Here is a 55,449-nt window from a genome sequence, read left to right as displayed (position 1 = left end):
CCAATCATCAAAAGGTTTTTCACATCTTTCATTTCGAATCATGTAGTCTTAATAAGCTTGTTTCATCAAAATATGAAGAGCAGCAGCATGTACCTATTACGGAACTATTTATTTTACTTTGAACGTTTATAACTCAAAATTTTCTGAACAATGATGTATTTGTTTATATATAACAAAATCAAACTCATCCTTCCTAAAAATGAAAAAATAGACTTTAAAATTTGCCTGATGCACACTTCTTGTTTTTGATGCATTGATGTATTAAGGTATGATCCAGCTTTCCCTGCTGATGAAATTTCTGCTTCAACTAAAGCAGAACGCCACCCGAAATCTTTCAACCAATCTTCAATTGTTTTAGGCGCCGCCATTTCAATATGAAGTGGCCCCATCATAATGACGAAAGTATTTTCTCCGTAGTATTTTTTCCAATTCTACTGCATCAGTTTAGCCAAGGAATACAATGGCAGATCAAAAGTAATGACAAGTGCTTGACCTTTATTTAAAAAATCAACAGTTGTCTTGATCACATCCAATCCATGTTCGAATCTCAGTGTATGAATCAGAAATGTTTGAAAACTGTTTTTTTTTTCTCCAGAAAACTCTATAGTAGAAATTTCAAGATCTGATACAATTTTCTTTAATTTTCGATGCTGGAATAATGATATTCCTGTTCCGAGAAAAGAGTCTTCAGCTGTTGTAGAACTTGGATTGTGGTCTATATTATCCAAAGCAGCAGTTGTAAAAACTTCAGGATTCAAACGCGATGGGCACACCAACTTATTTTCTGCAAAGTAGTTCAAAACCCTATTACCCATTTGTGTTGATAATTCCATAACCCGGTTTTAAGATATTGATATTCCAAGTTTATAAAGTTTATCAACTAGTGTCTTTTTGCGAGTTTTCGTATGAATTATTATACCTACATAAATACCTGGAACTTTCTCGAGATTTTTGTCTTTTTTGAATCTTGGTTTTTTGTTGATTTTGACAAACAACTTTCATGCTATTGTGAATTATCAGTTGACTGAATTCGGAATTTTATATATACACAAAAGAACTTTGTGACAAATTAAAGCGAAAAAAATTATGCAAACCACCTAAAACCAGTCCCATGGAATTGATAAATCAATTAATTAAAAAGGAAAATTACTTTTCGCATTCCAAACGTGAAATTAAGAAATTATTCAATTTTTTAATAATTTCAGGGGGAAAGTACTATGGGCTTGATTGTCTTATCAAAGTGTTTTTTTGTTAAAAAAAATTAAAAAAGAAACTTTTATATTTTAAATAAATAAAAAAATTTCAAAACTTTGTACATTGTCATTTTTTTTAAATAACTTATTTTTGCATGGAGTACTTTTTACCCCCAGGATTGTTATTCTACCCCCTGGATTTATAACGTTTTAAAGCCCTTAAACTTGTTATCAGTTAATTTTTTCTATATAGTGTTGTTATATTTTTTGCTTCATTTTTATTAAGCTTACGATTAATATATAAATTATTAGATTTTTAAAAAATAAAATTTTTATTGCTATGGACAGGTGCTAGTTTCCATGGATACTATATAGATAGTCATTTTGAAAGTGGGTCTGAGTCTTAAAACGAATGTTTTAATCTTATCAACATGTCCACCAAGTTTCATGCTTTTACCCTAAATAGCACAAAGTTTGCACCAATTGACTGCACTACGAGTCAAAATAATTTTTTAACTATAACTTTGTAATGTTAACGTTTGTACTCGAGTAGTACAAAATATTCGTTCAAGAGAGTTCTAAGGGTAATTCGACTTATACGCAAAGTCTAGTTATACGCGAGCATACACGGTAAATATTTTTTTTATTTTATTAACACCAATTTTAATGCGTAAATTTAAACAATTTTTTTGACGAGTCAATGTATCGCCGCAATAAGCGTTGCTATGAACCCATACGAGCAATACAACTCAATTTTGGAAGATCAGAAACTTAAATGATTGTTTTTTATTATTATTTCGCTAATTAATTATATTTACAATTTAGAATATAAAAACATTTGCAGGGCAAGAAGAAGACATTTTTTTGTCCTATCACCGCACTATGCCTCGCTATAATACAAAATGAGGAAACAGGCTTATAAATAAAGAAGCATTCAACATATTAAGATGATTTATTTATAAGACATCGAATTTCAATTTATATTTCTATATTTAAAAGAAAAACATCCGGTTTTAAAAAAAAAAACAGTTTACTGTATTTTTTTCGGGTCATCCGGACTAATCCGAAAAATTACAAAAGTCCGGATGTTTTTATTCAAAAAACAGTAGGCGCCGAATTTTACAAACTATATCATTAACACGATATAACAATAAACAATACAATTAAATATAAACTTATTAAAATTAAAAACAAATCTGCTATCATTTGATTCTTTGTTCTTTAGTATCTTGGAAAGTTTCTCAATGTTCTAATAGATGTTTTTAATAACTTGCGGCTATGAAAAAAGTCGTTTTTTAAAAAGTTGAGCACAGAACAGCTTATCAGTATAACATTTTAATTCATGATATATATCTTTTTAGATTAGTTAATTACTAGTTAAAAAAATTTTTTTATTTTAAGTTTACATTTGTTGTCGTAGTAAATAAATTACTTTCACAAACACAAACAAGGTTTCTGAAAGAAGATCGTACTGATTTTATCATCAGAACCTTTTACAAGCGTGCGTATATAAACTACATTAAAACATAATTAACAAAATAAAACGTAGTTAACAATAAAAGTTCTAAAGAAAATATTAAATTACAGTTAAAAAAACCTGACTACATCATCCATTAAGATAATTAAACTTTTCAGTTTATATTTGAAAATGGGAAAAAAAATGCTTGTCGAAATTGGACAAAACAATTTTATTCCAAAGATAGAATGCACGACATGCAATACAAAACTGATTAAGCTTGGTTCGACAAAAGGGCTCATGTTTGAAGTTATTGTTTCTAAGTGTATATTTATTTATTGGTTTCAAACAAAAGAGATCTTTAAAAACGGGTAAAGATTTATCATTTTTCCACATATACATAAAGCACAAAACACTAAAAACATTAAGCTCATAAATATTGAGAACTTTCATTTCAATAAAAAGTGGTTTGGAATGAGTGTATCGATCAGCAAAATTTATTAAAACGGATTGCATGTTTCTGACGGCGATAAAGGCATTTTAACTTATTTTTTTCAGTGCTTCCCCATGCAACATTAGCTTAATTTAAATAACTAGGAATTAAAGAGTAGTAAAGTTGAGTTTTAGGCAAACTTCGGGGTAAATAAGCTTTTTTAGAGACTGGGTGGAAAAGAACCCATTTTGTTTTTTTAATGTTAAGAGTTAGTTTGTTGCATTTAAACCATTTAGATATACTTTTAAGTTCATCATTCATAGTATAGAAGAGTTTGTAAATGTTATTATCGGAAAAGAATAAGTTAGTGTCATCAGCAAACATGATACTCATTAAATTCGAGGCTTTATTTAGATCGTTTATATAAACCAGTTCTAGTTCTAGTATTTTTAAAAATGTGTTGAGAACAGAGATAGGGCGATAATTACCAATATTTGTTTGATCACCTTCTTTTAAAATTGGAGTAAACTAAGCAATTTTTAGTTGTTCAGGAAAAACTCCTTGGCGTATAGATGCTCCATAGACCTTAAATAGGATATCTTTTAAGTATTCAAAACATTCTATGACTATATATTACCGTTTATGTCATCTGCTCCGGTTGATTTATTTTTTTAAAGAGTTTTGAAAGCTTTTTCAAACTGTTGAAAAAATAGTTCAGAAGATAATTCGTTGGAACTAGTGCAATTATCCACTTGTATTAAAAAATCTCTAAATATAGCATAAGGAATTTTGTTTGCTAGTTTGGGACCGATATCAACAAAGAATTTATGAAATTCATGAGCTATAGCTCTTGATTCGCATGTATGTTTGTTATCAACTTTAATTGTTTATGGGAAGGAACCTGAGCATCTTTTTTGTCTACCACTAATTTCATTCATTATTTGTCTACCACTAATTTTATTCATAATTTATTAAATTATTTCTTAAATTTTTTTAAAAAACAAAAAACAACAAAGCTTTGGATTGTTATTATAAGCTATATTGAGATTCTATACCAACAAAAATAGTCAGAACTATTAACAATAGCATAACATTAAAAAAAAACACCCAATAGAGGTACATATCATATGTCACAAACAAATAATTAGCTGTAACTCAAGTGTTTCCTGCCAAAAAGGTTAAACATACATGGCTAACTTGTGCAGTATTGCTTTCCTTGTTTTTAACTTCAATAGCGCTCTCAGACAAAGAACCTGATTGGAGGATACTTAAAATACCTAATGAAAGAAGCGCTATGCACGGTGCTAATTTTTGGCCAAAAATCTTTCAGCGCAAAATCGTTCGCGCGACTATGTCGCGTAGACTGGAACATTTTTACGTTTGGTTCGGTCTACACTAAAATATGCAGTTAAGTAACCAAGGATCATGGCTTAATTGGTCAAAAGTGGTATGTTTTAATGTGGTAATATGTTGAAATATGAGTAATATTTTTTTGTTCATGGAAGAATATATGTATTTTTACACATTCGTCGTATTATTTTAATCATAATAAATAAGTATACAAAAAAATGCTCGATAAACCACTATGTTACCTCTTCTATACACACAGTTTCACATTTGAAATTAATACTTGCATTAATATCTTTCTTTTTAGCTAGAGATTTTAAAAGTTAATTAATATATCTTGAGATATCTAATTTTTTCTAGTAAAAATTGACTTTTTTGATTTTCAAAAAGTCTTAAAACCTTAAATAATGAATTAACTTTAAAATCTCTAACTAAATATGGACCTAACACAGTAAGGACTATTTGTGAACTTTTTTATAAATGAAGTAAAAGATAAGTATGAGTTTATCTCTGATGTTTCTATGTAACTTTGTGACTAATTTTCAGAAAACTGACAGCCATTTAAAAAAAAAAAATTTATTATTTGGTTTAAAAAAAAAAAAAACTATTTTTAAGACTTTATCTTGAATGTTAAAATGTAAATGTTTAACAATTTTTTATTTATTTGTCGCTTGACATTTAAAAAATGTTTTTAAAATTTTTTTAGTTGATAGAAAATATTTCATAAAAATAATATTTATAAGTAGGTATAAATAGTATATATATAAAACAGTATGAAAAAATGTTTACAATTATCTTAACCTGCAAAGTGTGGCTACGCATCAGTGTTGTCCATGTTTAACCGAGAAATGCACACAGTTTGTAGATTTTTGACCTAACCCCAACGAAAACACCCGGAAAAATCCTTTTGAGGGATGATAGTACATACCAATAGGAGTTCATAGCAATAAATCTTAAAATCAGGCATTACCGTCCGTGGGACTTTTTTGCGTTTAAAGTTCTAAATTAGAGTGAAAGTTAGTTTTCTTTATTTTCCGAAATCAATAATTAGTTTTACAAAAAACTTTAAAAAAACAAAAAATGTTCTACATAAAGTTCTAAACAACTCTTATCTTATTCATATTTTCACAAAAACGCGTTTTTAACCTTCAAAAATCAAGACAAAAACTCGGCATTTTGTCTACCATAATGTCACGCTGAAAAATATCTTTTACAACCATCGTGTCACACTGAAAAACGATTTTTTGACGATCTCATCTAGTCGCACGGAAAAACAACGCTTTGTTTTGGGAAATGGCACTTGAAAAGCTTGACTAAGCTTTATCTTTTGACTCATTACGACCAAAATGCCTAATGCATCAAAAACACATGATGAATGCAGAAAATCTGTATGTGTTGTGTGCATGAAAAAAAGTGATAGAGAACTGACAGTTGCAGCAAAGGAAAAAATTCTTCAATTCATTGAACCTGATTTAGACTTCAATGATGACAGGGTTCCATTAGGAATTTGTGTCAACTGCAGATTTCAACTTGGAAAATTGGATGGCTCCATGAAAAAAGTTCCAACACTTTTAATTGTAATTAATTTTTTAATTGGTCGTGGACTCCCTCACAACTGCACACCGGGGACTCGCCATGAAAATTTGAAAAAAATTGCTGAAGCTGATGGAAAGGGCGCAGAGCTAGTAGCTTCAGCAGTTATTGCTTCAAAAGATTCATTTCCTAATGGAACAATTCGTCTTACTCAACAAGCTGGAGGCAAAGCTATTCCACTGCGAAGAGGGGCATCAGTAGCACATTAGCTGTTCAAAACCCCGCTTTCTACTCAGGATATGGTTCACATTCAGCAAAACACTGGACTCTCCAATAATGGTATGCGAAAGCTTGGCTCCACTTTGAATCAAATCAGTCCCTTACGGTTGGTAGAACCCAACTTTCAACTGAAATTTGCTCAGGCAGGACAAAAAGTAGCAGACCACTTTACAATTAGCAGCATGAACCTGTCAGAAGACAACCAGACCAGGGAGGTTGTGCACTGCCATAGTCTCATTGACCTCAGTGTCAACGTACAATTTTCATGAAACTTGGGAGATTCATTCATCTTGAAGCTGGGAATAGATGGAGGTGGATCATTTTTGAAGGTCAGTTTCACTCACATTGAACTGGAAAAGAATGAGTTGGAGCCACAAAGTCCTGTTCAAAAAATATGAAACTCCACTTTCATTCAAAGCACAAGTGTCAAGCAGCAAATGCTTGTTGCTCTCTCTCAAGACACACCTGAAACTTACCAGAATGTCAAGCAGATTTTTGGTCTCATCAAAATCCATGAGAAGTCTTTGCTAGACTCTTTAGTTATTTCCTGTAATTTGAAGCTTGCTAACATTCTCTGTGGAATTCAATCACATGGTAGCAAACACCCTTGCTGCTGGTGTGAGGCAGAGAACACAAACCTCATCAGATATGGCCATCCAAGAACCTTCGGTTAAATTCGGAAGCAATTCGCAGAGTTCATGAAATCAGGCGGTGACATTCGCAAGTCGAGAGATTTCAAAAATATTGTTCATCTGCCCTTGCTTGATTTTTATGATGACATTCTTGTGCTGGAAGCCACCCCACCTATGGAGCTTCATCTACTTCTTGGTGTGGTCAACCATCTCTTCAAAAACCTCTGCGATCTTTGGCCAGATGCAAAGCAATGGCCAACCACACTGCACCTTTCTATTCAACCATTCCATGGAGGCTATTTTAATGAAAATGATTGCCTTAAGCTGCTGAGAGTATTAGATTGCCTGAAGCAAATTGCAGAGCCAAAGCACTTCAAACAGGACGATGGGTTTATTCAAACTTTGTCTCTGTTCAAAGATGTTATTACATCTTGTTTAAGAACCACTTTGGATCCTGATTTTGAAGCAAAAATTGAAAGCTTTAAACATAGCTACATTAATCTTCTAGTCTCTATTACTCCCAAAGTACATGCTGTCTTTCATCATGTTCCTCAGTTCATCAAGAGAAAAAAATATGGGACTAGGACTTTTCAGCGAATAAGAACCTGAGGCTCTTCACTCAAATTTCAAGTCCTTCTGGGACAGATAAAAAAGAACTCCAGAGAATCCTGATTATTCCAAGCATCTCCTCTCTTGTGTCATTGAATACAATAGCAAAAAAATCTAGTCTCAGCAAGTCAATGGTAAGTTATAGCTACAGATTGCTAAGTTGCAACTTAAAAAAAGCGTAAATTTGGGGGAAAACCCAGATCAAAAATGATTTCAAAGAATAATCCAAAACTTTTTTTTCAGTTTCCTCTAAAACTAAAGGAAAGGTAACAAGAAAGAACAAAAATGTCAAAGAATCAAGTGAGAACGAGCCAAATCCAATGAAGTTGAAGAAGAATATTCGAACTTATAGAAAAATGTTTTTTCAAGGAAAACTAATCAAATTTTGGAAAATAGGAATAAGATAAGAGTTGTTTAGAATTTTATGTTGAACATTTTTTGTTTTTTTTATAAAGTTTTTTGTAAAACTAATTATTGAATTCGGAAAATAAAGAAAACTAACTTTCACTCTAATTTAGAACTTTAAACGCAAAAAAAAACCACGGGCGGTAATCCCTGATTTTAAGATTTATTGCTATGAACTCCTATTGGTATGTACTATCATCCCTCAAAAGGATTTTTCCGGGTGTTTTCGTTGGAGTTAGGTCAAAAATCTACAAACTGTGTGCAATCATATCATTTTCTAATGTAAGTTTGTTTATTCTACATTATTGTGTTATTAGGATATTTAAACACACTAAATATTACTTTTTTATTTTATTTAGCTGGAGTAAACAGACTTTGTGAGAAAAAAAAAAAGGTTTGAAAGTTTTTGAAGTTCCAAGTTTTATCTTTTTATTATTAGATCTTCATAATTGTTTATATTAATTATTATTTTTACATTTTTGTTTTCTGTTTTATTTCGTATTCATGAATTTCAAAGTTATGTTCATTAAATTTGAAAATTGTCTGCATTTTATTCTGCATTTTTTTTTTGTATTGTAACTTCATTAAATATTTTTATAAAGGATAAATTTTTTACTTGGTTACATATTATTAACTTATTATTAAGTTATTATTAAATTGATAAACATTTTAGTTATTGAAGTTTATTATTGATTACAACGGTTTTATTAGTGAAAGACCTCCAGGAATGTAAAGGCTAGTACTAATGTGAACAAAAAGTATAAACAGCTACAAAAAAGTATTTTAGGAATTATAATTAGTATATTTAAACAACTATTTGAATATGTTACATTATAAAAGTAATGAACTAAAGTGTTCACAAATTTTCTATTTTTACAGACCTAAATGTTTTATATTAATAATTTTTCATACAAATGTTGATGTATATCTTAAAAAACTGTGTTTCTTATTTATATTCAATTAATATCCATTTATATGTTGCATGTTCAAAAACAAAAACAGTTTGTAGATGGTTTTTCAAAGTTGATAAACATCTGATACAAGGTATCAGATATACTTTGTATGAGGTTATAGTAATCTAACACAAGGTATCAGATTATTAAAAATCTTGATGTTTGTGTTAAGGTTATCTAAGTAAAGCCATGATCCAAGTAGGGATGTGGTGTCCCAAAAGGATCCCGGATTTGTATGTCACAAAAAGATTACTTCAAGTATTGTGAATTTCAAAATAGGTATCACAGATGTAATGACTTGCAAGGCTGCTCAGTTTTATGTCTTTTTATTAAAAAATTTGTGCAAGCAAATATCAAAAAGAATGTACAAGCAACAAACTTTTTGGTTTCATTTTATTTCTGAAAATCCATTTGTATTTTGATTATATCTCGATTTCAGAAATTACATTTGCTGAAATTAATTAATATATTTTATTTATATCATTTTAAGATATTTTCATATAACCTTCATAAAAAAGATATTTAAAATATAAAAATAATTTATTTCTGTTAGTTTTTATAAATATTACTTGTTATAAAAATATCAATAAGATGACACCTTTCTAAATGTTATGTTTTTTTTTTGTTTTTTTAAATAAATTAAGTTGTCTAAATTAACACATCTAAAACTAGGCTGTTCAACAAGCTATGCAAGTTACAGATTGTGTAGATTTATGAAATAAAATTTACATATTGAATGAAAATAGAACATGTACGATAAATTGATAGGACAGTAGTAATTTTTTATTTTTGTTTTTTAGATATTGGGAGGCTATACTTGACCACTTACTTTCCTGCAACAAAACCATAAGAAACTTCAACTAGAAACCAATTTAAAATAATTTTGATAGCAGCATTTTCTGAGAAGAATTTTCTCTTTATTTTATTTACTAATTAGATTACTTATATTTCATAATTTCATTAAATTAATTTTGGAGATTGTTTAATTTTGGTGTCTATCAAAATTTTAAATATGATATATAAATTTAAAATAAAAATTTTAAGTTTAAAAAATTAATTTACATTTAGATTTTTAGTGAGAATAACTAATTTTTATTCAGAAGTGCAATTATAATTAGAGTGTCTAGTTTTTGTAATATTTTTTCCGCAAATATCAATTTGATGTTACGTTATCAACGTGAAAGTAATAATCTCAAGATTTAATTTTAAAAATGGTAGGATGAGGTACATAAACATACGCTTTGTTTTCTTATAAATAAAATTCAAGTTATGCGCAAAATGTCAGACCGATAGAAACCACTTGCAAAAACTATCTATACATATATATATAAAGGGAGATATGTAAATCTATGCATAACTGCTTATATTGGGTCCATAAATGTGAAGTAGTAAATCACCTTTTTTTGGTTTACGCTCACTCTGCTTGATAAGTTGATTACCCTGTTTAATCAGATTTTCTTATTAATTGCTGTTCCTCCTCATATCTTTTTCTAATCTTTAATTAATGAATGTATATTTCGTTGTTTTGATCCCTATTGGTCAGTCGAAGCATGTATATTTAACTGCATCCATTACTTATGATTGATTGATGTAATTACCCTCTAATTAATTTAATTAATTAATTTTACTTGGTCAGTAAAGTATCATTTTCGATAAAGCGTTTTTGAAACTTAAGAGGGTGCGCTGTTTACACGTCCACATTACTGTTTACATGTACACATTACATTTAATTAAAAAATATTTTATATTTAGTTAGAAACAATTTTTTTTCTTTTTCCACAAATATTTATTTGTAGAAAAACCTAGATTTTCAAAAATGTTAAAACTCATTGTGTAACCAGCGTAAAGTGATAAAAACATATAGCACATGCAAATACATTTTTACCTGTGAAAATATGCCTTGAAAATGCTATGTGAAAGTATGTCTTGAAAATACCATGTGAAAATATGCCTTGGAGGAAAATCATCAATCAAAAGTTTGCTGAGATTAAAAGTAACCATTTTAAAACATTAAAACACACTTAACTTAGAAGTTATATCTTAAAGACTAGGAACAAATGTCCGGATCCGATTTTGTTTTTTATACTTATTAACTAGCCGGTTTTTAATAAAACCCACTACGGTTGAATTGATTTTATATCTTGTTACTACAGAGGTAGCCAGAATATTATTTCACTTCTAAAAAGTCTATTTATTGCAGAAAATTTTTAACAAATAAAAAACTGGCTACCTCTGTAGTAAGATTGTCTTATCAATCAATCTTTACGGACGCAGAAAATTTTTAACAATATCGCAGAAAAACTCTTAACAAATAAAAAACTGGCTACCTCTGTAGTAAGATTGTCTAATCAATCAATCTTTACGGACGCATAAAAACAATGATCTAAACATTTTTTTATTATTTCTTGGTTTTTAATATACAAAAGGTATCATTTATTTGATAATATGCAAAAAAATTGAAGAAAATTTGTAAATTATTGTATGTAATATAAAGAATTAGTGAAAATCCGGGTTTTTTTACCCTTAAATATCCCGCACTTAAAAAGGCAAACTTAAAAAAATTTGGAATTTACAAAACTATATTAAATTTCTTGGAGGTCTTAACTCCCTTTTCTAAGAGAAAATTCTTGGAGAGCACTACAGATTGAACCTAGCATCGAGGTTAACATCAACCTAGCACTATTCATCGAGGTTAGGTTCATTAAAAACTCTATAGATGCAGTTTTTTATAAATCTTTATTAGTGCATTTATCACTTTTGTCCAATGTAAGATCAATCATCTCTTCTTCAAAACAATCCACCAGCGTTTCATAATTTTCCCCTACTGTAAAAACAGATGACATCTACTGTGTGTAAAAAATTTAACCAATTTTTGGTTATAAACATCAGGTTATTCCGCACATACATATGCGAAATTCATATGAGCCAATTCATATGTGAAAATTCATATGAATTTCACGTTTTTCTGTTACAGTTACTTTGAAAAAAAAATTTAATTTAAAAGTGGAACCCAGAAAGTCCTAGAGGTTTGTGAAAGGCGGATAATAACCTATTTCAATTAATTTCAACAAACTCAAGTTGCTTTTGTGACAAATAGCATAAAGATAATTTATATAACAAGCTTTGCAGTATTGAGCTATCTTTTAGTTAATATTGGTCCAACATATTTGTCATTTCAACAGATTTTATACATAGCTCTCATTCTATGTATAAAACCTATGTAGTAATAGTTAATGCAATGTCTGCAAAACACACTCAAATGTAAGAATACAATACAGTCATAGAAACTTTAGAGCTAGTAAGAATCTTTTTTTAATTTCTTACAATAATCGACTGACGTTCTCAAGAAAACTGTTCTTGAGAAAAAGATGAACTACGATTATGAAATAGCAGCTGAACAAAAATTGTAAAAACCATCGGGTGCGGGAAGGTTTGACTTTAAAGCGACAAAAAATGAAGGAAAATTCGCTGGAGGTGCAAACTAGGGTCAGAGACAACACACAAATCGCGACGTTAAAATTATCTTGTTTCATCTCCTCTTTTTAAAAAATTGAGTCATTGATGGTGTTATGTACATAGGTACAATTCCAGGCCATTCGATGTGATGCCAAGCCATTTAGTGTGATGAGCATTAAAGTAATCAATCACAAAAAAAATTGGCTGATGGATAACAAAAAAAGATAAATTTGATCAAAAACAACATCAGAAAGAGTGCAGTCTTAAGAAAAAGGAAAATGATAAAAATAAATAAATAAAGACGACTGAGTGAACGGGTGCTGAATGGTGGCAAATAGAAAAATGGTCAGAGGATTCAAACCTGATCTCATGACAAATAGGCAAACTGATTCATATGTATTTATCCAGCCAAATATGTGACTATTGGAGTCATTTAGTTGCAAATCAAAAAATAATAGCCAATAATTACAATGTTGATTGCATTCGTTTCATAATATTAAATATTATCATTTCACATAAAAACTTCAAATGAGTAAGACACCCGCAAACCCAGTGGGCACAGTACGCTTTTAAAACGTTCTTTGGACGTTTTTATTAGGTTTAAACCTTATAAAAACGTCTAAAAAAACGTTTTAAAAACGTACCGTGCCCACTGGGAAAGCTGTAACCCAAACTACGTATCTCTGATAGTAATTAAGTTACTTATATTATTATTTTTTTTTTATTTTTTTTTTTGCTGTGTAAATATATAAAATCCGTAAGTTACTAACAAGATATAGGTAGCAGAGGCGAGAAGAAGACTGATATGTCTTACCGCCAAGCCCTTTGATAAATTCCGTAAATTTAAAGTTTAATTTAAAGATAAGTAGTTCCGTTAAGTTTATAAAATTAACAAACGTAAAATTGGTTAAGTGATAAATATAACATCTATTATTAAAAAATAACAAGAAGCGCTATTAACTTAAATATATTCTTCTACAAGCACGAAAATGTTTAATTTTATTTATTGAAAAATAATGAATTAAATTTTTTTTTTTTTTTTTAATATCAAACTTCAAAACACAAAACCAAAGTCTAAGGATCAAAAAATAAAAAGAATAACAACACATGTTAAACAACAAAGACATAAATAAATTTAAAAAGTTACCATGAGCATTTAACTCTTTTCTAAAATTAATATACTTTTAATTTAATTAATAAATCTATCATAATTGTATTTTACAATTTCAGAAATAGTTTTGTGGTAAATAATTTTTTAGTAATAACTGTCTATGTTTAGCCTTAAACTCAATAAATATTGTAAGAGTTTGAAGTTCAGTTGTGATCAAGCTTCGGGGTTAGGGTTAGGGTCAAGCTTCGGGGTTAGGGTTAGGGTTAATTACTTCAAATTATTGTTTCAAAACTTTTCCTAGGTATTAATTGCATACTTTGTGTAATTATAGATAAATGAGAAAGGTTGGGTCAAGTATTTTTTACTAGGATAATTTCTAGTCTTATATAAAGTTCAGAAACTTTGGCGCAGATGTAAACATTGCGATAATTCCATGTGAATCCGGTAAAGTTTCTAAAAACATAGCGACGGAATGTATTTTAATCTCAATCGGAGAAAAATTTTCGGTTATATAGTTTTTTTATATATTGCAATGACTATATCTGTGCCAAAGTTTCTGAGTTTTATATAAGACTAGAAATTATCCTAATAAAAGACTTGAGCAGCCGTAGCGCAGAGGTTTTGCCTCAGAAACTTGAGATTTGAGCCCTAGCGCAGAGTTCTTGCCTCAGAAACCAGTGATTTGAGGTTCAACGCCACCTCTGGGCAACTTTTATATCGGTATTTTTTTTCTGGTAGGGAAGGAGGCGTAAGTTTCCTTTCAAATGCTCTTCCGCGGTGCTTTGTGATAAGACCGTAAGGACTTCTTACATGTAACAAATTAGCCTTAATAAAGCAAAATAATATATAGTTTTTTTGCTTTATTAAAGTTAGTTTGTTTCATTCAAACAAAGTAGATGCGTTTTTAAGTTTGACCATTATTAAAAAAGAAATGTTGTAAGTGTATACAAATCAAAAGCCTTTCTTGATTATAAATTACGAAAAATGTTTTACTTCATTCTTATTCATTATGATCTTTCCTACGCTAATATATATGGGCCAACACATACAAACTAAGTAAACTACATAGCTTATACCACGCATGCAAAGCAATTAATTACTTTAAGAGGGTAAAAAATCTTTCCCCTGTAATGAAATACATGAATGTTCTAGATATATCAAAACCTTACTCATTTTAAATACTAATATTTATGCAAAACATAAGAAGAACTTGCTTTTCTCTCGGCTTTCTCTCAAAAATACAATCTTTGATCAAATACCAATCTCAGCTATCATATGAGCAAAATAAAATCACAGGTGTCAAACTTTTCAATTATGAGCCAAAGTCCTTCATTATATATATAGAAAAAAACGTATAAAAGTTTTGAAAAGAATTTTACCATATATTATAACTGCTATAACCTACGTGTGTTTAAATACTCATTATATATATACATTTGGACCCTGCGAATCTGTATTTTTAATTTCGAATCTAATCTCGAATCAAAGCGGGTTTTGATTTACAAATCGAATCGAATCACGAATCGAATCAGCAATTTGAGGAAATCCAAATTTTTTCAAAAAAAAAAATCTATTTAAAATTTTTTTTCCCGGAATAATATTTTAGCGGTTGTTTGAAAGCAGTATTACTTTCGATTACAATTACTTTACTCTGATTAAGATAAATAATTGTTGGATATCTGAAAAAACAACAACACTCAAAAATTAAATGGTGATTCAAAAAACTCGAATCATTTTTTCGAATCAAATCTCGAATCGAAGCGACACTTTTTTTGCGATTTGTATCTCTTTGGTATATATATATATATATATATATATATATATATATATAAAATTATATTTAGATGAATAAAAACAACTGATTAGCGGGACTTGAAGTTTCATGCCCGAAGGCAATCATCAGCCGTTAATAACGGTATTAACGGCTGATGATTGCCTTCGGGCATGAAACTTTAAGTCCCGCTAATCAGTTGTTTTTATTCATCTAAATATAGTTATATATAGCTCTATTATTCAGTAATATTGAGCACTGTAATACGTACAAAAGACTTCGTATTATTACATCAAAATACGTAACCTCGAATATATTCTATATATCAATATCTATACAAATATATATATATATATATATATATATATATATATATATATATATATATATATATATATATATATACATTCTTCAACATCTTGAAAAAGAGCACTTAATGCAGCGCTGAAAAACAAACCACTTATTGATTTAAAGTCATATCTATAATACGTAGATGACAGTCATGCTAGAGTTCCTTACACTGTCCATGCTGAGCAATTTAAGATAATACTTAATCAACAGCATTCAAAAATACAATATACTATCGAATTTGAAAATGACAACAAAACGCTAAATTTTCTAGACATATCCATAATAAATAACAAAAGTGGTAAATGTGAATTTAAAAAACACAGAAAAAATGCAATTACTAACATTTAAGTTAAGGCAACATCAAACCATGACCCACAAATTTTAAATGGAATATTCGAGGGTTTCGTACATAGAGCATTTAATGTATGCAGTCAAAAACATATGGAAAATGAACTGAAATTCCTTATTCAAGTATTTGTCGAAAATGGCTACAAACAATCTAATCTCATAAAAATCATAAAAGAAATAAAACGAAAGAACAAAAAATCACTAGTGACTACTAAAAACAATGAAAACATCACCAGTACGTATCCAACAATTTCATTACCTTGGGTACCAATAATGTCTCCCAAATTACGTAAGGTGTTTAGGAAGGCAGGATATAAACGGTCTTTAAATCAAACCTGAACCTAGAAGCAATATTAACATCAAGAAATAAATCAAAACTACAAATGAACAGCCACCCAGGAGTCTACCTTATTAAATGTCATTGTAACAAAAAGTATATAGGTGAAACAAAAATGCAAATAAAAACACGCATGCAGCAACACAAAAACAGTACAATAGGAAATAAAACAGAACGATCTGCATTAGCTACACACATGAGACATTGTTCACAACAAATTAACTGGGACAGTTGCAGAACTCTAAAAGTTGATGCTAAAATGTTTGATAGGAAAGTTCGTGAGGCACTCGAAATACAGTACCACCAATGTGCCCCTCAACAAAACGGTATCAATTTAGATGAGGGTCAATATGTGTCAACAAAATTTTGGACACCATTTATGGCGCACTTACGTCAGAAAAAGATGAAGCCATCCCATTGACATAAAATAAAACTGCCGTTTTAAAGATAAGATTCAAAAAAACAAAAAACAAAAAAATAAAAACTTTAAAGCTAAAGACGCTGGTCACAACAATCCAGCGAAAATTTCTTTAATAAAAATAAAAATAAATTTAGTATCGAGAGAAACTCGTATTAATTGATGTTTATAAAATAATAATATATATATATATATATATATATATATATATTTATATATATATATATATATATATATATATATTTATATATATATATATATATATATATATATATATATATATATATATATATATATATATATATATATATATACATATTTTAAATGAAAAAATACAACTTTATAATGGAACTTGAAATTTCATGCCATTCGGCAATCATCACCCATATTACTAATCTGACGTCAAGTGTACGTGATTCGATATTTGCTAATTGCCGGAATCAAAGTTAGAAAGTAAAAATTTTTTCCTATGCCTACAAGCAGAAACCAATTCACTTTTTTTATTAAGTAGTAAACTACTATCAAAATTCGTAATAAAATATTTTTCACTGATGCAAAGGTTACACTTTTTTGTAGATGGATTATAAAATTGGCATCTTTTAATTATGTTCCACTTAATTATAGGCATGTTCCCTGCGTCTTTATGTTTCCAGATTTCTTTAGAAAGTTCTGTATCATTTTTATACCTGGTTGCATTAAATGATTTAAGGTGGTTTGCAAATCTGAGCTTGAATCTAAGGTGGTTTGCAAATCTGAGCGTTTTCACTAATACCGATGTAAGATTTTTCCGTAAGACTGAGATTAGGTGATGCAATATATAAAGCCACTTTTCTACACCAATAAATAAACAAGACTAAAAAATTACAATAAATAGTGATATAAATTGAAAATATAAATCAAACCACAAATGTTATATATAATTAAAAAAGTCTGATCTTATCGTATAAATATATATATACAAAATAAATATAGTAAGACATCTCTTTATAATACGAAAGAGAAAATACAACAGTCTTACAATTAAAAAGAAAAATACGTGGTTGTCATAAAAAGTATTTAAATATATCATCAATAGATAAAATAAAATCTTTAAGTTTACTTCTTTGAGCCCCATCAGCAAACATAATATTAGGGAGAGCAAACATAATATTAGTGAGGGCAAACATAATATTAAGGAGGGCAAACGTAATATTAGGGAAAAAAGTTCATTTAATAAAAACTAAAATAAAAACTAAAATACAATGCAGAGATAACTATCAAAGTTATAAATCAACAAATATTTGTGTTAAAAGAACTTGATTTTGTTATAAACAATGAAACATAAATACTTCGAAATTTTTAAATCATTTTCAAAAAAGGTAATTAAAATCTAATATATTGAAGTCCATGTTTAACAAATGCGGTTTTGATTCAGCTTTAAAATTCTTTAAAGTTTACACAGTTTTGTTTTTTATTAAAAAATGAAAAAAAAAAAAACTTTTTTTTTTCGCTCATATGATCAACTTTAAGTAATACTCTCTTATATACATAAATCTTTTAAACTTAACTTTCTAAGCTTTCCTAAGCCCCATAGAAGCCCCAAGTCAATGATATAAATGATATCCAATCACCCATTTTGTCTTGAAAAAAACAAACGGTTTTAGAACTTATTATTTACTTAAATCTTGTTTAAAGCAGGTTTCAATTTTCTTATTTATGCTAAACCAACATTTTTTTTTTGCAACATGCTTTTTTGTTATTAAGTAGCAGTATCTAACGAACAAAATGAAGTATTGACCTGAAATTCGGTACATATACAATCTTTCGCCCAGCGACATAGACAACCTTTCACACGATGACAATGACAATATTTCGGTGGATTTAAGTATTTTATTAATTTACTACCTAATTTCCTAGCTAATGATCATTTATATGATACATTAATGATCATTTATTTGATACATTAATGATTATTTATTTGATACATTAATGATCATTCATTTGATACATTAATGATCATTTATTTGATACATTAAAAGTTTATTAAACATTTTCAAATCTACATATTTGTTTCGGGGCAGATATGTCTGGAATATATATAGGCAAATATGTTCTGCATCTTTTTAAGGCATATTTAACTTTGCAAAATGGAGGAGATGTTTTGAACTGTTTTTTTTCGGCTCCATATATTTTGACTTTTAATATTTTTTATGAAATAGCTGATTTTCAAAATTTTATGATTCATTAAAGTTAATTTTGTCATGGAAAAGTAGATTTGATTAGCTTTTAAACAATATATAATAAACCATTCTTCATTCATCAACCACGTATCAAAAAAACATCTTCGATGAGACCAAGCCAATTTTTTATTAAATTTAATTCTGTAATTTTGAATACCGATATCATTAGAACTAGACATACACTAGACTACTAATATTTTCTTATCTTATATCATTATTATATATTTTCTTATTATATTATTATTATCTTATATTACTATTATATATTTTCTTATCTTATATTGGTCATCCACTCTTCATCTTTTAGGATCAATTCTTACTTTCGATCTTTCTTGGAAACCATATATCAAATCTGTAGTAAAATTAGCATCTGCTAAGGTTGCATCTCTTTATCGAGCTCGACACTTTCTTACTTCGGATTCTATTCTTTATCTCTATAAATCTCAAATCCGGCCTTGTATGGAATACTATTGCCATATCTGGGGCGGATCTTCTAATGATGCCCTTTTTCTTTTAGACAAGGTGCAAAAACACATTGTAAACATAGTTGGACCTGCTTTTGCAGCCAACCATTATCACATCGTCGTAATGTTGCTTTTCTTTCTCTTTTCTACAAATACTATAAAGAGCTAGCGTCTCTTGTGCCATCTACTAAAATTCATTCTCGTGTTATTCGTCATTCAATTAAGTCTCATCTTTTTCTGTGACTGTTCCTAAGTGCTCCAAAAACTCTTATTCGCCTAGTTTTTTTCCTCGAACATCAGTTCTTTGGAACTCGCTTCCTTCATCTTGCTTTCCTGATTCATATAATTTGCAATCCATTAAGTCGCTGTCAATCGTTATCTTGCTCTACAATCTCCATCTTTTCTTCTCCAGTAACTTCCAACTTTAATTAGTGGTTGCTTGTAGCCTTGTTGAAAGCGAAGATATTAAAAAAAAAAAAATTATGGTTAAAGCTTTTAATATGCCAAGTTTCATCTGTGTTACACGGTGCACAGTGGCTCAAAATCCTTAAAAAGTGGCAAAAAAGGAAAAAAAATAAAGTTTTTAGTTTCTAAATACAAATAACTTTTAATGGTGGTAAGGCCAGATGCATAACAATTTAAAACTTTTTTGGAAGCCATTGCAAGGTTATGCATTGGCCTCGGAACCGGGGGGCCGGGTTGGCCAGAGCCCCCCGAGAAAAAAATGATGGCGCCCTTTTTAGTTGTGCCTTTAAAAAATCATTGCCCCTGAAAAAAAAAAAATTTTTTTAAATTGTTAACAAAAAATTATTCAAAATATATCTATTTAAAAAAAATATATATTTTTGTATTAACTTTTTATTTGGTCTTCTTGTCTTGGTTAAATATTTTAACAATTGATTAACAAGATATTTACCGATAAGTGACATTGTTTTGATAGCGCCAAAAAGCCGATTATCTGAAAAAACCACACATGCACACAATAGTAAAAATTATTCGATTCGAAATACGTTTATTTTCGAATACGGAAATAATCTATTTAAAAATTGCGCGGTTTCAAATTTGAACAAAAACGAGAAGTTTTTAAACGTAAGTTTTTGAAACGCTTTACATTATTATTTTAGAGATTTTAATTGATATATTGGACGAGGTTAATTTCCATTCCATTCGGTCTCTTGTTTTGGCAACATAGCTAGAACGATATATTCCAAAATTGGTACATATGTAAATATGCCCGGAAGTAATTTATATTTCAAAAGATTATGTTGTTCTATTTTTTTATCTGAGTCCTTCCAAAATTGGCTAAAAATAAGAAATTTCTTAATGATGGAAATTATTATTTATAAATCACGATTGTTTTGTTGAATTGAATAATCAAATTTTAATTGTTCTTAGGTAATATAAAATTCCTATATATATAAAAATTAAAGCAAAAAGTTTCTAATAATGATTTTATTCTTTATATATATTATAATTATATAATAGAAGTATTTATTATATTATATATTGACTAAGTTTTATTTTTTAAATGTCACTATTAAAAAAAAGGTAACTACTATATGCTATCATGCCTAGCATTTAGACTATATGATGGTAGCCAAAAACTAAGCTATCTATATTAAAAATATATATACTTTGATAGATTATGTATATATCTATTTATATAATCAAAATAATAAATATTATATACATCATAAGTATTTTAATAAAAATAAATTTGTTTTTTAATTATAAATAAAAAAAAAATTTAATCTGTTGTTGTATTTGAGCTTGTGACCCCATTTCATTTAATAACAAATTAATTATTTAAAATTTTTATTTATATTCTAGAGATGCCACCAAAACGCAAACTTTTGGGTGCAGAAGTGAAAAAAGCAAATAATAGGCGGTTGTTAGCTAAAGAAGCATCTAAATCGAGAGACATTCTTCATTATTTCTCGCTACAACCCTCGACCTCTTCCGTAGCATTCCCCGAGTCGCAGTGTGTTCAAGATGAGAATGTGCTACAACCCTCGACCTCTTCCGTAACCTTCCTCGAGTCGCAGTGTGTTCAAGATGAGGGTGTGCTACAACTCTCGGCCTCTTCTGTAACCTTCCTCGAGTCGCAGTGTGTTCAAGGTGATGGTGTCTGGCAACAACCCTCGGCCTCTTCCGAAGCATTCCCCGGGTCGCCGTGAGTACAAGGTTTTACAGGCCCTAAAAATCAACCAGATCAATCATTCAAGTTTCCATATAAAACATTTGGTAAGGACAAGAGACAATGTTTTCAACAACATTGGTTTGGCATTTTTACATGACTTTATTATAATGAAGCCAATGATTCTGTTTTTTGCCACATGTGCATGTCTAAATATAATGAGAAGAGACTTATCGGAACACATTCAGTTGATATGTTGTTCATCAATAAAGGATTTATTAACTGGAAGAAAGATATTGAAGCTTTTAAAAATCATCAGTTGTCTGCATGCCATAGAACCGCTGTTGAGTCTGATGCATCAAAATCTAAGCAAGATGTGGGAGAAATGTTATCCAGTCAACATTCAGAACATAAAGTCCACAATCGGAAAATGCTACGAAAAATTATTGAAAACCTTATATTTTTATCTTCTCATGGACTAGCAACTCAAGGGAAAGTTGACGATACAAGCAATTTTTATGGACTCTGTCTATTGCGGGCAAAAGATGATCCACTGTTTGCAGACTGACTGGAAAAAAAACAAAATGCGTATGTTACTCACACAATACAAAATGAAATCTTGAAAATAATGTCCACTATGATTCATAGAGACATAATTATATCAAAAGTGAAGGATGGCCATTATGCCATTATGGCAGACGAATGCGTTGATAGCAGCAATTAGGAACAATTGGTAATTTGCTTGAGGTCGGTTAGTGACAAATTTGAGGTATCAGAAAATTTCATTGGATTCTATGAAATTGAGAATATCAAAGCAGAGACTATTTTTAACACTATAATGGACAGCCTTTTAAGATGCAATATTGGCATTCAGAATTATCGAGGTGTTTCGTTTGGTGCAGCTAATATGAGTGGACTGAAAACGGGTGTCGCTAAGCGTTTAAATGATAAAGCAGAAGGACTTGCTCCATTCTCTCATTGTTATGGTCACTCTCTAAGCCTTGCTGTGAAAGATGTTTTCAAGAAAATGGAAAATCCCACTTTATCTGATTGCTTAATTTTGTACATGAAATATCAAAACTAATAAAAAAATCAACAAAACGAGATGCTTTATTAAACAAACTTAAAGCTGAATTGTCTGATGTAGCAGGTATTCCGGGTATTAGAACTCTTTGTCCAACTAGATGGACTGTGAAAGGATCAAGTTGCAAATCGATAATTGACAATTATGCATTGCTTCTTCAGCTGTGGGATATCTGCCTCGAAGACAATTTAGATTCTGAAACAAGATCAAGAATCGTTGGCATTCAAGCCACGTATGTCTGCTTCTGAAGGAAGGGATGTTGACTGTCAAAACACTCATGGATATGCGAAATGAGGAGTGGTTCAATTTGTGGTGGCAAAAAATTCAGAAGCATGTAGATACGAAAGTGCCGAGCCGTTACTCAAGGAAATAAATGCTCTAAATGTATACAAACTAAATATATACCATAACTTGTTATTTATGTTTAAACTTCAAAATGAAATGATTCCAAAATATTTTTTTAAAAGTTTCACTCGAATTAATCATAAATATGAAACAAGACATTCAATGAGTAATTACTACATCCCACTAACATCACTCAAAAAATCTGACTTCTCGACTATATGCCGGCGACCACGCTTGTGGAATTCGGTTCTTGACGAAAATATGAAAAAAATAAAATCTATTGCTACATTTAAAAGAACTATAAAAAAACACTTACTAAATTTAAACATTACGTACATTCTCTCATTTTTTTAAAAAAAAATCGAAATAGTTTTGTATTTTTAATTTTTTATGTACTTTATTTAATTTTAATATTGTATTGAATATGTATATGCATTTGAAGCGAATTAAATTTTTTTTTTTTTGTTTATTGTCTTTAATATGTATACGAATATGTACAGATTTGTAATTTTTTATTTGTTATTTTATATTTTAACTTTATCTTAAATTTCTTCTTTTTTTAACTTTAAGTTCTTTTTTTAACTTTAAGTTCTTCTTTAACCTTCTAAAATTTCTAACCAATTTTTTTTTTAAACTTATTAATTTCACTCTTTTATGTAATATTGGAAAATGCAAAATTTAATTGTATTTTTTTTTGTATTTCACAAAGGGGCTTGATGATAAGTCATTTTGACTTCTACTTGCCCCAGTCAGCTTTTAATTATATATATTTGTTTAAATTTATAGATAACATTGTAAAATGTGTAAAATGACGAAATAAATAGAGAAAAAAAAAAAAAAGCATGCTTATGATTTCCCGGACCTCGAGGAACCCAAGCTTCCGAGAAAAAGGAAGATGCCAGCACGGTGTGAGGAGGGTTGTAGTATCACATATCATTATGTTGAGACAGCTATTCAGTACTATCGTGCCACATACTACAATGTAATTGATTCTTCTGTTGACACTATCAAATATAGGGAATCCAATTACGATTATCGATTACCCTGTGATTATCGATTACCCAAAATATGTTACACTTTGATAACAGAAGGGAAAAATCATGTGTTTTATTGCTACAAATTTTCTCCTTTATTTTTATTTTTTTACTTTTTTACAAGATGGAACTCAATAATACCAATGGTAAATCGTTTCATAAAAATATACGATTGTATACAAAAGGCTCTAATGGAATTAGGTCAGCAAAAATGTTCACAAAAAAATATCAAAGTTTTAGAAGAAATATCACATGTTTTTCAACCGGTTAAGCTTGCTGTTAAAGAGCTCAGTAAAGATAATAATATTCTTTTAAAAGCTGATGGAGTATGCATTTTTTTGCTAAACAAACTAAAAGAAACAAATACGCAGTTAGCCATGGAAATGTTCACTGCTTTGAAGAAAAGAATTGAAGCAAGACGAAATGAAGATGTTGTATCACTCTTGCGTTTTTTACAATCTGGAAATTATCCTAAACCAGAGATTACCTGCCATTTTACTTATTTAAAAAAAAGTTCTATTCATTTATTGGCTAAAGAAACCTTCAAAAGGCTGTTCAATGAAGATCCTGCAAACACACAGATGGATACAGAGTTAACAATTGAAAATGAAGAAATAATTTCAAATAATGGTTTGGTTTCAAATTATGATGAACTCCAAAAAATAATTGAATTAAGTATGACTGTTCCGAAAGAAAATAATGAGAGAAAATCCACATTGGAAAAAGAAATGAAGTTGTGGGAGAAAGATTGTTCAAAACGAGGTTACTCTATTGGAAAACTTTTTACAGCATTATTGACAATACAACCAACGTCAACAGTAAGTGAAAGAGTGTTTTCGGTAGCTTCAGCTTTTGTCACAAAAACCCAAAATCAGTTGAAAATGGAAACGGTTGACAAACTTGTATTTTTAAAGTATTATTTTTTAAATAAAAAAAAGATTTAAAACTAAAATTGTTGCATTTTATTTTAAATTTAATTAACACAACATGGTGTGGGTAAATTTTTTTTCCTTTACCCGGATACCCGAGTAATTAAAAAAATAAATACTCGATTACCCGGATAACGTAAAAATACGATTATTTGGACTCACTAATCAAATATCGTTTTGATCAAGCAGGACAGAAACAACTTGAAAAGCTGGAGAAACTTTTGCTTTTTGAAGATGTCACAGATACCATAGCATGGATAAAGAAGAAATAATCAGATATTGACACGGTCTTACTAGATGTGCAACTTGGGCTATACAGAGCAATGTTTGATGAAATTCCAAGGTATGTCAGTGATGTTGTCTCACATCTCACACAGTTTTCCTCTTCTCAATTATCTTCTATTTCTGAAGTTGTCAAATTGCTGAAGCTGATTCTAGTTACTCCAGCAACAAATGCTGTTAGTGAACGAGCATTTTCAAAAATGTGAAGACTCAAAACTTTTCTGAGAACGACGATGAAACAGCAGAGGCTGAATAATTTGGCAGTGTTACACATCTTTTCAAACTGTGCAAACCAACTTTATCCAGAAAAAGTGATAACAGAATTCTATAGTGATCATCCTTATAGAACAAATTTATTCGGATTTTAGTGTCTTTATTTTGAACTTGAACTATAGTACTACATGTGTATAGAGTTTTATGTACCAACAACCTACACTATTTTATATTATTATAAATTATTTCTGGTTATTATCAGCCTTTTGTATTCTCATTTTATATAGAATCTAATATGTACTATAGTACCCATATATTCTCTATTCAACAAATACAAAATGATAATATGTAATTTTTATTTTATTTATTTATTTAATTTCGTCATTAAAAAAATAAGATTTTACAATGTTTTTACAACATAAAAATATAACATTAAAGTTTCGACCGGAGCCGGCCCCGTTAATATAACTAAAAAATTCGATAAAAATGAAAAAGGAAAGTAGAAACTAAAGAGAAAACTGATTTAACAATCAATTTACTATTTGCAGAAAAAAAAGAAGAAAAAAAAAATTTTTTAATTATTTTTTTAAAATTATTATTATTTTTAATTCTCTATTTTATTCTACTTTTATCTTTATTATACACGCACGCACGCACACACACACACACACACATACATGCAAATATATGTCCGTTCATATATACATACAAAACCAAATAAATTCTGTTTTATATTCCATCTACAAATGGCGTAAGTTATAATAAATATTGCATTTACAAATTTATTTGTAAATGCAATATTTATTATCATAATATAGAATAATATCAAACATGTTTTAAGTACCATACAATATAATTAACATGTTGCGTCAATTTATTAGATATTAAATAATTAACATTATCAAAATTTTTAATAAAAGGATAGTAATTGCTTTGTATCAAAATCATATAAAGTGTTGTTTTGTTGCACAATACAATAATAATACAATACAATAAGTGTTGTTTTGTTGCACGTTTAAATTGTTGAGTTGAAGTTAAAGTTTTTATAATACTCGTTAAAACCAAGTTCCATAACCGCGGCCCTCGGCAAGATATCGAAAAATCAGCTTGTTTTAATAATGTTTTAGGTATAAAAAAATTATTTATTGAGTATTTAGTTTCGTATTTGTGGTTTAAAGAAAAAAAGTAAGTTTGGAAAATGCTTGGTAGCATACCATTTTTAAACTTAAACATAAAAATAAGTATATTAAGAATATTTATTTCATAGACATTAGGCACTCCAATTTCTCTTAGTAGTGGTCTGGCACTAGCGTATTTATTTGCATTTAATATCAAGCGACTTGCTCGTTTTTGTATTTTGTAGATTGTATTTAACTTTGAAGGATAAGTACTTGCCCAGATAACGTTGCAGTAGCTGATGTAGCTATGAATAAATGCAAAACAAATATTTTTTAAACAATTTGCGTTCAGGAGATGTTTTGTTTTATACATAATACCAATAATTTTAGATATTTTATTTTCTATTACTTTGATATGATTACTCCAGCTAATATGTTCATTAAGAATTACGCCTAAAAACTTGATTGAGTATTCTCGTTTAAGTTTTGTTTTATTAATTAGTAAATCAGGTAGTTTTAAGGGGAAGATTTCAGATTTTGATAATTTTGTATAAATAATATATTTACTTTTTTTCGACATATAAAAAGAGTTTGTTAGCCTTAAACCATTCGTTCAGGTTCTCAAGTTCTTGATTAACAGTGTTAAATAATAGGCTAATGTTTGTGTGGCTAAAGAATACTTGCGTATCATCAGCAAAAAGGACAAAGTTAAGTATGTTAGAAGATAAATAGATATCGTTAATGTAAACGAGGAATAACAATGGACCAAGAATTGATCCTTGTGGGACCCCACAAGTAATGTTTTCAAGTCGTGTTACAGTGTTGTCATATGATAAAGCTTGTTTCCGATTATTAAGGTAAGAGCGAAACCATTTTAAATTGTTATTTCTTATTCCATAATTATACAGTTTATAAAGAAGAATCTCATGGTCAACTGTGTCAAACGCTTTTGAAAGATCGAGAAAAACCCCAAGGGTGTATTTATTGTTGTCAAACCCATTTAAAATTTCGTTGACAAGTTTGGCTATAGCGTGTTCTGTTGAATGGTGTTTTTGAAAACCATATTGGTTATTATTAAGCAGGTGGTGGTTTAACAGGTAGTTGTAAAGTCTATTGTGCATTATGCGCTCTAATATTTTTGAAATGCATGATAAAATAGAAATAGGCCTGTAGTTAGAAGCTATAGAATCATCTCCGTTTTTAAATATAGGAACAACTTTTGCTAGCTTTAGCTGATCAGGGAATACCCCATTTTTTAAAGACAGATTACAGATATGCAGAAGGGGATATTCAATAATATCGTAGACATTTTTTACAACGTTCACGCTAATGTCATCTAGACCTGGACTTTTGTTTTGTTGTAAAGTATTAAATGCATTTTTAAGCTCATCCGGAGTTATATCAAGCTCGTTCATAACTGACGTTTTTTTTTCTAAATACGATTTATAACATTTTTTTCCAGGAGTTATTTTATTAGCTAGTTTTTCCCCAATTTTTATGAAATAATTATTAAATTTCTCTGCAATATCTATTGCCTTATTGGCTACTGTATCATTCTCGTCTGTTTTTAAGTATTGCGGGAATACTTTGGTGGCATCTTTTTTTTTCCCTGTTACCTCTTTAATTACGCCCCATGTTTTTTTTTTGTGTTACCGCAAAAGTTTTCTAATAAATTGCAATAATAGTTTTTTTTTTGAATGCTTTTTTAATTTTTCAAATAGGTTTTTGTATTGTTTATATATTTTTTCGTTTTTATAAGTCTTTTTTTTCGAAAATTTTTCATAAAGCTTTTTTTTTTTTTTTGAAGGTTTAATAAGACTTTTTGTCATCCAAGGACTTTTAAGGTTTTTGAGTTTAGTTAACTGTTCAAGCTTCGGAAACGCTTTTTCGAACAAACTTGCAAAAGTGAGTTTAAAAATATTGTAAGCTGTGTTAGTATCTTTGCAATTAACAACCTGATCCCAGTTTTTCATTGCTAAGTTGCTTCGGAACTTTGTTAAATTTGTTTAATTTATTTGCCTTTTTGTTATAATCATTGTTTTGTTTTCTTTTTTGTTGTTGAAATTGTTAAGTAGAAAAAATATTGGAAAATAGTCACTCATGTCAGATTTTATTATTCCGCTTTGAATGTTAAATTTTATAGTATTATTTGTAAATATGTTATCGATGAGGGTAGCGGTTTGGAGAGTTACTCGAGTCGGCTTATTTATTAAGGGTACTACGCCGTGCTGTAAGAGATTATTTAAAAAGCATTTGACATTGCTATTAGTTTTTATTTTTAAAAGATCCAAATTAGTATATCCCATTATATATAAGCGCTTATTTTTAGCCAGTTTTAGGTACAAAATTATATGTTTTTTAAAAGATTTTATATTGCTATCTGGTGGCCTATATAAGCCAGTTATATACGCATTTGCTTTATTTTGGTTTGTTAATTCAACCGTGAAAAGTTCACAGTTTGCGTTCAGTATGCTGAGGCTTTCTACTTTTTTAAAGTGTATTGTATTATGTATGTAGAAACATATTCCTCCGCCAGTACCTCTACTACGAGTTTGATGGAGAGCTTTATATCTTTGTAATTGAAAATTTGAGTTTATGGTATTTCCGTCTTTGCACTATGTTTCTAAAAGGCATATTACCGTAAATTCGTGACTTATGTCTTTTAGCATATCTTTAAAGTTTTCAAAGTTTTTACTCATGCTGCGTATATTTAATGTCAGCGCTGAAAATGTATTTTGTGATGCATTTATAAAACAAGATTATTCTTCGATGCTGTAGTAATTAGACTTAAATGAGTTGTTTTCAAAAAAATTTTTGTCCGGGTCGTTGTTATTGTTCAGAAGAAGAGTGTTTTCTTTATTAAAAATTTCAAAATATTTTGTTTCCGTCATTGCCATAATTAAAAATTTAACAGTTTAAAAACATACTCACACACACACACACACACACACACACACACACACACACACACACACACACACACACACACACACACACACACACACACACACACACACACACACACACAGATAGATAGATATATATATATATATATATATATATATATATATATATATATATATATATATATATATATATATATATATATATAGATACATACATACATACATACATACATACATACATACATACATACATACATACATACATACATACATACATACATACATACATACATACATACATACATACATACCTATACACACATACATACACACATATACATATATATATACGCTAAGATATAAATATCAGAAATAAGTGTTATTTTTTTTGGATATTATTTAATTTAATAATTTTGTCATACCTTAAACCAACATTTTCACCATTATTGCGTCTTTCTTTTACTTCAGCCAGGAGTCTTTTCCTAATATTGACAGTCTCATGGGAAAAATCTTCGTTTATATAAGTCTTTGTACCTTTTAGTCTATATGACTCTTTTAGAATTTTTGTTTTATCATTGTATCTTAACAACTTCATTATAACTGTTCTAGAGGATCCTTCTTTTCTGACTCCGTTTCGATGAGCTTATTCGATTTCTATTTCATTTAGTCCCAACTTATTTACTTAAAATAATTTAACTTTCTCCTCAGTTTCATTCCATGTTTCTTTCACACTTTCTGGTAATCCGTCTATTCTTAAATTATTTCTTCTCGATCTATCTTCAAACTTTCTTAGCTTTTCATTTATATTTTGCGTTGTAATGTTTTCCTTTTCTACTCGTTCGTTGTTTTGCTTGTGGATAGTTGCGAGTTTTTTGTCAAAAACTTCATCATGAAAGTTTAAGCTCAATTTTATATCTTCGATATCTTTTACTATTATCTTTATTTTGTTTGCATTTTCTTTAGAGTTTTCTTCTACTTTGTCAAGTCTCTCGTTAATTATTTTTGTATTTGTCCTTAAGATATCTATAAATATTTGTTGTTGTTGTTTGAGCATCGTTTCCATTTCTTTTCTATATTCTAAAAACATTTCCTTTAGTATTTTTTTTAACTTCAACAAGCGTAACTGACATTTTAGATTTATCTTTTATTTTAATAATTTATAAAAACTTAAATAGTAATTGGTTGATAGATATTTGAAGAGCTGTTAAAAAGCGTCTGTTCACTGCAACGTTTTCCGCAAAAAAAAAAAAATTTTAATTTTAATATGTATAATTTTTTAATTTTAATATGTATAACTCCAAAGAAACATATAAAACAACATTTATTTTTGGGGGTACACTAAAGAATTGCGCACTTTTCAGTGTGGCCCCCTCAGTTTATAAAAGCTTCCCAGGCCTCTGTTATATATTAATTTGAAGCATTTTATTGATGCTTTTTTTATGATGGAAAAAAACCGGAAATGTTCGATAAAATAGTCGGTTTTAGAAATTTATTTGATGGAGACATAGTAGTTAAAGTGTAAGTATTTTTTATTAATTTATTAAAAATGTGTCAGTTCACAATGCAAATGAATGATTTTGTTCTAAAGATTATTAGTAAAAAATATTAGTAAAAAAAATTTTTTTTTTTAGTAACACATTTGTGGTACAAGAACAGTGTGTTAGTGTTTTTGAGTACTGTCAGCAATACGCCATTTAATGGAATAAAATTTACCTGCTCCAATCCAAAATAGAGCTTTTATCATTTACTCGCTAAATATTATATTCAGCGAGTATACGATAAAAGGTTGTACAAATAGTTTCAATTGTATTCTACAAAATAGAGTGCTCAAGGTTCTTAAAAAAACAGAGCTATTATAAATTAGCAGAAAATCACTTATCAAATTTTTTTAATCCTGATGAGTCTTAAGACATGAAAACCCAGTGTAAAATATAAAAAAATTTAAGAAGCAATTTTCTTATAGCTCATATATACATATATATATATATATATATATATATATATATATATATATATATATATATATATATATATATATATATATATATATATATATATATATATATATATATATATATATATGTATATATATATATATATATATATATATATATATATATATATATATATATATATATATATATATATATATATATATATATATATATATATATATATATATATATATATTTGAAAGATGACATCTTGTATGAGAGTATATTATATATTATTTTAAAACTTCAAGAAATACAGTTTCTCTCAATACAAATAATATTATTATATAAGAAATTTTCGCTGGGTTATGGATACCACCATCATCAGCTTGTAAAATATTACAATAATTTTTAATCGTTATAGTTTATATAAAATTGTTATTATTGACGTCAGCGGTTGAATGGCTTCTTTTGATTTTTAAATTTTAAAAATGGCTTCCAAAACATAGTTTACTAATCGTTAAATACAGGAATGGCTCCCTATTTTGATTGGACGAAAAAAGATTGCTTTCCTTAGTCCGAAAAACAATTTTTTCTCGTTGCCGTATTTAAAAAAAGTTTATGCCTTTGTATGGATATACATATATATATGTATATCGCATATATAATGCGATAGAACTCGCTACTAGATTCTAGTTTCTAATACGCAATAACGATGGTGAGTTTTAGTACAGTTTTATTTCATTAAAGATAATGCAATTTTTCTTCTTCTAAAAGACATAACTTTTGTTTAGGCATCTGCTAGCTTGTCTTCAAACAAGTTAAAGCTTAATCACCTTACGATCAACAATTATAATCGACATAATGCTTACGAGTCACAGAAACAGTTTATTAAATCTGTTCAAGATTATTCTATCAAAACAAGCCAGTCTCCTGTGGATATAACTGATGATGTATTTTCTCTTAAGAGTTTACCACCTAAACATCAGTTAATGAAATGGTCCACTGAACTATCTATGCGCAATAATATTGCGAGTGGAATCCATTATATAGAATGCAATCTAGGAAAGTTCATGTATAAAAGTGTTCAGCATCTAATAGCTCTTCATAGGGTTCAAGAAATGAAGCTAGCAGTTGATCAAGAGTTAACATGGTTTAATTCTCCCAAGTTAGTACCTAAATCAATCAGTATTTTTCCTTCTCAAAATTTAATAGAAAAATTCAAAGAAGTGCTTTTTAGAAGGCCAGCTAACAAAGAAATATCAGAATATGGGATGAACCCTAATACTTTGGCTGAGTTATGTTGTGCTAGATGGCTTTCATCAGATCATATGCTGCAAATTTCTAGCATTTTAAACTCTAATCAAGGCCATTCAAAAGTAATTTATTTTAACTTTTTAGGAAATATTGAGCATTATGTATCAAGAATAACTGTTGTCCCTGAAAAGCTGATCTTTATTATAAATGTTGGAGGAAACAATGAGAAAACATTTTCTGGCACAGATTTAAATGCAGGTTGCCACTGGACACTTGCAGTTTATAATAGTATTGAAGGTAATTTTTACTATGGAGATTCTTTAGGTTGGACAGCTCCAGATGATTTTTTAACTAAAGTTAAATTATTAATCAAAAAATTGTATCACATAAGCGAAAGTTTTAATATCACTTATTGTCATGATCCAAAGACACATATGAATGGAGTTAAAAAATGCAGTTCTTTTTGCAAAGAAAATTATCCCATGCAGACATGTGGAAATATTTGTGGAGTTATTACCATAATAGTATGTGCAATCTCTTGCTTAAAATATGATTACTTTAACTGTATGATAAATAATGGTCAAATAGAGAACAATAATTACATTTTTCTAAAAGACCCTACTAAATATTCTAAATATTTAAGATTAGTTTTAATGTCATGGTTTATCTCAAAAGAAATAAATCTTGATTTTGTTGTTCCTACCACTATTGTGCGTGAAGTTTCCACCAGTTTTGAAGTATGTGATACTGATTCTGATGAAGATGCCATATATACAAATGTTTTTGAATCCAACATAAATAAAAAGAATATGGCCAATGTAAAAAATATCAATTTTTTATCTTTAAAATGCGCAATTTGCAATATCTCATTCACCCAAAAAAAAAACATGCTGCGGCATATGAAAAATAAACACAAATCAATTGATGAAGCACAAGAAAATATTCAATCAGGAAATTCTTTTTGTCTTCAATGTGGATTTAAATGTAGGCGAATTAAGGATTTAAGAAAACATTTATCTACAGTTCATTTTTATACCTTTCTGAAAGAAAAATTATCATTTGCAAACTATCGAGGTAATGCTTAATGTTTTTAAAAGTAAATAATGTTTTATTTAATTATAGCTTAGAGTAAAAGTGCCATTTATTTTGCATACAAATTTTTGTAATCTGGCTTTGTTATTTTTTCAATATGTTAGTGATTATGTGTCGTGAAAATGATTTTGAATTTGTAATAATTTCTAACATAATTTCTAACATGAATAGGTTCTAAAAAATATTTATTGCCTATGTTAGTCCAGTTGCTGTTGATGTTATGAATTTTTTTTATATAAGTTGTTACACAATGATAATTGTTTTCAAATTCATTTTCTCCTTTTTTGTCTTGTAGTGACTAAGTGATTATTTGATTTTTGTAAATAATTTTTTAGAATTTGAAATGTGGAAATCAGATGTTGAAAGTAATAATGCAACACAATATGTTTTACCTTCTGGTGAAAAGATTGATAAAGATGGTAGGAAAATATCATACTATCAATGCAACAGAAGTGGATTTTATAAATGCATTGCGAAGAAAAGACTAGCTAAAAGTAGTGGTATGTATCAAGTAAATAGCGATATTTAGAAGAAGAAAAATATTTGTATTTGCCACAAATTTTAATTTATTAGCATTTTTTATCTAATTACTGTTATAAGACTTAATTCAGTGACCACTTTCTTATTAAATTTTGTTAAATACATTATTTATTTCAAATAATATTAGAACACCTAATGTTAATATCTAAAAACTCTTAAACATGTTTAGTTTTTGTGTTTTTGTTTTGTTTTAAAAATCTTTTAAAATTATACATATGATGATTATATTTACTATATTTAGAGTTTTATGTATTATATATATATGATATACGAATATTATTTTAATCTATATGATCTCAAATATTTACTTAATAGGTACTCGAAAAATTGCTAAAAATTGCACGTCCACACTTAAAGTTACCCAAACCGTAGATGGACATGTTATTGTTAATGCTTGTTATTCACACTATGGACATAAAAATGAAATTCAACATATTTCTCTATCAAGTGTTCAAAGGCAAGAAATTGCTAACAAACTTAAAATGGGTGTAACCAAAAATAGAATCCTAGATGATATTAGAGATGAAACAAGTTGTGTTCAATCCAGGTTACATTTAACCCAGCTTCAAGATATCAAAAACCTAGAGAAAGCATTCAACATTAATTCTATACAACTTCATGCCAATGATCAAGACAGTGTTGCAATTTGGCTAAAAGAATGGCAAATGAAGGGAAATAGTCCTGTTTTATATTATAAACTACAGGGTGAGTTAGATACATGTTATACATTTAAAGAATCAGACTTTATAATTATAATGCAAACAGAACATCAAAAAAAAATGCTGCAACAGTTTGGAAAAAATGGTGTTTGTATTGATTCAACGCATGGCACAAATGCATATGATTTTCTTCTCACTTCAATATTAGTTGTAGATGAATTAGGTGAGGGGCAACCTGTTGGATGGTGTATAGCAAACAGTGATTCATTTAGATTTTTAAAAATTTTTTTTATAAAATTACATGAACATTCTGGAAGTTTTTGTCCAAAATGGGTAATGAGTGATTTGGCATCCCAATACTACGAAGCATTTTGTGATGTTTACTTATGTGCACCTCTGAAATTCTGGTGTACCTGGCATGTTGATAAAGCATGGAGAGAAGAATTGCATAAAAAAGTACACAATCTTGAAATGGAAGCAGATATATACAAGCGAATAAGATTTGTTTTACAGCTGAGTGATAAAAACCTATTTGATGACTATTTAAAATCATTGATGGGTTACTTGCAATCCTCAGTTTTGACACAAATGTTCGCTGAATACTTTGAAAAATATTGGGTTAATAATAAACATATATGGGCATTCTGTTATCGTATGGGTCATGGTATAAATACTAATATGTATATGGAATCTTTCCACAAAGTTTTTAAGTACAGTTACCTGCAAGGTAAGCATAATAAAAGAATTGATAATTGCTTGTTCGCTTTGTTAAAGTTTAACAGAGACAAAGTGTATGAAAGAATAACAAAATTAACAAAAGGAAAGATTAGCTATAAAATAAAAATGGTGCACTATAGACACATTGCAAGCCTACAACTATGTGAAAATTTTACTAAGGACGATAAAGGAGCCTGGCTAATAGCATCTGAAACAAATGTTTACCATTACAGAGTTGTAATACACCAAAAATTGTGTGACATCACTGAATGTTTCACTAAATGTCCAGAATGTAAAGTGTGTACTCATTTATATAGTTGTGACTGTATGGATTTCCTAACTAAAAATATCCCATGTAAACATATCCATTTAGTGCATCGTCATAGTAGTCCTAGTATAACTACAACAACTATACCTCTTTATTTGCCATCATCTTCAATTGAATTAGACTGCAAAATTATAAAAGGTTGTGAACCTGCAGATATTAACATTTTAAAAGATAGCATTATTAAAAATTTAAAGGATCTAGCTAATTTAGTGTCCCTTAGTTCAATATCAGATGAGGATAGTTTGCAGACCTTACAGAAAAATATATCATTAGCTAAAAATGCTTTCTTAAGTCTAACAACAAATAAGCAAAATGAATTACATATCAAAAGTAAGGTTCCATCAAACAAAACAATAACTAAGCAGCCAACGTTTTATTCAACAAAAAAAAAAAGAAAAACATCAAACATTCGACTAGCAAAACCTTCAGCTGCCGAAATAAATAACTTATTAGATATCTCTAACTGGACCATGAAAACAAAAGGTTTCTATACATTATTTTTGGTTTCCAAATATCTGTATCTTTACATATATTTATAATTTTACATATATTTAATATTTATATATATATATATATATATATATATATATATATATATATATATATATATATATATATATATATATATATATATATATATATATGTTTATACATAAATATATATATATTTATATATGTATGTATATATATATATGTGTGTGTCTGTATATATATATCTAATACACAGGCCTCTGTGAGATTAAATGAGTCTGAGAGCAGAGCTGCTACTCTAAACAACATTTTACAAGAGCTATCAGTTTTTGGGCAAGCTATCTTTTTTATAAAATACATCGATTATTAAATACAAAATTTAATTTTACTCTTGTTACAAGCATTAGCTTGTGAATGTTAACATAATATATACATAACGAGTGTTGAAAATTGTACATTGAAAAAAATCCTTAGAAGAGCGTTTTCTTTATATTTTTATTTTCTTTTAGGAAAATTAGGCATTTATTTAAGGACTGGAAGGCTTAAAAGTCTTCCAGTCCATAAATAAATTTTTAAAAAATTATTAAAAAGTCCAAGTTTTAAATGCTTAATAAAAACTTTTAAAGGCTTCTGCCAAGGCCTTTATATATATATATATATATATATATATATATATATATATATATATATATATATATATATATATATATATATATATATATATATATATATGGATGTTACAGTTTTTATAGTGCTTCACCTTGAACAAAGTTGGAATTGTTCTGTATGCAGTACATCTCAGTATAAGGATATGATTGAGTGTGAAGTTTGTGAGACATGGTACCATTTGTAAGTAACTATATTTTTTTTATGAAGTTGAATGAGCATATAATAAATTGACCTACAACTTGGTTTTACTTATTCAAATGTCATAACCTGTTAATATTTTTAGGATTTGTGTGTCTTTATCTGAAACAGTAGGTGATGTGCGTTGGGTATGCCATAAATGTGATTCCAAAAAAGTTATGCGTGTGGAATAAATATAGAAAATATTGATTAAGTTAAGTTCACTTGTTACTTGATTGTGCTGTTTTTTTTTTTACTTTTTTTCAGCTTCTTTATAGTTGTTGAATTTCGAATTTATTTGTGTGCATCATTAAGTTGTTACAAATAAAACTGTTTTATTAAAATCTTCTAATTATAATCCAAATCTTAATATAATTTATTTTTCTTATTCTTCTGACCAACAGCTTGCAGTTTGATAAATAAAGTAATAAATGTTTTGAAAATCACAACTTCAAATATCTAAAATAATTTTTCAAATTCATGTTGTGTCCAATTTCTCATAAAAATTTATCTATAACTAGAACATTCTCTAAATTGAATTATTTTTTTGTCTGTTTCAGTTTTAAATTAACGCCAATGCAAATGTTTTTAACAATGCTTCATTCAATTCTGAATGCAAATATTATTGTTTAAAGATGATGATTTTTTAAACAAGGCGAGGTTAACATTGTATGCAATTGTAATAGTTTATTTGCATATGCTTTCAAATTATACTTCATTTTTAGTTTATGCCAAAAATTTGATAGCGGCATAGACATTTATACCTTTCTGATATTAGCATATTCATTGGCATATAATATATTGCTATTTGTGATACTGGTATAAATTGCCCTAATTGTGCTGTTTGTGTCATGGTGTTAAATTTTTTTTGACACAACACGCTTATACCTTTATGACATTGGTAATTTAGTATTATATAGCCTTTTGTGTAATTGGTATAAGTCGTTAGGGTTATCTTATATTTATATTTTTTCCTTCTATCAATATATATACTATAGCGTATATTTTAGCATTCCGGGATAAAAAAATGTCTCTGTGTTGCCAGGCACTGTCAAAAATTAAAAAGCACCTCGAAAATTAACAGACACTTCCAATAATTGTAAGGTAAACCAGCACACAAAAAAAAAACTCGTCGGGTACCTGGCACATCTCTAATATACACACTCTGGTCTTCTCAAAAAAACTATATAGAATACTACGGCATAGAATACTAATAAATTTCTACACATTTAAAAGTAAATTTTTATGTCTTATTTTTGCATTAGTTTGTAAAACTATATAGATATAAGATATAGTTAAACACTAGAGCTAATAAATGCTCATATGTGTTAAAAAATGAAGGAATGTTGTAACTAAAGACAATTGCAATTCAGTTAAAAAATAATAATATTTGCATTGTGCCTTAAAAAGAAAATCTGTTTTAGGATAGGATATTTTTCAAATACTATTGTGCATTGTGAATAATCTAATAAGTTTATAGTTCCCATGATTCCCTACCCACATTTATAAAACATAAGTAATATTTATTCATTATGTACAATAGTATTTTTTCAAAAAAAGAGTCTTTTATAAACCTGGTAGTAGGGTGACTGTTAAGAAATTTAAAAGCTACTTTTTTAATTTGTTTGATATAATACTAAAACACTAGGTTTAAAATTTTTTGTGAATAAAAGATTATTTTAAGGGTAGCTCGAGACCCTTAACAATTTGACAGGTCCCTAATATTTTGAAAATAAAAGTTCTTTTAAAGTATCTCAACCTGGTACTCAAAAGAAGTGAATTTTTATAAAAACTTTAAAAATAATAATCAATTTACGTAAAAAATTTTTAAAACTTGAAAATTATGACTTTCAGCTTAAAAACAATAGTTTTTATGCATTTATGACTGAAAAAGTTATCTTTATGAAAAATGATTTTCATTTTTGAATTTTTTATATACTTTTGCTTATTTTGAGTAACAGGTTGACGTACTTTAGAAGTACTTTTTAATATATTTGGACCCGTCAAATTTTGGGTCTTAAGCTACTCTTAAAAATATTTGTTGTTCAAAAAAATTTTAAACGAAGTGTTTCAGTATTATATAAAACAAATTAAAGGGGTAAGATCAGATTTTTTTTTTTAATGTTGTTTTAAGAGTCACTCGACTGGGTAGGGAGTCATAGGAGTCATAGATAGCTTCTATAATTGAATTAGGAGTCATTAAAAATCAGTGTTTTGACACTGGTAATGTTTTTGCTGAACAAACACTTTATTTACAAGATTTTTTAGAGTCCAGCACTTGCATCAATTTTGCAATAGTGAAAAATTTTATACAGCCATGTGTATTCTAAATATTTCTGAGAAACGTAAGTGTTACTTAAAAGATTTATTTTACATTTACATTTGAAAAAGTATTATTACAATATATTAGTACAATATTTTAGCCAATATAATTAATTTGTTGAAAGCAATTTAAAAAGAAGTACATAAAAAATTTGTATAAAAATAAAATGTTTTTTAAAAGTAAAATCTTTTCATAAGTTTATAAAACTTTATTTGATAATATTTTGTTGTAAATATGATTTTAGCAAAGAAATAACTGAAAGTGTGTAGAATTCACCAAGCATAGATATATGATAAATCATTTGATTAGATATTACAACAAAAATTCTTGTTTAAACAAGGCAATGGTTGAAGACAAGTTAGTTTAACAGAAGTTAGTTTAACAAAGAATTGAATTACAGAAAAATATAGTGTTTTATTAAAGTATGTTGTAGACCTAGATTTGTTGTTTTTGGCAATTGTTTTGGTCTTTTGGTTGTTACATTTTCTACATTTTGGACAGCAACATGATCAACAGTTAGTATTTAAACCATTAATCAAAGTTAAATTGAGATTTATGCATTCTCGTTATTAACATTCCAAAAAGTATATATTAACAGCAGTAATAGTTTTTAATACTTAGATGTTTAACTTTTCAAGGTTTAGCTTTAATTATTATTTTTCATTAAATGCACCGTCTGATTAAAGACCATTGATGTCATTGATCCATCATTTAAGATCGATAAAACAGTTTGATTTTTAAACTATTTATTTTTGGTTTTTACAATAGTGAATATGTTTGTAATTATAGTATAGTATATATGTATATATATAGTATAGTAGTATATATAGTTACTATGTAATATAGTATTAGTGATTAATTTATTTGTGATAATAAGAGTAGTATGTATAAATAAAATCAAATTTTTTTGCCCACTTCTAACAGTTTGAGGTCGGTAGTATATTGCTGACCTCATTTTTCCTATTTCCAAGGGTTGTATATATATATATATATATATATATATATATATATATATATATATATATATATATATATATATATATATATATATATATATATACATATACATATATATATATTTATAAACACTCCTCATCGAGAAGCAAGAGCTTTACCTCTTGCGCAAATTAAGATTTACTCTCTCACACTCATTTACTCCCGCCAAATTTATATATATTTTTGTGTTTATATATATATATATATATATGTTTTTAATAAAGTTAGTATAATTATTTTTTATGCTTATATCATGCATTATAAAAATTTTATGAGTTTTTAGTTAAAAATGTTGTCTGAAGGTGGAGAAATTTGTAAGTCTCATATTTAATAGTTTTTTTTTTTTTTTTTAAATCATGTCTTTTTCAGCTGTACAATAAATTTTATTTTCATAAATCTTTTATTTAATGATTATTTTGATTTCTATAAAATAAAGTTCTAAATAAGTATAATCTTTCAATACATTTTTCATCTTTTTTTTGTTGTTGTTGTAACTTGTAATTTTTACATTAAAACAAAATTAATTTATATTGTTTAGCTGATAGTTGTAACTATGAAAAAGATTATTCTTGTGGTATATTTTATCTATGTTGTTTTAATTAGTAATAAATTAAATTTCTATCAAAGTATTGATAATAACATTAAAGATGCTGTTAATTTTCATCATTTATCCTAGATTTTGTTAAAAGTAAAGTTGATGTTGGTAAAAAAATTTAATCTTTTTCGTTTTTTTTTGTTTTTTTAATTTAATATATTTTATTACAAATATTTAAAATGTAAATTGTATTTCCGTTTATCTGATGCCTGAATTTTTCAAATTTTGTTTAGCGAATAAAGTTTTAAAAATAAAAGGTATGTAAGAATTGTTAAAAATATTATTTTTCAAGTGAAATTAAAGATTTAACATTATTACTTCAATTATTAATTTAACACACATTATGAGTAGCAATTTTACCAAACAAGAGGTCTAAAAAATAAGGTGTTTTTTTTTCTGATCAAAGAATATTTTTATATAATATTTGCTGTTTTTAGATTTGGATGTATTAAAAAAAGAATTGGGTAATTGAAATAAATGTTTGTTTTAAAATTTTTTATTTGACATTATTTAAATATAAATTTTATATTTTCCAAAAAAAATGTGTTTTTAAGTAAAAAGATTGGAATTTTCCATTTTTATATGATATTTTTTCTTTAGATTTGGATATGATAAAGAAAGAAGTTGGTAATAAAAAAAGAACTTTATTTGAAAAGTTTCTTTATGACATTATTTTATAATTTTTTTAGATTTTTTTTCTGATCCATTTTCATTTTTCTTTAGAAAAGAAAGAACTGAAACTTGGTATAAAACAAATATTTTAAAACTCAATAATGATCTTGTTTTCCAAAAATCTTTTACAGTCATTGTTTACAAATTTTATTTATTTTTTTTAGCTCAACTGGAGGAAAGAATTAAATTAAGTAATGTTATCCTTTACTGTTTTTTATGATTGATTATTTTGTTTTATGATAATTTATCAAATGCAAAAAATTTATCGGGCCATTAATTGAAAATTCATAATAAATATATTTTATTTCTCTCAATAGTGGCAGCAAAAAAGGAATTAGGTATTTATTAATTTAAGTCTTCCAAATTATCTAAATTATTACCTGTTGAATTAATGTAATGTCGTTTTTAAATATTCATAATTACTCACAAAAATTTCAATTCTGCTTACATAATTTCTAGACAAAAAGATCTTGGATTTAGGTAACATTTTATGTATTAGCAAATTCCTGCTATTAGTAAAACGTTGCATTTTAACTTTCATATATATTTTTATTTTTTTGTTTAGAAAAACAAGCTTTGCTGTTAGGTATTATTTTATATGGAGGTGCTTTATAAAGTTTAAATAGTGTCTCAGCTCGCTTAAATATAATAAAGAGTGAAGGTGGACGCGGGGGGGGGGGGCGAAAATATTATTGTTTTGAAGGAGAAAAGGGGGTACTCTGGTAGCTACCCTTCCCTTAAACTAAACTTTTTACGCCGTTAGTATATGTTGTAATGAGATATATAATTTTTATTTTTCTATATATAATTATTTTAATGAAGTTTAAACTAATCATAAATAAGCAATATAATAAAGTTTACTGTTTTAGAGAAGATAATTATAATTATTTTAAATAACACTTTTAATTTCAATTTAATGTTAGATAAAAAAACAGATAAACCTCGAGAAAGTAAATATAATTTTGTTTTACTTTAACTTTTACTTTAACTTTAAATCGTTACACAATTAATTATAAAAATAGTTATTTATCAATTTCGATCTATTATATTATTTAGAGAAATCAATGGTTCCGGAACCAACGCTTTCTGCACCAGAGCCACCAGTAGTAGCGCCACCGCCATTACTCCCATTGGAGAAAGGTAATATATTTACATTTTATAATCTCTAAATTTTGAAGCTTTAACTAATAACTGTAGTTATAAATTTGTTGTAGACATGAATGTTAGTAAAATTTCTTTGGTCAAATGAACTTGGACCGAAACCACGTCGAATTACATACTTATTTTTTTTTATTATTAGAATTGACGTGGAATGACTTTATGCTATGGCGCCAGAATCACCCAGGGCCAAAAACAAGAAGATCGTTTCATTTTTGGGTCGGAAATGGTGGGCGAGACTTACCGTCTTTTACGTGGCGAAGAGGGTATGCTAGAGCCAGAAGGGGTGGCTTACTACGGGGGAATTCTGGGTTTGTCTTTAACAACTACTCGTATTCGTAGATTTGGTTTTTTTAATGTGTTAGAGTTGATAAAAAATTTATCGGTCGTTGTATAACGACCGCTTTAAAACAATAAATACAAGTTTATACAGCCCCCACCTACGTTCGCAGTACCAGACATCAACTTTTTTTTTTGTGAGGAGTCACATTAATTTTATGTGCTTTAGAGTAACGCTTTTCTAACACAGCCTAATGGTTGCAACTTAATCAAAATAAAAAAGAGTTACCTCGATTTTAGAAGGCTTGGTATGTAAAAAATAATAATAATGGTCAAGTAATCGCTAATTATGTTTTGAAATTTTAAGTATGTCGTACTTAAAATATATTTAGTAATCATGTTTTAAGTATGGCATATGGTATTATTTAAAAAACAAAAACGGTCGTAACGAAAAATCCAATGCTTAAAAACTACAAATATAACGACACAATCTATGATATAAAAAAAAAAGTATAAATAATTATTAACAACCATATATAATATGTTAAAACAATGCAATAAAACATCAAAGTTTTTAATTATGGATATACGGTACGATTTTTAACACTACACAACAGGACTGTAAGTAAGCGTTAAAACACGTTTGTACGACCCTTACAACTTTAAAACCATGGTATGGTATGATAAAATGATTTTTTTAAATAACTTTTTTGCTTAAAAATATTTTTAAATAGTTAAAAAATAATGTTTTTGGAGTTTAGTATGTGTCATAACTTTTTGCGCTTTTTCCTCTTTCTCGCGGAATTGCTAACATATAACAACCCGTATAACCCTTTGAGGACACATTCCTTTTATTAAGCGTGCTGCCTACCCATTCGGTCAAAATGTTTTCAAATTCAATTATTTAACATTAATACTAATTTGTTTTTTGAAACAATGTTATTTGACCGTTCTCCGAGTTTTAGGATAACTAAAGCAGCATGCAACTATGCTTAAAAACAAACAAACAAAAACCCTTACGGCCCTCAAAGGAATAAACCCTGTAATAAATAATAGTTTAAGATCATATCTTGATGGTTAAAGCTAATAACTTAATGATTTTGATTTTCTCATATACTGCTGATTTACTAACGGTAATAACCAATTGGTTTTATTGCGCACGAGATAGATACGAAGCTTACTGCTTTTAAAACTTTTAATGCTTTTGCTAAAAAAAAGCGGGTTGCAAATCTTCAGCATAAAAAAATTCTTATTGTATATCATATCCATACTCTTTGCACGGTCGAAAAAGTTTTTCAAATTGGCATGTCTGGAACATTTGCGAGCATGTAAATCACGATGTCGCATGCATTGTTCGTTTCTGCATTCAGATGGTTTTTCATATGGAAATTTAAAAAAGTGATGAGCTAATTTTAACTTTATTTTGTAACTGTGTTTTTAAAAATAAAAAAAATAAAATTTGTTGTACACAAATTTTCTTTTTTTATCAATTTTCACACAACTTTTAGAAGTTATGCAATCCAAAGCATTGTTGAAATCAGGATTGCTGATTTTCTTTGTTGAGTAATTAGAACAGTTAATATCTTGAGTCGAAAAGTTCACTAATAATAATTTTATTACATTATTTATGATTTTTATTTTTTAAAACTTTAAAAATAAACTTTTCTTGGAATAATGCAAATAATTACAAAACTAAATGTCAATTTAATTTTTCGGTTAACTAATGAATATAAAGTCAAATGTAGTTTTTTGATAAGGGGTCGTCCATAAAATACGCTATGCATTTTTTGACCGTTTTTAACCTTCCTTCCCCCTCCCCTCCCCCACCTTTGTCTAAAAATCGTAACACTTTAGAAGCAAGTTTTGTACGAGTCATCACAAAACCACCAAACCCCCTGCCCCTTATAGCGTGACGTAATTTGTGGACGACCCCTAATTATTTCATTGAAAAAAAAATAAAAAATTCATAACTAGCTATAATCAAGGTTAAAAATTTTGATATCAACTTTTTTTCTAGTTGATGGAAGTTGAAAATGCGCTTTTTAATTTTTTCCTTCTTACAATTCGTGAATATTAAAAAAGCAACAAGAATTTAATTTTTGTTAGCATTTTAACATAAAAATAAATTGAAGAAAAAATAAATTCATTTAGGTAACAAACACTTGCATGCACACAGCATGCAATTTTTGACATTGTTTTTATGGCAATCGCTTCTGACTTCGCTGGTAACCAGAGCAATGAATATTTTTAAATTTACCTTGATTTTAGTGTTTTTCTGCAGTATAATATATGACAAAACAAATTTTCTTATTTTGGCAACTCTAAACTTCAAAGCGCATGGGCAAAACGCACTTTATGGACTTTAAGCATTAGATTACTTAGTGTTACATTTTATTAAAAAAATCACACTTTTTTGAAATGGGCTAAACTTGATATATATTGCATTGATAAATTAACTTTTTATTTACAAAGAATTAATGAAAAAGAACACATTGAGGTGTATGCACTACACCTTTTTTATAGAAGTAATCTTTTAGACAGTTGAATAATTCTAAATTTAAGAGATTTTTTTTTGGTAAAAGTCATTTTACCAAACAGTTTTTTTCATCAAGATTTACTAAATCATGACTCTAATAAGGTGTTTGATGTAATCACAAACATTACTCTGATCGATGTAACGTGCAGCAAATCTTCACCATCTGCATCTTAGACTTCATGTATAACTGTTTGGAGTGAATTATATAGATTTAATTATCATTTACTTTTGAATTTTACTTATGAAGCCTTCTAAAAGATAAACATATAAAGAATACATAAAAATTGGAAACACCTTTGTAAAATTTTATACAAGCTTAACACTTAACAAAAGTCTATAAAAAAAAAAAGAAATGAAAATAGATGTTTGCTCTATAATTATAAATACTCTCGAGTCCTAGATAAAAAAAAGGGGGACGTTTGTTAATTTTTTGGAAATTTTCTCACCCACCTTAAGCTTAATAAGACACCCCCCCTCTAAAATTCCCACCCACCCTTTTATTACCTCTTTATTTATACCTTTAATTTGCCCCTTTTGTATTAAGGACTCGAAAGTAGTTATAAATTTATAAATTTGAATAATAGATAAAGAAAGGTTTTTTTATTTAGTATAAAAATAACAACAGACCTAATTAGCATATTGTTTAACATGATCACAATCAATAATGTGACAGCTTTTAAGTTTCAATTAGCTCACTCTATTGTGTTATTGGTGTTTTTTATAAGTTTTTTTCAGAAAAAAAAGTGTGTTTAAGATAAAGCTGATAAAGTAACAACAATTATATTATTGAAGTAGGTTTCCTCATTCGAAAAAAAGTAAAAGCTGTATACAAAGGTAATTTAATTTAGTGAAGTAGAATCAGAGCTATTAATAGAGCTCAGAGTCTCCTATTGCTTGTTAACGTTGAAAAAGTGCCATGAGAGCTTGTTTGATGGGTTTAATGATATTCAGATGTTAAAAAATTTCTCATGACTATGTATGAAAATATCACAACATAAATGAAAACAAAAGAAAGAGAGAGAGTGTTAGTTTGAAAGTAAAGGTTGGTGTGCAGCATTGTTCAGTGATACACCCTAGGTTTTTATAACCATCTTGTAATCTATTTGTAAAGAGTTTAGACTTATTTTAGCATAAAAACTAATTTATGTAGTTGAAGGAGAATTAATATATAGTGTTGAAAAGTTTCAGTGTTGAAAAGATGGAATTGAAACAAAAGAGCTAAGGAATAACATGATAAAGACATTAGTCATCCAGTTAAGAATGACCAAGCAAAAATATCTAGGAAATGGGCTTGTGGAGTGTGTAGGAAGGTTACATTTTGTGAGCAATGAGTTCATAAATTTCAACTGCTTTATACACAAGGAGCATTTATTAATTTTCAGAAAATTTTCCCACCCACCCAGAGCTTTTTAAGACCCTCTCCTTTTTTACTTTTTAACCAGACACATTGGTTTTGTAAAAGATTTCTGGTGCAGGTAAACTCATAAATTAGGAGATTACAAAACAAAGTTGAAGGCCAAACAACATAATACTATTTAGAGTATCAGAAAGTAACGTTACCTCATTAGATAAATCATACCAAAAAGATGAGTAATTTTGTATTCAAATATTTACTATAACTACTTCACATATTGTTAAGAAAAATATAATTAAAGTGATCCAGCTTGGTAAAAAAGGCAATATTGTATAACATTGTTAAAGACCATTGTTAGTAAAACTAGTAAATTATTGTCAAAAAAACTTTGTAATAAAGAATCTGAGTAAATTTGCAGATGCTAAGATATAAATCAATCAAAGAGCCTCATAATTTGACAATAAAAGAAAACAAAGATCTTGAAATTTTAGTAGCTGAGGCAAAGGAACAACAGCAAAAAAATGTAGGGGAACAAATAATTGCGGTAAGACAGATCAGAGCAAATGAAAACTAAATTCAAGCAAAAATTGTATAGTGTAGACACATTATTGGAATAACTTAGAGTTGAGCTATAGAAAACTCTATAGAACTCTTAACTTAAATGTCATTAGTTGTCATTAGTTGAACAATAATATTTTATGAAGCTAACAAATTTGAAAATAAACTAAAATTATCATTTTAGTAAGATGTCATATGTATATATATATATATATATATATATATATATATATATATATATATATATATATATATATATATAATTTTAAAAACACTTATCAAAATGTATTCTACAATTTGTTTCACCTTCAGCAGGTTTATCAAAAAGCTTCCTGATGATCCTGCTGAAAGTAAAACAGGCTGTAGAGGATATTTAGATAAGTGTTTTTACTAATTTAAACCAAAAATATCTTTTAAGTCACCCGCAGTGACTTAAAAATTACCAATGGAAAGGAGATTCTGGTACAGTTCGGGATGTTGCTCAATGCAATGATTTGTCAAGTCTTGTGTATCAGTTATTCACTTGCAAATTTTCTAATGGATATTTTGTTAAGCTTGGAATTGATGGTGGTAAAGGTTTTCTCAAGTTTTATCTAAGCATTGTTGTACTGCATTAAGAGTAGATAGCAGCTTACCACCTCAAAATCAACCTGTCATTCAAAGGACTGGTAAAGACACTAGTTAAGAGATATATTGTTGTTGTGGTATCAGAAAATTTGCCAGAAACTTACTCCAACATTGAACAAATCTAGTCATTGAATAATGCAAATAGAGTTGAACTAATTTTTCCTTGCAAACGTAAGGCTTAAAAACATTGAGCACTCAAATTTTAGAATACACTAGCTTACATAGTGTATTTTACAGTTAAAACTAGTAGTTTTCAATAATGATATCCTAATAGTAAGATAAAATTTAGTTATAGAAAACTACATCATTTAAAAACATAATTTAATTTTAACTTTTAACCTACATTTATTTAACTTTATTAGTTAATAAAACAATTTAATAGAGAATCATTAGTTAAACAATATATTTTATGATTTAACTTTTAATTTTATTTTGAACCAACAAACCTCTGATTGAAATTATTGCCATAGCTTAGAATGTAAAAGTATTGCCTTAGTAGCAGCGTGTAAAAAATTGTGTTGCTTTGTTATTGTAAATGTATAATAATACATGTTAATTATTGTAAATGTATAATAATACATGTTAATTATTGTAAATGTATAATAATACATTTATAATAATTAATTTGAGTGTTACATACAGGTTAATTATTAAATGCAATAATGTAACAGGTAAATGTAATAGGTAAGTGTATTATAATACACTTACCTATTACATTTACCAATTACAAACCTGTGTGTAACACACAGGGTAACTATTGTAAATGTATTATAATACATTAACAATAACAAAACATATTATTATACAATCAATGTGTTAATAAAAAACACTGTATTTAATAAAATACAGTTATAAAATTATAAAATTTTTTATTATTTAATTATTTATAAAATTAATAAAATAAAAGTTAGTTAATAAAAATAAATAAAACTTTTATTTACACATTGAATGTATAACAAAAAATAATATAATTTTATGTTTCACTCTCTGTACATGTTTTACTTAACACTCTCGGTATATGTTTTACATAAGAATAACATAAAAACAAATTAACAAAGTTAGTAAACTATAATACTATAAACAAATTAAAAATAATAGCGGTAAATAAAGTTTAGGTAGATAAAACCTAAAATCTAAGACTTTTACAGGAATGGCTCCCTAATTTGATTGGTCAAAATATTTGCTCCGATCTTAAAAATATATTCATAATATTTCATATACATGTTCCATATATAACATATACAAGTCACGATATCCGGCAAACGAGAAAAAATGTTTTTCGGACTTTGTGAAACAAAATTTTTTCATCCAATCAAAATAGGGAGCCATTCCTGTATTTAACGGCTCCTCATAGTTTTTACATATTGGCCTTCATCAAGATTAATTCAGCCGTTTCGCGCAGAGCACATGTTGTTTTGTATTTCTAGTGCCTCTCTAATTTTTCTTTCAAACTTTTTTTTTTCTACTTTTAACGTTCTTGTTTTTTCCCAAATAATATTTTCTTTGCAAAAGGTTTTACGAAATGCTAATGCAGATTGATTAGGTTTGTTTTCATTAATGCTCTTCTGATGTTGATGCATCCGCGTACTTACCTGCATTTTTGTTTCACCTATGTAAACTTTGGAGCAGTTGCATTTTATTATATAAGTTCCAGGTTGGCTGTTACTTGGTAGTTTTGTTTTGTTTTTTGATGTTTATAAAGATCTTAAATTTGGGTTTGATTTAAATACTGCTCTGTACCCTGCTTTTCGGAATATTTTTCGAAGTTTCGGTGAAAGGCCTGGTACCCAAGGTAAAGACACTACAGGAAGATTGTTGCATTCTGATGGAATTTTATTTTTATTTTGTCTTTTTCGATGAAATTGGTGTGTAATATTCCTCAATAGCTTTTCATCGTACCCATTTTCAATAAACATGTCAATTAAAAAATTTATTTCGTTTTGCAAATGATGTTTACTACAGATGGAGTAAGCTCTGTGAAGAAAACCTTTAAATATAGCTGTTAAAATATTCGGATCGTAATTTGAATGCGGTTTAATTTGAATGTTAGTGATTGCCTCTTTTCGGTATACTTTGTACTCATATTTTCCTAGTGTGTTATTTGTAATGGTTATATCAAGAAAGTTAAGCGTTTTTGTTTCGTTTTCAACTTCAATTGTGTATTGTATTGCAGGATGTTGTTGATTTAAAATATCTTGGAACTGTTTTGCTTGTTTGATGTTAGGAAATCTTGCATGACTATCGTCAACGTATCTTAAAAATGATTTTAGATTAAGTGCAGCATGGCCTACTATATATACACGGCCGGGTTTGTTGGTTTTAACGGAAAAAATTAGGAGGCCAGTTTTATTTGCTGTAATAAACGATATCTTTAAACAGTAGGCTTTGTTTTTCTTGTTATATATAATATTTTTTGATTATATATGAATTTTATTATGAGTTTAGTTATGAGGAACTTATTAAATTTGATGTTTTAAATAAGATTTTATTTAAGTAACAATTTAAATACGATATTTAAATTAGACACATTTATAACAGCTTGTCGCTTTTGAGATATGATTATTTTTATTGTGCTTCAAAAATATAAGAATTACTTTTATTTTCAAACCTAGAATTCTTAATACAATGCCAAACAAGTGTGCAGTGATATACTGTTGCAGTGGATACAAAAGTAAATCATCAAATACAAATGTGAATACTCTAAAATTGACTTCAGAAACAACAGTTTATAACAAAGAAAATAGTGTTTTTGCGTTTCCTGATGCTCTTAAAAGATCTGAGTTAAGAAAAAATGGATTAAGTTTGTTAATAGAAAAAATTGGTTTCCTACAGAACATTCAGGTGTTTGTAGTGCACACTTTGATCCAAAATTTCTAAAGCACCGTGTTAGAATGACTCTTATTTATGATCTTCATCCGATACCAACTATTTATTCAAATGATGCAATAAAAAAAACTCCACCTTCTCTGTTATTATCTATTCCAGGTCCATCAAGAAAATCTCCAACTAGATGTGTCACAAGCATTCAAGATGAATCAGATATTTTTATGGAAAAAGATTCTATCAAAGACCTAGAAATGTTAAATTCATCTTCAAGTCCTGTTGGCTTTATTTTTCAAAAATATGACTCCCATGTTTTATATTATCGTATTTTTAATGTGGCATCTATTGATAATGCTCCCTGTATTGAATCAATACAAGTCGATTCTACTTTGCATGTAAAGTTGCATCACAATGGATGTCAAATTCATCTTCCAAAGTGGTTTAAGCAAAACCAATATTTACTTAAAAATATTAGCATATTAGAAAACCTTGCATCATATATGCGTATTTTTGTTGCAGAAAAAAAAAAAATACTATTTTAGATGAAATTCATAGTATCCAATATTATAAACCGAAAGGCAGGAAACCATATTCATCTGAAGGTCTTTGTTTTTCATTATTACAACGCTATACTTCAAAGCAAGCATACTTTCAATTGCAAGAAAAAATACCTTTACCGTCATTGTCAGTTTTAAAAAAATTAGCAGCTGGAGGAATTGAACCCTTAAAAGCTATTAAGTTACTTTTGGAGGAAGGAAAAGTAGACCCAGACTGTATTTTAATGTTGTATGAAATGTATTTACAGAAATGTAGTGAGTATAGTAGCGGTAAATATGTTGGTTTGGATAAAAATGGTAACTTTTTCAAAAGTATCCTTGTTTTTATGGTTGTGAGTTTAAAAAAATTCTATCCCTTATGCCATAAAGTCTTTTCCACAAACAAAAATAAATGGAGATACAGTTTTCCTTGAAATTAAAGAAAGTTTGTCTGTTTTGAAATTAGCAGGATTTAATGTACGTTCAATAGTTGCAGACAACCATTCGACAAATGTATCAGGATATGGACAGTTGATTAAATGCTTCGGAACTGGTAAATCTGAAGAAGATCATTTTATTGTGTACGAAGAAAAAAAATTTACCTTATGTATGATAGTGTTCATCTCTTAAAAAATATTTGAAATAATCTACTTAATTCTAAGCGATTTATATTCCCTGTTTTCCATTTTGATGGACTTTATGATCCTATTTCAGTTACTGCTGGAGAAATATCTTGGCATCTTCTCCATAAAACTTACGAAAAAGATGAAAAACTTAATGCTAATTTACGTAAGGCACATAAACTCACATTTCAAACTTTACATCTAAGAAATGATAAGCAAAGTGTTCCTCTTGCTTTGAATGTTTTTCATGAAACAACGTCAGCTGCCATTAAAAGTTATTTTCCACAAGATTTATCTGCAGCTGAATTTTTACGCCTTATTAATAGTTGGTGGTTAATATCGAATTCAAAGTCAAAATATTCAAATAACTATATTGGTTATGCAGTTGTGAGGGAAGATAAAAAACCTGAATTCTTACGTTGTTTTTCGAAGTGGATAAATGAATGGCAAATAAAACAGTTAAAAGAGTGTGGAAAGTTTACTCTTAGCAAGCAAACAGCAAATGCTATGATAAAAACATTAAAAAGTTCTGCTGATTTGTGTGATGATTTACTCAATGAAGGTTATACTTACATTTTAACAAGTCGTTTCCAAAGTGACCCTCTAGAATGTCGATTTTAAAAATATATACAAATGAGTGGAGGTCGTTTTCTTGTAGGTTTACGTGAAGTTGAATCTTCTGAGAAAATACTTCAAATTAAATCTCTAATGAAAGAAATATAAATTACTGGGATTTAAATCTTAAACCAGAGACAAGTCCAGATCTTTCATGTGAAATCGATTTTGAAAATGATTTTGTAGAGATTGATTTAGACGATGACAGCAAGGAGGTGGCAACCTACATTGCAGGATTTATTATGAAAAAAATCTCTAAAAAATTTGTTTGTTCTGAATGTGAAGCGTTATTAAATCATGAGAAGGTCATCATTTGTGTTGAGTATACAAATTTGCTCTCTAGAGGGGGGCTTCAATTACCTGGGAAACATCTTGCATCATATATATCCCATTGCTTTGCTAAACTAGATTTAGCTCAAGAAAATTTATTTTTAAATGCTGATAATATCAGATATGCTGCAAGAAAGCTCCTGAATCTTGGAAGAGGAGGGATCTTCATGTGTCCTCATCATTTTAATAATGCTATAATATTTACTAATAATATAACTATAAACATATACTTTAACAACAAGCAAATAATTATCAATGGTGGAAAAAGAAAAGACGAGATTGTTGCTCTTAAATCAAAGAGAACAAAAAGAAAGCATAATGATTAATCTATTTCTTGTTGTTAATTTCACAGTATTTTAAAATTTATTGTGATTTTATGAATGTTTATATTACTTTAAATAAAAAAGTATTTTAAACAGTTGTTTATTTGTTTTAATAATTTATATTTTTATTATTCCAGCATTTTCTATGAAAACTCAATAATTACAACAAAAAAAAAAAAACTGGCCTCCTAATTTTTTCCGTAAAAACCAACAAACCCGGCCGTGTATTTATAGTAGGCCATGAGTGCAGGATTTTTTGTCAAAGCCATTTTAATTGCATTATTTTCATGGAATTGTAAAAAAGATTCCGCAAGAACAACCATGAAAGAAAGTCCGATTGGTCCTGAGTTTTCCATTACGTGAATCTCATTGTTGCAATGAAAATAACATTGATATAAGCAAAGTTCTATGAGTTGCTTTATTTCAGGTATACTTAATTTTGTTAAGTTTTTATATGATAAATAGTTACTTAATTGTTCTAAAAGTATAACGGTGGCTTCTTTTAACGGAATTGACGGGTGAAATTTACAACATCATAAGACACTTGAATATCATTGTTGGCGACATTCCAATTTTCAGCTTTTTTTATAAAGTCAAAAGAGTTTTTTAATCGTGTCGGATTTTCATTTAAGACTGGTTGTATTGTCTTAACTAAGAATTCTGATATTCCGTGGTTTGGTGTAACAATGGTAGAAATAATTATTCTCATAGGGTACGATTTTTCTGGTTTATGAGCTTTTATTACTCCATACATTCGAGGTGGGATAGGATCACTTGGATATATATTTTTTCGTATTCCTTATTAGAAAAACGCTGTTTTTTATTTAGTTTTAAAAGAAATCTTCTAATTTTTGCCGCGTAACTGGCAGTAGAGTCTTCACTAATAATTTTTGTCGGACCAATTTGTTCACGGATTTTTTCTAAAACTTTAGAATGTTCAATTCTTACAAAACCTGTTTCTTTGTCAAACGGGTATATAGCAATGGTTTCATCGTTTTTTATTTCTCTAAAAGATATCCTCTGTTCTTTTGTCAGATTGTTATTTATTTTTTTCTCCGTTTTTAGTATTCTTAAAACATTTTTCCTTAAATTTTGTGCGTTTTCTACTTTGTTGTTGTATTCTAATTTTAACGCAGAAGACTCTGTTGTTGTTATAATATCCATGTATGATATCGACTTTAAAGGTGGTACAAAATTTGGACCAAGGTTTAGAAAATCATCGTGACTTATGGAAATATCGGTATCGCAAAGGTTTAAAACTGCGTCCTTTTTATATTTTGTTGTTTTTTTTTGCAATATCTTTTCCATTTGCATGTTCACTTTGAAGCATGTTAAACTTTTTTATTAATCGTTCTTTTGATTTAATAAACATGCTTTCCCTTGATTTTTCAGTAATTTGTTCTAATTTAATGTAGTCTTCTTTATTAAGTTTACATTAAAGAAAGTTTTGAAGTTTTTTTACATCATTCATAAGATTAAAGAATCGTTTCTTTGAATCACTTTTTATGCAAATTAAGAGTTCAAATCTAAAACGAAAAATTATACCTACTGCTCTTTTACTTTTTATTGGAGAGTTTATTCGTAACAACTTTGGAATAATTTTATGTTTTTCGCATTTTTGTAAAAAAATGTATTGGTTTTTCGATTTAGCAACAGATTTTTTAAATGATTGTAATTGTTCAGTGCTTTTGTAGATTTCAGCTCCGTAGTTAGCTGTAATTAAAAATTTAAAAGAGGACATCTTGTATGAGAGTATATTATATATTATTTTAAACATCAAGAAATACAGTTTCTCTCAATACAAATAATATTATTATTATACAAGAAATTTTCGCTGGGTTATGGATACCAGCATTATCAGCTTGTAAAATATTACAATAATTTTTAATCGTTA

The 55,449-nt window shown here is 28.1% G+C and overlaps 3 protein-coding genes across 4 annotated transcripts; 2 read left to right on the top strand and 1 right to left on the bottom strand.

The window, feature by feature from the left end:
• The first annotated feature begins 31,724 nt into the window (after positions 1-31,724).
• LOC136087762 (uncharacterized) lies at positions 31,725-38,377 on the top strand. Its single transcript, XM_065811224.1, has 6 exons — positions 31,725-32,015; positions 32,092-33,628; positions 33,982-34,146; positions 34,502-36,373; positions 37,105-37,210; positions 37,314-38,377. The coding sequence occupies exons 1-6, from the start codon at positions 32,013-32,015 to the stop codon at positions 37,399-37,401; spliced, it is 3,771 nt and encodes a 1,256-aa protein (XP_065667296.1). The 5' UTR covers positions 31,725-32,012; the 3' UTR covers positions 37,402-38,377.
• A 146-nt stretch (positions 38,378-38,523) lies between these two features.
• Positions 38,524-43,727, top strand: LOC136087763 (uncharacterized). Of its 2 annotated transcripts, XM_065811225.1 has the most exons (14): positions 38,524-39,552; positions 40,810-40,840; positions 41,065-41,100; positions 41,203-41,229; positions 41,355-41,378; positions 41,559-41,585; positions 41,722-41,748; positions 41,845-41,865; positions 41,958-41,984; positions 42,111-42,131; positions 42,253-42,273; positions 42,359-42,379; positions 42,850-42,933; positions 43,094-43,725. In XM_065811225.1, exons 2-14 carry the CDS (start codon positions 40,816-40,818, stop codon positions 43,291-43,293), a joined length of 561 nt encoding a protein of 186 aa, XP_065667297.1. In that variant the 5' UTR covers positions 38,524-39,552; positions 40,810-40,815; the 3' UTR covers positions 43,294-43,725. The 2 variants fall into 2 exon arrangements, with proteins under 2 accessions (XP_065667297.1, XP_065667298.1); XM_065811226.1 differs by lacking the exon at positions 41,065-41,100 and having other exon boundaries at positions 43,094-43,727.
• Positions 43,728-53,743: 10,016 nt separating this feature from the next.
• LOC136087868 (uncharacterized) lies at positions 53,744-54,869 on the bottom strand. The gene is made up of 3 exons (XM_065811483.1): positions 54,419-54,869; positions 54,085-54,353; positions 53,744-53,971 (listed from the first exon to the last, which is right to left on the bottom strand). Exons 1-3 carry the CDS (start codon positions 54,867-54,869, stop codon positions 53,744-53,746), a joined length of 948 nt encoding a protein of 315 aa, XP_065667555.1.
• Between the last annotated feature and the right edge of the window lie 580 nt (positions 54,870-55,449).

Source organism: Hydra vulgaris, chromosome 12 (assembly GCF_038396675.1).
Source record: "Hydra vulgaris chromosome 12, alternate assembly HydraT2T_AEP".
Classification (NCBI taxonomy): domain Eukaryota; kingdom Metazoa; phylum Cnidaria; class Hydrozoa; order Anthoathecata; family Hydridae; genus Hydra; species Hydra vulgaris.
This window is presented reverse-complemented; position numbering and strand designations above follow the sequence as displayed.

Bases quoted from the DNA above. Each gene is read 5' to 3' on its own strand.
- LOC136087762 (XM_065811224.1), top strand. The intron at 34,147-34,501 runs GTATGTATCAAG...TTTACTTAATAG, and splicing joins AAGACTAGCTAAAAGTAGTG to GTACTCGAAAAATTGCTAAA. The intron at 36,374-37,104 runs GTTTCTATACAT...TGGATGTTACAG, and splicing joins CTGGACCATGAAAACAAAAG to TTTTTATAGTGCTTCACCTT.
- LOC136087868 (XM_065811483.1), bottom strand. From the start codon at position 54,869: ATGCAAATGGAAAAGATATTGCAAAAAAAAACAACAAAATATAAAAAG. The intron at 54,354-54,418 runs GTTACGCGGCAA...TTTTCTAATAAG, and splicing joins TAGTGAAGACTCTACTGCCA to GAATACGAAAAAATATATAT. The intron at 53,972-54,084 runs GTAAATTTCACC...CCTGAAATAAAG, and splicing joins TTCAAGTGTCTTATGATGTT to CAACTCATAGAACTTTGCTT.
- LOC136087763 (XM_065811225.1), top strand. From the start codon at position 40,816: ATGTTGTCTGAAGGTGGAGAAATTT. The intron at 41,749-41,844 runs GTAATAAAAAAA...ATTTTTCTTTAG, and splicing joins TATGATAAAGAAAGAAGTTG to AAAAGAAAGAACTGAAACTT. The intron at 42,934-43,093 runs GTAATATATTTA...TTTTATTATTAG, and splicing joins ATTACTCCCATTGGAGAAAG to AATTGACGTGGAATGACTTT.